The 64,779-nt window shown below is 44.4% G+C and overlaps 2 protein-coding genes across 6 annotated transcripts; both read right to left on the minus strand.

Moving 5' to 3' along the window:
* Positions 1–11,812: 11,812 nt before the first annotated feature.
* LOC137348707 (probable G-protein coupled receptor 139) lies at positions 11,813–14,280 on the minus strand. The gene is made up of 2 exons (XM_068013964.1): positions 14,211–14,280; positions 11,813–12,723 (listed from the first exon to the last, which is right to left on the minus strand). The coding sequence occupies exons 1-2, from the start codon at positions 14,278–14,280 to the stop codon at positions 11,813–11,815; spliced, it is 981 nt and encodes a 326-aa protein (XP_067870065.1).
* A 22,072-nt stretch (positions 14,281–36,352) lies between these two features.
* LOC137349181 (zinc finger protein 271-like) lies at positions 36,353–50,601 on the minus strand. Of its 5 annotated transcripts, none has more exons than XM_068014591.1 (3): positions 50,505–50,601; positions 45,258–45,322; positions 36,353–43,531 (listed from the first exon to the last, which is right to left on the minus strand). In XM_068014591.1, exon 3 carries the CDS (start codon positions 43,408–43,410, stop codon positions 42,373–42,375), a length of 1,038 nt encoding a protein of 345 aa, XP_067870692.1. In that variant the 5' UTR covers positions 43,411–43,531; positions 45,258–45,322; positions 50,505–50,601; the 3' UTR covers positions 36,353–42,372. The 5 variants fall into 5 exon arrangements, with proteins under 5 accessions (XP_067870692.1, XP_067870694.1, XP_067870691.1 ...); XM_068014593.1 differs by lacking the exon at positions 50,505–50,601 and adding an exon at positions 50,049–50,417; XM_068014590.1 differs by lacking the exon at positions 45,258–45,322.
* Between the last annotated feature and the right edge of the window lie 14,178 nt (positions 50,602–64,779).

Below are 64,779 nucleotides of genomic sequence, written 5' to 3' on the forward strand. Positions count from 1 at the left end.
TTTCCAAAAACAAAGCAACATGTATTTACATGGTGCCTTTAACGCAATGACGCGTCTCAAGGGGCTTCACAAGAGACTCAGAAGGCGAAATTTCACACCAGATCACAAAAGATAACATGTTGGCATATTAAATCAAGCTTGGTCAGAGAGGTACGTTCTGTGGAATGTCTTAAAGGAGTGAAGAGACATGGGGAGGTGGGCCAAGAGAACAATTGTTGATCAAGCCAAAATCACGACAGTAGCCATGACGCATGCCACTCACACTAGAATGTGTAGCAGGTGGGAAGCAGCAAAGGTGAAACCAACGAGAGCATCCACATTCGCACTTCACCCAGGAAAGCACGGGCTCTGAGACCCGATGGTTGGGTGGGTCATTCATGCGGCACAAGCTGCACATCTGACTTTATTCCCTTGCTGCTTCTTCATCCTGAATGCTCTCAATGTGTTTGAACCCTTCACCGTCTCGCAGACACCAGCTGGCAACCACTGAGCGTCAGGAGGCTCTGTACGGCTTTCTCGGGGGCGGGACTCCGCAAGGAGGCTGGTGTTTGTGTGTAACTGATATTATTTTCTTCCATTTTCGTGCCCTGTGAGGTGCATGTTCTCCCAGTGTAACAGCACACTGAGAAATGGACTCCTCCGGTGAGGGAAGTGGAACAGTGTTCAAGAAGGTGTAAATACGTCCCAAATGCTCATTAAGCCGAGTGCAAGATCCTTGTCAGTCAGGGATGGTGATATGAAGTTGATGTCTTCATGCTCTGCATAATATAGAATTGCAGAGGAGCACTGTGACAGCTGAGAGATGCTTCTTGTATACATGTGTCTCATTGATGTCCTTATCCATAATACCTGCCAACACTTGATCAATGCTGCATCCCATCATTTAAACTAACGTACCCAGCATCTTATCCGTCTCATCCCTCATTATAGAATAGAACACATTCCTGGTCCTGCCAAAATTGTCCTGCTCCATCTTCCGATACAAAGGATTACCGTACTTGTTGATCTTGCATGTTCCATCCATGAGCAGCAGCTCAGAAAAGGTCTCCCGACAGGACTTCATTGTTGGTGTCATGCGCACAATGAACTGGATGTGGTTTGCTTGCAGACCAGCAAGCACAATTGCCCGGCTTTTTAAATCATTTTCCGTTCCCTGTGGTATTCACCCTGTCTATCCCTTAATGGCCACATTCCCATCCCAACATTCCTTTTTTTCAAGGCGTGCCTGTAAAATATTATACTGTTTTGATTTATGTTCCTTGATAATTTAATTTCATAGTTCATCTTTGCCTTCCTAGTTGTTTTGACTTCTCTCTTAATCTTTTCATATCAGTTCTTATCATGAACTCCTCTATGTACTTAATGTATGCCTCTTTCCTGACCCTCAGTGAGGGTTTTGTTCTCTTGTGTACTTATTCACGCATGAAGTCTCATTAGTGCTTAGTTTGTTGTTGTTTTTTTGTACAATATATATTTTCCTGCACTCTGTTTAACACCGTTTTAAAAGCTTTCCATTGTTATTCTACATTGTTGTTTGCCAATATTGTTGCTAATTTTATTATCCCGAGCAGTATTCTCAGTCCCTCAAAATCAACTTTTTACCAGTCTATTAACCTGGTTTCCTTTAGACTTGTGTTCTTCTTTATCATTATCTTGAAGTATATTTATTATACTCACTATTACCTTGATGTCCCCTTACTTTTACTTTTTTTATTTGCTCTGGTTCAATCCGAGATCCACAGAGAATATTCCCTTGTTGGGTTCTTTATGTGTTGGCTTAGAAAGGATTCCTGAACACGTAGTTGGGGGTGTTGGGGATGTTGGGGGTTTACTACAGGCCTCCGAACAGCCAGCGGGAGGTAGAGGAGCAGATATGTAGACTGGTTTTGGAAAGATGTAAAGGTAACAGGGTTGTAGTGGTGAGTGATTTTAACTTCCCCTATATTGACTGGGACTCACTTAGTGCTCGGGGCTTGGATGGGGCAGAATTTGTAAGGAGCATCCAGGAGGGCTTCTTGAAACAATACATGGATAGTCCAGCTAGGGATGGGGCCGTACTGGACCCGGTATTGGGGAATGAGCCCGGCCAGGTGGTCGAAGTTTCAGAAGGGGAGCATTTCGGGAGCAGTGACCATAATTCCATAAGTTTTAAGGCACTTGTGAATAAGGATAAGAGTAGTCCTCGGGTGAAGGTGCTAAATTGGGGGAAGGCTAATTATAACAATATTAGGCAGGAACTGAAGAATTTAGATTGGAGGCGGCTGTTTGAGGGTAAATCAACATCTGACATGTGGGAGTCTTTCAAACGTCAGTTGATTAGAATCCAGGACCAGCATGTTCCTGTGAGGAAGAAGGATAAGTTTGGCAAGTTTCGGGAACCTTGGATAACGCAGGATTTTGTGAGCCTCATCAAAAAGAAAAAGGTAGCATTCGTAAGGGCTGGAAGGCTAGGAACAGACGAATCCCTTGAGGAATATAAAGACAGTAGGAAGGAACTTAAGCAAGGAGTCAGGAGGGCTAAAAGGGGTTATGAGAAGTCATTGGCAAACAGGATTAAGGAAATTCCCAAGGCTTTTTATCCGTATATAAAGAGAAAGAGGGTAACCAGGGAAAGGGTTGGCCCACTCAAGGACAGAGAAGGGAATCTATGTGTGGAGCCAGATGAAATGGGCGAGGTACTAAATGAGTACTTTACATCAGTATTCATCAAGGAGAAGGACTTGGTGGATGATGAGCCGAGGGAAGGGAGTGTAGATAGTCTCAGTCATCTCATTATCAAAAAGGAGGAGGTGTTGGGTGTCTTGCAAAGCATTAAGGTAGATAAGGGCTCTACCCCAGAATACTGAGGGAGGCAAGGGAAGAAATTGCTGGGGCCTTGACAGAAATCTTTGCATCCTCATTAGCTACAGGTGAGGTCCCAGAGGACTGGAGAATAGCCAATGTTGTTCCTTTGTTTAAGAAGGGTAGCAAGGATAATCCAGGAAATTATAGGCCGGTGAGCCTTACGTCAGTGGTAGGGAGATTATTAGAGAGGATTCTTAGGGACAAGATTTACTCCCATTTGGAAACAAATGGACTCATTAGCGAGAGGCAGCATGGTTTTGTGAAGGGGAGGTCGTGTCTCACTAATTTGATTGAGTTTTTTGAGGAAGTGACAAAGATGATTGATGAAGGAAGGGCAGTGGATGTTTTCTATATGGATTTCAGTAAAGCCTTTGACAAGGTCCCTCATGGCAGAATGATACAAAAGGTGAAGTCACATGGGCGGCACAGTGGCGCAGTGGTCAGCACCGCAGCCTCACAGCTCCAGGGACCCGGGTTCAATTCCGGGTACTGCCTGTGTGGAGTTTGCAAGTTCTCCCTGTGTCTGCGTGGGTTTTCTCCGGGTGCTCCGGTTTCCTCCCACAAGCCAAAAGACTTGCAGGTTGATAGGTAAATTGGCCATTATAAATTGTCACTCGTATAGGTAGGTGGTAGGGAAATATAGGGACAGGTGGGGATGTTTGGTAGTAATATGGGATTAGTGTAGGATTAGTATAAATGGGTGGTTGATGTTCGGCACAGACTCGGTGGGCCGAAGGGCCTGTTTCAGTGCTGTATCTGTAATGGGACCAGAGTTGAGCTGGCAAGATGGATACAGAACTGGCTCAGTCATAGAAGACAGAGGGTAGCAGTGGAAGGGTGCTTTTCTGAATGGAGGGATGTGACTAGTGGTGTTCCGCAGGGATCAGTGCTGGGACCTTTGCTGTTTGTAGTATATATAAATGATTTGGAGGAAAATGTAGCTGGTCTGATTAGTAAGTTTGCGGACGACACAAAGGTTGGTGGAGTTGCGGACAGTGATGAGGATTGTCAGAAGATACAGCAGGATATAGATCGGTTGGAGACTTGGGCAGAGAAATGGCAGATGGAGTTTAATTCGGACAAATGTGAGGTAATGCATTTTGGAAGGTCTAATGCAGGTGGGAGGTATACAGTAAATGGCAGAACCCTTAGGAGTGTTGACAGGCAGAGAAATCTGGGCGTACCAGTCCACAGGTCACTGAAAGTGGCAACGCAGGTGGATAAGGTAGTCAAGAAGGCATACGGCATGCTTGCCTTCATCGGTCGGGACATAGAGTATAAAAATTGGCAAGTCATGCTGCAGCTTTACAGAACTTTAGTTAGGCCACACTTAGAATATTGCGTGCAATTCTGGTCGCCACACTACCAGAAGGACGTGGAGGCTTTGGAGAGGGTACAGAAGAGGTTTACCTGGATGTTGCCTGGTCTGGATGGCATTAGCTATGAGGAGAGGTTGGATAAACTCGGATTGTTTTCACTGGAACGACGGAGGTGGAGGGGTGACATGATAGAGGTTTACAAAGTTATAAGTGGCATGGACAGAGTGGATAGTCAGAAGCTTTTTCCCAGGGTGGAAGAGTCAGTTACTAGGGTACATAGGTTTAAGGTGAGAGGGGCAAAGTTTAAAGGGGATGTGCGAGGCAAGTTCTTTACACAGAGGGTGGTGAGTGCCTGGTATTTGTTGCCAGGGGAGGTGGTGGAAGCAGGTACCATAGAGACGTTTAAGAGGCATCTTGACAAATCAATGAATAGGATGGGAATAGGGGGGTACGGTCCCCGGAACTGCAGAAGGTTATAGTTTAGGCAGGCATCAAGATCGGCGCAGGCTTGGAGGGCCGAATGGCCTGTTCCTGTGCTGTACTGTTCTTTGTTCTTTGTTCTTTGTTGCGGGAAATCCATTCCCTTATCCCTTTATCATTCCCTTCTCTCTAATTAATATCAGGATACTTGAAACCCCCCTTGAGATTTATTCTATGTTTTATACTCAACTCCCTAATTTGTTTATGTATTTCCTCCTCCATCTTCCTTCCACTCTTCATGCGATGTATCCTTTATTATGCTTTATCTCTATCTATATATGGATTCTATTTTTGACTTGCAGATAGCTGTATCCCTTTTTTCTACTGTCACTACGTTATCCCTACTAAGTACTACTGCACCTCCCCTTTTTCTCTCTCCCTGTCTTTTCTAAATATGCTATACCCTGAAATGTTTAATTCCAAGCCCTGATTTTTCTGTTGCCGTGTCTCAGTAATCCTTACTATGTCTGGTTCCTTCCAACACATGATAGCCACCAGCTTTCCTGTTTTATTACCAGCACTGTTGGTATTGCTGTCTGGACATTTAACTCATTTTTTTAAAGGATTTCCTCTGATATTATGTTTGACATCTTTTTAGACTCCAGTTCTGTGACTCTATTTATTCCCTTGTCATCAATGTCATCAATTACTTTATTCTTTCCTATGGTCTCAATTCCTGTTTTGTATATATTTAGGCTGCTTACATTTCGTGCAGATGGTCCCCACATCCTACTAGTTTAAAGCCTTTGTCCCCTCCCTACTTACAGTGTCTGCTAGGACACTGGTCCTATCACAGTCCAGGGCAGAGCCCATCCCATCAGAATAGCTCCTTCCTGTTCTGGAACTGGTGCCAGTTTCCTATGAAAAGGGCCATTTTTTTCTCACCCATCCCTTTAGCCGCCTGTTAATTTTCCTGATATGTCTGTTCCCGTGCTAATTTGCAGTTACCTCAGACAATAGCCCAGAGATTATTACCCTCGAGCTCCTGCTTTTTAATTTAGAGCCTAACTCCTGACACTTTTTCAACAGGAACTCCTCCCTGTTCCTACTTATGCCATTTGTTCCAGTAGGGACCATGACAACTGGATTTGCTCCCTCCCTTTCCAAATTCGTCGCCAGTCGCTGTGAAATATCCCTGGCACTGACACTGGGTAAGCAACACACCCTTTGGGATTCTCGTTCTTTACTGCAGAGGATGGTTTCTACCTTCCTAATTATAGAGTCCCCTATAACTACCACATTTCTATTCTTCTCTCCCCTGTTATCCACCCCGACAGCCTTCTGAGCCATGGTGCCTCGGTGTGCATTGTGGGTTCTCCCTGCAGCCTTTCTCCTTGTCCTCACAAATACCTGTTGGACAGTGAAGGCTCGGATGGAGTTTGGATCAGTACATGGTGGATTGGATTTAATGAACCCCCAGAGATGGGCTAGGTGGCAGACGGCCCATCAAATTTCAATGGGAAGCTGTGGGGCTGAAAGCCCATTGCCTTCCCATTGCAGCACTGCTAAGTCGGGGCAGAATAGGCCGATGATGGCCTTTCTGCTCAAATGTCAATTGAGGTCCTTAAGAGGCCTACTATTGGCCAACTAATGGCCTCTTCACCCCACTGTTGGCATTAAGCCAGCCCAGTGAAACGAGGCGACCGTTGTGCGGGTTGGGGGACTCTCCTCCCTGGACACTCTGTGCAGGCCCAAGGAGGGCCCCCCGGCAGAAAACAACCCACCTCCCTGAACCACCCTCCCCCTTCATTTAGTGCCCACCCTCCACCGCTCCACCCCCCCCCCCCCCCCACACCCATCAACCCCACAGGCCTGCTGAAATGGCTCCAGTGATCCTACCTCACTTACCTGAGATCTGGGGCTGCAGAGATGGGCCTGCTCCTAGGCCTACTGGACTATCAGCAGTTGCCACTGCTCTTGGTGGTACTGCTGTTACTACTGAGCTGATGGCCTTTTCACTGTATGGAAGCTCTTGTGGTGGGATCCCCATCTTTAGAGGTCTAGGGATCCCGGCGTCAGACACTTCAGTATCTGAGCACTGTTCAGTGGAACCAGTGGGGGATACAAATGGGCGAGGCGCTTTTCCCACCACCTCATCAGCGTGACGCTGGATGCCCCGCTGGCTGTACTAACGCCAGTCCGGTGAGTCAGGTCGCAGACAAGTTCTACTGCAGAGGACTCACATGAGGACATCTATGGGGAAACGCAGCAGATGTTTATTCGCATTTACACCGAGATATTGAGTGCATTAGCTGGCTTGCCAAACAGCCTTCAGTCATGATCAAGGAACTTGGAGATGTCAATTTCCAGGTTGGCAAAGGGCATGGCACAGAGCTTACCCGCTCCAAAGACTTCTCGCCAGAATCTTTCCAAACCACTTAGTGCAACATCTCGACCATTATTTGTTGTCTGAGAGTCAGTGCCATTTCAGAACAGTTCAAGGAACCACTGATATTGTGTTTGCAGTCAGACAGTTTCAGGAGGAATAAAAAGAACAGAACACAGACCTCTACACCATGTTTATTGACCTGGCCAAGGCCTTCAGCACAGTCATAAGGGCCTTTGGAAGATAATGGAGTAATTTACCTGCCCTGAGAAAGTCATCATGATAGCCCGACAGTTCCATGATGGTATGCTCACGCATCTTCTAAATGATGGTGAATCTTTTGACCCATTCCCAGTTATTAATGGATTTAAGTAGGGCTGCATGTGAGCACCAACCCTCTTTTACTTTTCTTTTTTTTTCTACCATGTTCTTCGATGACTTCCGATGATGATCTTGCATCAAAATCAGATACCGCATGGACGGTAAGTTGCTCAATTTGAGACAACTCTGGGCAAAATCCAAAGTCTCCAAGGGCATACTTCACGATTTCCTGTTCGTTGATGACCATGTTCTAGTAGCTAGTTCTGAACTGGACGTGCAATATAGTATGGACTTTTTCTTCAATGCATGCAACAGTTTCGGCCATACGATTAGCGCAAAGAAAGCTGAGGTTATATACCAGCCTGCTCCAGGAAAGCCCTATCTCGAGTCTAAGGTTTCAGCCCATGACCAGAACCATTCAGCAGTGGATAAGTTCACTTATCTGGGCAGCACACTCCCTCGAGCTGTCTATATCAGTGAAGAGACACATGCAGGAATTGCCAAAGCATACGGCAGACTTGGCACATCACTCTGGGGATGAAGACGGCTAAGTCTGCCTACCAAACTGAGAGTCTATAGAGCAATTGTCCTGCCCACTCTGCCCTATGCATGTGAGTCTCGATCCGCGTACCAGTGTCATGCCAATAAGCTCAACAGCTTTCGCTTGAGCCGCCTTCGGAAGCTTCTGAAGATCAGATGGCAGGGCAAAATACGAGACACTGAGGTGCTCAACCGAGCTGGCATGCCAGGTATCGACGCCATATTGAGACAGTCATAACTCAGTTGGACTGGTCATGTAGCCAGAATGTCAGACACTCAACTTCCCAAAGAGCATCTCCCATGGCGGGCTTGTGTCTGCAGTGTGCTCTCATGGCAGTCAAATAAAGCGCTACAAGGACACTCTGAAGGCTTCACTTAGGAGTTTTGATATTGAAATGAAGTCCTGAGAGAAGTTCGCTCAGGATCGCTGCACCAGGCCCTATCAAATAATAAAGATGTGGCCTCCTTCAAAACCAAGCACATATCAGAGGTATAGAGAAAATGCAAAGAGAGGAAATCCTGAGCTAACCAAAACTGAACTGTTTGTGTTATACTGCACTATTTATAGCAGCAACGACCGGGTGCAGCTCGGCCCTAGCAGTCACCTATGTACCCACCAGAACCTTATCAAATACTCCAGGTGATGGACATTGTCATCTTCGTCTTGAGGGACGCACAACAAACTGTATTCCATCTCAGATGTCGTGCTGTAGACCCAGGCACATTGCTACTGCTGAACCCATACCTGTTGCAGACTTTGTGTGGACGGGTCACCAAATCCACTGCCCTACCTCTGCGTATGCAACAGAACTCCCTGGCAAATTTAGGATCCCGCCACACCCTTCCAAAAACACCCCAGAGCACTTCCAGATGCTTTGCAATAGAAAGAGTGCCTACAAATTACCTTAATTGCACTTTATGTGCCCAGCCCTTTGAAGAACACGAGTGAAGGACCCACTTTGCATATTTGCACCTGTTGTTTATAGAGTGATGCATCAGTACATTGCCTGGACCTGTGTGGTCCAAATTTGGAATCCCAGCCACACCACAGCCAGTCGGGATGTGTGAAGTCAGGATAGCGTTCATTCACAGCCTTCTGACACACACAGGTGATACCCCAGCGTGCCGATGTTTCGTATTGGAAAGCTGGGCGAGTCGCTCTGCATTGCCCCAGCAAATCAGTGACAGACCCCTGCAATACTGCTGCAATTAATATTGCGGCCCTGGCTCCTAAAGCTCTCTGCACTGGGATTTTCCCCGCCTCAAGTCTGGGTCTGGTTGATAGAGATTGATTGCTGCAATTAGTCAACAACTCCATTACCGTTACATAATGTGGCGACCAGGGTGATAGAAAGTGAACTTGACTGGAGTGCATAGTCGAAAGTGAAGTAAATATTCTCATTTAATTTGATAAGTTTCTTTTTTTATGACTTTTTTATTATTCATTCAGGGGATTTGGGTGTCGCTGGCCAGGCCAGCATTTATTGCCCACCCCTAATTACCCTTGAGAAGGTGGTGGTGAGCTGCCTTCTTGAACCGCTGCAGTCCATTTGGGGTAGGTAACATAGTGCTGTTAGGAAGGGAGTTCCAGGATTTTGACCCAGTAACAGTGAAGGAACGGCGATATAGTTTCAAGTCGGGATGGTGTGTGACTTGGAGGGGAACTTGCAGGTGGTGGTGTTCCCATGTATTTGCTGCCCTTGTCCTTCTAGTTGGTAGAGGTCGCGGGTTTGGAAGGTGCTGTCTGAGGAGCCTTGGTGCATTGCTGCAGTGCATCTTGTAGATGGTACACACCGCTGCCACTGTGCGTCGGTGGTGGAGGGAGTGAATGTTTGTAGATGTGGTGCCAATCAAGCGTGCTGCTTTATCCTGGATGGTGTCGAGCTTCTTGAATGTTGTTGGAGCTGCACCCATCCAGGCAAGTTGAGAGTATTCCATCACACTCCTGACTTGTGCCTTGTAGATGGTGGACAGGCTTTGGGGAGTCAGGAGGTGTGTTACTCGCCTCAGGATTCCTAGCCTCTGACACTTGGGTGTCCCTTGTCTGTGCTCCTTAAAAAGGAACACTGTTGTTGGATTAATTTTATTTGCTTGACGTTACAGAGGGTTTTAACCCAATTGACCAAATGAAAAGCCTGGATGATGAAATAGATAGGCTTTTCTCCTGTTTCTCCAGCAATTTCTCTGGATAAAGCCATGCGGCAGTGGGGCAGAAACTCCTCTGTTTCTATGTTGATGGACACAGGAGTCATAGAGTTATTATGGCACACAAGGAAGCTATTCAGCCATTGAGTCCATGCCACATCTCTGTGGAACAATACAATCAGTTCCATTCCTCCCTTTATATCCCTATAGTGCTGCATGTCTATTTCTCTCAAGTGCCCATCCAATTTTCTTTTGAATTCATTGATCATCTCCACTTGCAACAGGCTCGTAGGCAGCGAGTTTCAGGTCATTACCTTTCACTACATAAAAAAGCCCTTCTTCACACAACTATGTATATCTTCCCTCGAACCTTAATTCTGTGTCCCCTTGTTCTTGCACCACCAGGTAATGGGAATAGTTTGTCTTTGTCTACCTTATCTAAATATGTAAAGGTTTGGCATAATTTTCCTGCTTTTGTACTCGATATCTCTATTTATGAAGCCCACGACCCCACATGCTTTGCTCACTGCTCCCTCAATATGTCCTGCTATCTTCAAACTCTTTAGAACTGCACTATTACGTATATATTGCCTCATCCTATCCCTTTTTCCAAAATGCATCACCTCTCAATTTCTGTATTAAATTCCATCTGCCACTTGTCTGCCCATGTTGCTAGCCCATCTATGTCCAGTTGCAGTTGATTGGTATTATCCTCACTGATTGCCACACCTCCATGTTTGATATCACTGGCAAATGTGAAATTTTACAAAAAGGCAGTGATCCGAGCACTTACCCTTGGCAAAAACTACGGTGTACCATCCTCCAGTCTGAAGGGCAATCATTTACCGCAACTTTCTGTCCTTAAGTCAACTTTTTATCCACGCTGACAATGACCCTTTTATTCTCTCAGCCTTAACTTTGTTAACTAGCCTTTTATGTGGCACTTTGTCAAACGTTTTCTTAAAATCCATAGAGACAACATCTACTGCATTCCCTTCATCAGCTTTCTCTGTTACTTCATCGACAAATTCAGTTGGATAAGACAAATCCAATCTGCCGATGATAAATATGCACTGGCTATCCTCAATTAACTGCAACCTCTGTTAGTGCCTGTTTTTCTTTTCTTTTGTGGCTGTGGGTGGAAATTCCTCGGTTTCTCTGTTGAGTGTGGCAGTGGAGCAGTAATTCCTCTGTTCCTTGGTTTATGACACAGGTATAAGGCTGTGGGGTGGTGCCCAGTGAGCAGAGAACAACGCGTGGTGAAAGTGAGCATTCCTATTTCAGAGCCTATCCTACGCTCAAGATCACCACCATACGGAGGAGGGATATTATGGCATCTTCATTAAACAGTTAAACTTGAAATATAACAACAAATGAGTGGTAGGATCAGTATCCCACATGAAAGGGAAGATACTGCAGGGTGCTTGGTTCGAACATACCAGGCCTGAGTGAACACCGACAAGTGAACGAGAAACTGAGAACATAAAAGCAAAATACTGCAGCTGCCGGAAATCTGAAACAAAACAAAAAGTGCTGGAAATACTCATCAGGTCTGGCAGCATCTGTGGAGAGAGAAGACAAGTTAATGTTTCAGCTCTGTAACCTCTCTCCAGACCTGCTGCCAGACCTGCTGAGTATCCCCAGCACCTTTTGCTTTGTTACTGAGAACATGTTGTGAAACTGAATTATGCGCTCCTCATACATTTTTAAAATCATACCATGGGTAAGGTTCTGAAAGTGAGTGGTGCTAATTCTGGGAGAGGGTGTCATGTGCGGCATAAGCAAGAAGAACGAAGAATGGAATACAATGAATAATTCATGTTGCATTTTACTGTTTTCATAATTTAAATAAAGTAACAATTAGACTCAGTGGATATTTCACCCCATTCTTTAACTCCTCTCTGAATTTAGTCTGGATTCCTGCATAAATAAAGGGGTTGATGCAAGAACTCAAAAGCTGAAGCATAAATCCACTTTCCTCTAGAATAAAATTTGATTCATTGAAGTTTGTACCAGAGAAATAAGTTACACTCATAATTCGAACATAGAGGAAAGATATAAGAAACAACAAATATAACAGGATGAAACTGCCCGAAATGGCAAAGAGTAAAATAATGGCCTTTCTCCGCTTCTCCATCTCTGGGTCACTCTGAGTCTCTCCATGACTGTGGGCCCGGAGTCTCCTGCGAGCTCTACTGGCCATTAGAATGTGTCGGACAGTCAAAGCATTGAGCAGTAAAATCAGAACGAATGGGAGACAAGGGGTCAAAATACGGAGAATCCAGTCATATGTGGCCCATACAGGTGACGTATAAAATATTAATTTTATGCTGCAGAACCAGGGTATATTGTTAACTATGTGCAAAGGTTCATATATAAAATACAAAGGGGTAGCTTTTAAACAGCTTAGTGTATACACAGTTCCTATCACCCACACCGCCGTTTTCTGGGTGCAATATTTTATTTTCAGCTTCTGGCAACAAATAGCCACAAATCGATCAAAGGTGAAAGTGACCATTAACCAGACAGAACTGGCTGATGTTGCATAGTTTAGGACAGAACGGAGACTGCATACTGGTGTCATGGACAGGAAACTGACTTGGAAATAAATACCAACAATCCGGTTTAATATCACAGCGGTGATGATGATCAGGAGATCCGTCACGGCCATGGACACCAGGTAACAAGTGATACATCTGGAGAGGCCGCATCTTCCTCGGGACAGAATCACAATGGTCGCCAAGTTCACTGGAAAAGAGAGAAAGAGACTGAGCGAAAAGGGCAGAATGCATGTGTGCGAACGAGCAAGAACAGGAAAGATACTGCTCCGACTGCGAGCAAAATCAACAATTTTGCAGCATTTTGCGTGAAATTTACAGTTTTGACAGGTGATCCTGAGTTGGAGACGATCGCTTCCACTACAGGCACAATTTCCGTGTTTAAAATAAACACACAGATTAAAAACAAGACAGGCCAATCACACCGGAATGTAAAATCAAATGAGAAATTTACGGAAGTCAATGAAAAACCAAAAGGCATCGGAAATACTTTGAAACCAACCGAAAAAGCTTGCACGTCAAATGAGTTATAACCTAAAAAGGACCTCATACGCCTTAATCGGATGCATTACTGTAAAATTATTCACTGTTGGAAAATTCGGCAGTCAACTTGTTGGCGAGAACGCAGTGATAACTCTGAACGCTTCTTCTGACATTCATCCGGAATATTCGGATGGCGAACTGTACTAGTGGAACTGTCAGATGATGAAGTCTCATTTGAGAAAAGGTCGCTCCTATAATGCAGAACCTGATAACGTCGCTTCAATAAAGTCATTCATTAAATTCAGTCGCAAGTTATTTAATAGTTAAAGAATTTGAGTTAGTGAACTGTTTGTGGAAATCAGACAACTACTGACAATGTGAATAATGCAATAAAACTACATTTACACCATTATAACAGTGCGATAATTCACCCACCGTAACAGTGTCGCTAACACAATAGAACTACATTTACACAGTGAATAACAGTGTGATAATTCACCCACAGTAAGAGTGTGAATAACGCAATAGAACTACATTGACACCGTGATAACAATGTGATAATTCACCCACAGTAACAGTGCCAATCACACAACAGAAACACATTTATACCGTGTTAACAATGTGATAACTCGCCCACAGTAACAGTGCCGATAGAACGACATTTACACCGCGTTAACAGTGTGATTAACACAATTTTTGCACCGCATAATGGTACATGTAAAGGGATGAACTATGTAATTAGAGGGACGAAATTATACCGTTAAAGAGGCGGAAATACACCGGATATGGAGAAAATTGAACCACAAAAGAGAGGAAATTATACTGGTAATGTCAAGAGACTAGCAGTAAACGGGAGAAATTGACACCGAAACGTGAGAAATTACAGTACTAATGGGGAGAAATCATATCAGTAAAGAGAGCACATATCCTTAAAATGGGCAATTAACACTGTTAAAGTGGAGAAAATTACTCTGTAAAAAGGGAGAAAATATACCAATTATAGAGGTATATTATCACCTTAAGGGGGCGAAATTATCTTGTTATAGGGAGAAAGCGTATTGTTAAGGGGGTGAAGTTATCCCGGTAACAGGAAGAAAGGATACCGGTAACGGGGAGAAGCGTTACTGACAAATGGAAGCAGCAGTACAGCTAACCAACGATTCCTATAACTAAGGGCTAACTACAATACTTTACCTGGAATCCCAACAACTGCAAGGACGGGATAGTAAATAGCAAACACCAGACCTTTTGGTGATCCGTGCATATTTATCTGAAACTCTGAATGCACTCTGCACTACACTATTTATACCTGATGTCAGGCTCCAGGGAGATAATTAGATGGTTTAATTTTTTTATTAATTGTAATAATTGAAACAAACAGATTAGTGAAGCTGCTGCTAGGCTCGTGCTTATGTTTTGATGGAATTGAATATTTCTGAAAAGGATCTGACACAGCTCTAAAGTCAAACACCCAGAGACTACAATATGATCCCAGTTACATTTATTCATAAATGTTAATGAAAAGCTTAGTAGGCTTCTGCAGTGGTGGAAATGAGCCTCACGCACGATACATTCCCATGTTTAAACCCCTTAATTCCGAGTTAACCATGCTCAGCACAATACTTAAGTGATCAGAGATATTCTGGTCCTAAAGAAAAATTCAGCCAAGTTCTGGTTCTTGATCATTATTCAGTTTGTTTGATCACGGATCAGGTGCAACTGGATCCAAATCCCTCTGAGCCTCTACACCCACTTTAACACTGTATTCAGTGTGGACACGTTTTGTATAGCACCATTGCATTCAGTGAAGACTGGTGCAGTTCAGCACGGTTACAGTCAGTGTGCACTGGCCCAGTTCTTCTAGATTACTTTCAGTGAGGACTGGTCCAGGTCAGTGCGGCAAGATTCAATATGGACAGGTCCAGTTCAGCACAGCTGGTTTCAGTATGGACAGGTCCACTTGAGTGTGTTTAAATTAAGCATTAACTTGTTCAGCTAAGCATATTAATATTCTGTGTGTACAAAATCAAATTCGGTGCGATTGTATTCACTATGAACAGGTTCATTTTTACAAGGTTTCATGCAGTCCAGGACAGGTCCACTTCAGCATGGTTAAATTTGGCGCATGCAGGTCCAATTCAGTACAGTTATATTCAGTACGGACAGTTCCCAATCCAGGACAGAGTGGTTACATTCAGTGCAGAAAGGTCCATTTAAGTTTGGTTAATTTCAGCATGGACAGATCTGCTTCAGCAAACTCAAGGTCAGTGTGGACTTCTCCAGGTCAGTGCGGTTATAGTGATGATTCCGCGATTGGACAACATTTGCTAACTAATCCTCAGTGTGTAAAGAATTACGGTGACAACCAATTTAAGATTGTCAGCAGGGCTCACAGTGTTGCGCATTTGGGCAGACTGGAAGGTACATATATTAATAGACTGCATTTGCTGACAACACAGGGACTGGAGCACATGCAGTGCCCCAGACAATGGAAATTTTTCAGAGCAACTTACAACAGCAGAGCAACTTATCTTGGAGAAATCTGCTCTTTCTAATAAAAATGAAGCAGACTGAAATCTCCAAAACAACTAAATAATTGCGATAAAATGCCCGACAGAACCTCTCCTCCTTCCACTTTCAGAAACTCGCGCCGAAGCTTTGACGCATGCATGAATATCAGAAGGTTGACGCATGCGTGAATACCCGTTGGCGTTGCATAAAGCGCATGCGCAGAGGCCGACCAGGCGCATTGCCTGAAGAAGCACACGTCACGCGATGACATCATCAGTGCATGCGCTAACCAGTCCTGGCAAGCCGGAACGCAGCGCATGCGCAGAGAGCAGGAGACCGTCTGCGCATGTGCGCACCGTGGCGCTGCCTGATGACATCAGTGGCAGGCTGCGTTGTCAGGAATCACTTTGATATTAATAGGCATCCCTGTTCTTTGCAGACAGAAAGAACATATGCACACATTGTGCCTGTTTCAGCTGAACATAATAAGTGGCAGCCATTCGCTGATTCATTCCTCAGGGCAATGCCTTGACCATTTAGAGTCAAGTTGCCTGGTTTAAAGTTGAAACAAAGCTTGACAGTTAACTGTCAGTCACCATAAACTGGCGTATTCTCCATTGCAATGCCTCTACCCATCAGAGTTCGCTTGCCCACCAATCAGAACTCTCTTCCCAAACAGGATAAAGTTGTTGCTTTCCCTTACATTGGCATTCTTTCAGATTGTCCTGATGAGTACAAGACAAAAAGCTTGGACAACATGTCTCAATTTTCAGCAATACTCTGGTTCTGTACTACCAAATAACAGTTTTCACCACAGTTGAGGGCATTCTCTGGAAAGAAGGCGATCTATTGACTGCATATATATTTATTAAACTCTATAACATAAAGACTATGTATGATAGATTGTTACGCAGATGTAGATATTGCTGTAATCTATTGAATTGGTTTGTTCTATTGCACCTCCCAAAAAACACGCAGCATTATAAATTGTAAATGCAATTTACTTTATTTAGAATAATAGAATCTTACAACAGAGAAGAAGGTGATTCAACCCCTCATGCATGTGCCAGCTCATTTACATCCTTCCTTAAAAAAGGAGACCAGTACTGTAGACAATACTCCAGATGTGGTCTCACCAATGCCCTGTATAGCTAAAGCATAACTTCCCTCCTTTTGTATTCAATTCCCCTCGTGATAAATGATAACATTTTATTAGCTTTCCTAATTATGTGCTGTACCTGCATGCTAAGTTTTTGCGATTCATGCATTAGGACACCCTGGCCCCTCTGCATCTCAGAGCTCTGCAATCTCTCACCTATTAGATAATGTGCTTCTTTTTCATTCTTCCTGCCAAAGTGCACAATTTGACACTTTCCCACATTATACTCCATTTGCCAGGTCTATGCCCACTCACTTAACCGATAAGTGACTTTTAATCAGAAACCTCATTTAGACATGGTTAGCGGAAGTAATCTGATGTTGTGTGGAGGAAAATTCCTTCTTCTGAAGACTTGAACGCATCTGAGAGCAGCAGGGAGAAGAAGATCCCAAACAGTGCAGGTGCAAGAACACAGTCCCGTTTCACACCACTCAGGACAGGAAAGGGGTCTGATGAGGCACCGCTATGCTGAATTGTGCCTTTCATATTGTCAAGGAATGAGGTGATGATACTTAGTAGCTTTAGTGGACATCTGATCTTTGCTAGTAGTCTGAAGAGACCACGTCTGCTGACGAGGTCAAAGGCTTTGGTGAGATCTCTGAAAGCAACGTAGAGGGGCATCTGTTGTTCACAGCATTTCTCCTGTAGCTGGTGAAGGGAGAACAGCATGTCAATGGTGGATCTCTCTGCTCGGAAGCCACACTGTGCCTCAGGGTAGACATGCTCAGTCAGCTTCTGGAGCCTGTATAAAGTGACTAGAGCGAAGACTTTTCCCACTATGCTGAGCAGGGAGATTCCACGGTAGTTGTTGCAGTCACCTTGGTACCCTTGTTCTTATAGAGGGTGATGATATTGGCATCATGCATGTCCTGTGGTACTGCTCCCTCATCCCAGCACAAGCAAAGCAGTTCATGTAGTGCTGAGAGTATAGCAGGCTTAGCACTCTTGATTATTTCAGGGGTAATGCTATCCTTCCCAGGGGCTTTTCCACTGGCTAGAGAATCAATGGCATCACTGAGTTCCGATTTTGTTGGCTGTTGGTCCAGCTCATCCATGACTGGCAGAGACTGGGCTGCATTGAGGGCGGTCTCAGTGGCAACATTTTCCCTGCAGTACAGTTCTAGGTAGTGCTCAACACAGCGGTCCATTTGCTTGTGTTGGTCAGTGATCGTTTCCCTGATTTAGACTTGAGGGGGGCGATCTTCTTGATGGTTGGCCTAAAAGCTCTTTTAATGCCGTCATACATTCCTCTGATGTTCCTGGTGTCAGAGGACAGCTGAATATGACTGCATAGGTGTTGCCAGTAGTCATTTGCACAGCACCTGGCTGTTCTTTGTGCAGCGCTTCTGGCTACTTTAAGTGCTACAGATGTTAACTCGGTGGGGGCTTTCTTGTAGTTCAACAGTGCAATGCGCTTAGTGGCTATGACAGGCTCCAGCTCTTCAAAATGAAATTGAAACCAGTCTACATTCTGTTCCTCACGTTTGCCATAGGTGGTCATTGCTGAGTCATAGATGGCATCTCTGATGTAGGCCCACTTGGTCTCTGCATCCCCTGTAGGAGTGTCTTGAAGGACTTTTTCTAGTGAATTTAGAAACTTATGTCACAACTGTGCATAAGAAATTATGTTCATGTTGATGCGTGGGCAGCCCTTCTGCTTGGAGTGATGTAGCTTCTTTGGTTTGAGTCTAACCTTGCTGCACACCAGGGAGTGGTCGGTGTCGCAGTCCGCACTGTGGAAGCTGTGTGTGATTTGGACACTGTTTATAGAGGCTCGCCTTGTGACAATGAGGTCCAGCTGGTGCCAATGATGTGATCTTGGGTGTCTCCATGAAACCTGGTGACAGGGTTTAGTATAAAAGAACGAGTTGGTGATGCAGAGGTTATGTTAGGTACACAACTCAAGCAGTCTCTGTCCATTCTCATTCATCTTTCCAATGCCATAGCGCCCAAGGCAGGAGGGCCATGAGTCATAGTTGGCCCCAACCCTGGCGTTAAAGTCCCCCAGCAGGAACAAATGTTCAGTATTGGGAATACTGCTAATGATATTATGGAGTTCCTCGTAGAACTGATCTTTAGCTTCAGGTGGGGAGCAGAGTGTTGGAGCATAGATGCTGAGTAGGTGTACTGGACCAGAGGTGGTGAGCAGTCGGATGGACAGTATGCGTTCCGAGACATTTGAAGGTGGCTCTATCATGCTGAGCAAAGAGTTTCTGATGGTGAAGCCCACTCCATGCTGTCTTGGTTCTTCAGGATCCATACCCTGCTCTCTTAGAGATCTGCTCGCAGGGAGGTGTGTCTCCTGAAGTGCTGCAATGTCCACATTGAGTCTACTGAGCTCATTGTTAATGATGGCGGTCTTCCAAGAATCTTTGATTTGTGGAAGGTCTTCCGACAGGCCAGGACACATAGTTCTGATGTTCCAGCTTGCAAAACGAAAGGCTGGTACTTTTTTTCCTTTTCTTGTCATGCTGTTTGGTGCGGTGTTACAGTCACTTGTCGGGCAATGACCCGGAGCTCCAAGCACCCATTGAATCAGGTGGACTGTGGCAGGACAGAACCTTACTGACTCGATATAAAAGAGTATTGTTTTAGTACCAAGTATTTCTGCAGAGGTTTTTAATCCATTTACATATAGATGTTTGAACTTCATTCTTGGGGTGTGGACATCACTAGCCAGACGAGTATATATTACCAATCCCCAGTTAACCATTGAGAAGGTGATGGTGGGCCGCCTTCTTGAACCGCTGTAGTCCGTGTGGTGAAGGTGCTCCCACAATGGTGTTAGGGAAGGAATTACAGGATTTTCACCCAGTGATGATGAAGGAACGGTGATATATGTCCAAGTTAACAACAACTTGTATTTATATAGCACCTTTAATGTAATAAAATGTACCAGAGCATTTCACAGGAGTCTTATAAAGCAACATTTGACACTGAGCCACATAAAGAGATATTAGGGCAGGTGACCAAAAGCTTGATCAAAATTGGCTTTTAAGAAGTGTCTGAGGAATTCCAAAGGTTATGTCCTTGGCAGCTGAAGGCACGGCCACCAGTGGTGGAGCAATGAAAATCAGGGATGTTCAAGATGCCTGAATTAGATGATCCCTGATCTCTCGGAGGGTTGTAGGACTGGAGGAGATTATAGAGATAGTGAGGGGTGAGGGAATGGAGGGATTTGAAAACAAGGATGAGGGTTTTAAAATTGAGGTGCTGCTTAACTGGGAGCCTGTGTAGGCCAGTGAGCACAGTGGTGATGGGTGAACAGGACTGGGTCCGAGTAAGGACACAGACAGCAGAGTTTTGGATGATCTCAGGTTTACAGAAGGTAGAATGTGTGAGGCCAGCCAGGAGTGTGTTAGAATAGTAAAGTTGAGAGGTAACAAATACATGGATGTAAGTTTCAGAGGCAGATGAGCTGAGGCAGTGGCGAAGTCGGGTGATTTACTGAGGTGGAAATAGGTGGTCTGAGTGATGGCACCGATATGCAGTCGGAAGCTCATCTTGGGGTCAAATATGACACCAAGGTTATGAACAGTCCGGTTTATCGTCCGACAGTTGCCAGGGAGACGGATAGAGTTGGTGGCTAGGGAGTGGAGTTTGTAGCAGGAACTGAAGACAATGGCTTCAGACTTCCCAATATTTGATTGGAGAAAATTTCTGTTCATCCAGTACTGGATGTCAGACAAGTCAGGATGGTGTGTGACTTGGAGAGGAACTTGGAGGTGATGGTGTTCACATACACCTGTTACCCTGATCCTTCTAGATGCTGGAAGTTGAGGGTTTGGGAGGATCTGTCAAAGTTCTGGTTGAGTTGTATATATATAAAATCCTTCTCCTCTCCCGGTCCCTCACACCTCACCCAGACTGGGTGACAGGTTCCTTTCCCTGAAGGACATTAATGAACCAGTTGGGGTTGTACATCAATCCAGCAGCTTTCATGGTCACTTTTTCCTAGTGCCGGCCCCATAAATTACCAGATTCATTCAGCTCCATTTCACAACCTGCCTTTGTGTTTTAGTGGGTTCTCTCACACTCTTTTTGTCTTGTTTTAAATCACAGGGTTTTAGAAGGGGACAAATTACAGCCATGAAATGCAAAGCAAACATCAGATCAGGATCTGAAGGAGTCGTCCAATTTATCAGAAACCGAATATCACCGGATTGTGAACATGAAATGAAAAAGCAGTGATCACAGTGGGGAGAAGCTGTACACGTGTTCTGTGTGTGGATGAGGTTTCAGCCGATCATCTGGCCTGTCGAAACACAAGCACAGTCACACTGGGAATAAACCATATAAATATGGGGACTGTGGAAAGGGATTGAATTATCCAGTAGAGCTGGAAACTCATCCATGCAGTCACACCCTGGAGAGGCCATTCACCTGCCCTGAGTGTGGGAAGGGATTCACTCGGTCATCCAACCTACTGACACGCCAGCGAGTTCACAGTGGGGAGAGATCTTTTAAATGTCCAGACTGTGGGAAGTGCTAGAAACATTCTGCTGAACTGATGTCCTATCAACGTGTTCACACTAACAAGAGACCATTCAAGTGTTTTCACTCTGGGACTGGGTTTACGCAATTATCTGATCTCACTGTACACCAGCGAGTTCATACTGGAGAGAGGCCTTTCACCTGCTCTGGGTGTGGAAAGGGATTCACTCAGTCTTCCAACCTGCTAACAAACCAGCGCATTCACACTGAGCAGAGGCCATTCAGTTGCTCAAAGTGTGGCAAGGAATTCAGTCAGTCATTCCCCCTGCTGACACACCAGCGAGTTCACACTGGGGAGAGGCCTTTCACCTGCTCCGTGTGTGGAAAGGGATTCACGACTTCATCAAACTGGCAGAAACACCAGTGAATTCACAAGTAACTCGGGGTTGTGAAATTTCCGCCAAACAGCAGATTTTCACCATGGTATTTCCCTTTCCGATCTTGACCAAAAGACCAGCTTTAAAAAAAAAAAATGGAACTGTCAATTCTGAATTTGTTTTTTATAACCAGACAATCACAAAGTGTCCCTGTGGTCGATTTACCTGCTTTTAAGTCGTCTTTATTTTTTATATTCTTCCACCTCAGTGGAAATGAACTTCAACCAGGAAAGCAAATGGGTGGAACTGCATACTCCTTCACAACTTCAGTGTGTCAGTCTTCTGTCAATGGCCAAAAAGGGAGGTGTGTGTAAACACAGACCAATTCCCAATGTTTGTTTTTGCCTTCATGGGATATCTTAGCAGAGACCATCTGAGAACTGACAGAGCTTAAAATTAATGGTAGAGGATCAGTAGCTGGCAAGTCGCTGCTGAAGCTGCAGCAAAAACATTGGTCTGTCAATAGGAATTCGAAACTTGCTTCCATTTGGCAAGATTAGGGAACCATGGATGACAGGTGAAATTGTGAGACTAGCTAAGAGGAAAAAGGAAGCATGCATAAGGTCTAGGCGGCTGAAGAAAGACGAAGCTTTGAAAGAATATCGGGATTGTAGGCGCAATCTGAAACGAGGAATTAAGAGGGCTAAAAGGGGTCATGAAATATCTTTAGCAAACAGGGTTAAGGAAAATCCCAAAGCCTTTTATTCATATATAAGGAGCAAGAGGGTAACTAGAGAAAGGATTGGCCCACTCAAGGACAAAGGAGGAAAGTTAATGCGTGGAGTCAGAGAAAATGGGTGAGATTCTAAATGAGTACTTTGCATCGGTATTCACCGAGGAGAGGGACATGACGGATGTTGAGGTTCGGGACAGATGTTTGATTACTCTAGGTCAAGTCGGCATAAGGAGGGAGGAAGTATTGGGTATTCTAAAAGGCATTAAGGTGGACAAGTCCCCAGGTCCGGATGGGATCTCTCCCAGGTTACTGTGGGAAGCGAGAGAGGAAATAGTTGGGGCCTTAACAGATATCTTTGCAACTTCTTTAAACACTGGTGAAGTCCCGGAGGACTGGAGAATTGCTAATGTTGTCCCCTTGTTTAAGAAGGGTAGCAGGGATAATCCAGGTAATTATAGACCGGTGAGCCTGACGTCAGTGGTAGGGAAGCTGCTGGAGAAGATACTGAGGGATAGGATCTATTCCCATCTGCAAGAAAATGGGCTTATCAGTGATAGGCAACATGGTTTTGTGCAGGGAAAGTCATGTCTTACCAACTTAATAGAATTCTTTGAGGAAGTGACAAAGTTGGTTGATGAGGGAAGGGCTGTAGATGTCGTATACATGGACTTCAGTAAGGCGTTTGATAAGGTTCCCCATGGTAGGCTGATGGAGAAAGTGAAGGCGCATGGGGTCCAAGGTGTACTAGCTAGATGGATAAAGAACTGGCTGGGCAACAGGAGACAGAGAGTAGCAGTGGAAGGGAGTTTCTCAAAATGGAGACGTGTGACCAGTGGTGTTCCACAGGGATCCGTGCTGGGACCACTGTTGTTTGTGATATACATAAATGATTTGGAGGAAAGTATAGGTGGTCTGATTAGCAAGTTTGCAGACGACACTAAGATTGGTGGAGTAGCAGATAGTGAAGGGACTGTCAGAGAATACAGCAGAATATAGATAGACTGGAGAGTTGGGCAGAGAAATGGCAGATGGAGTTCAATCAGGGCAAATGCGAGGTGATGCATTTTGGAAGATCCAATTCAAGAGTGAACTATACAGTAAATGGAAAAGTCCTGGGGAAAATTGATGTACAGAGAGATTTGGGTGTTCAGGTCCATTGTTCCCTGAAGGTGGCAACGCAGGTCAATAGAGTGGTCAAGAAGGCATACGGCATGCTTTCCTTCATCGGACGGGGTATTGAGTACAAGAGTTGGCAGGTCATGTTACAGTTGTATAGGACTTTGGTTCAGCCACATTTGGAATACTGCGTGCAGTTCTGGTCGCCACATTACCAAAAGGATGTGGATGCTTTGGAGAGGGTGCAGAGGAGGTTCACCAGGATGTTGCCTGGTATGGAGGGCGCTAGCTACGAAGAGAGGTTGAGTAGATTAGGATTATTTTCATTAGAAAGACGGAGGTTGAGGGGGGACCTGATTGAGGTGTACAAAATCATGAGAGGTATAGACGGGTTGGATAGCAAGAAGCTTTTTCCCAGAGTGGGGGATTCAATTACTAGGCGACACGAGTTCAAAGTGAAAGGGGAAAAGTTTAGGGGGGATATGCGTGGAAAGTTCTTTACGCAGAGGGTGGTGGGTGCCTGGAACGCGTTGCCAGTGGAGGTGGTAGATGCGGGCACGATAGCGTCTTTTAAGATGTATCTAGACAGATACATGAATGGGCAGGAAGTAAAGAGATACAGACCCTTAGAAAATAGTCGACAGGTTTAGATAGAGGATTTGGATCGGCGTAGGCTTGGAGGGCCGAAGGGCCTGTTCCTGTGCTGTAATTTTCTTTGTTCTTTGTTCTTTGTATTTACACAGCAGTGTGTGTCTGAAGTAATTTCTGAAAACCCTGCACAAACTGGTTACTGCATGTGAATATCCTGCAGTGAGCATGAACTGTATAAACTGAATATATCCTGTGCTTTGCAGCAACTGAAGCGATCTGGAATTTCCACTTATCTGTTTGCTCAGGTGTATGGCTGAATTCCATTCATTGTTCATCTCCACTTTCACTGTCTACTGCCCCAGTCACACTGTAAACCTTGAGTCAGTGTGAGCTGTCTTTTGCACCATAGTGATGCAAGACAAGGAGTATAACTCTGGCCATCTTTCTTCAATGTGTGGTTTGGCATTGCTTAAAATTATCTGGAAAAGGCTGTCCTGCACCACAAGTGCTGTGCATCAGCTACAGTGCAACTATCCTGTGAGCTCTCTGCAGTCACTATAAATGGTCACTGGGCTTCTGAGGCTGATGGCACAATACTCTGTACATGTATGAATATGTATATACAGAATGCTGCCTTTCTCCAAGCCAATACAATAGTTATGATTTTCAGCTCACCTTGCTGTTAAATGCAGCTGCCACTGCACCAATTGAAGTAAAACAGGAGCCAGAAGTGTTCATCACTGTTGGGATAGACAGCTGTCCATTGGACCTGCTGCATTGTCACAGGGCCATTACCAAACCTTTGAGCCTGATTTGGGGATGATGCAACAGAACCTCAAACTTGTTACTGTCGAGGCCATCGTTGGCTGTCCCTCGATTCGAGCAGGACGTCTACTGAAAGTTTCGAGTTTCTGCCTTGGGTCTTCAGGTCACTGAACAGGCCAGTTCTCGACCTGCAGATCTTTGGGCACATGGGGCAGGACGTCCCACCAGGTAGTAGGACCCGGAGTGTAGGATTTACTTCCTAGAGGTACAACACTAGTCTCATTACTTTTCCACTGTCACTGGCAAGATCTGGTACAATTTTTATGTTGCTTAATATTTCGACGTTTTGGAGAGGAAAACTACATTTTTAATTCATTTTCATTAAGGTTATCATAAGATCAGCACTGCAAAAGGGATTATTTTAGTTTAGAATCTTTATAATGTGACTATTTTAAATTATAAAATCTATCAAGAGTCCTGATATTTAAAAACAAGCATTCTATCTATAGAGGCAGGACATTTTCTCAAATTAATAAGATTATTTCCCTCTTTTGTGCTTGGAGGTAAATAATTGTCTAAAAGAAAATTGGGTCGGAAGTATCACATGCTCCTAACAGAATGTATGTGATATTCCTGTCCATTTAAGTTAATGGACAGCAAATTGGACAGGCTGTATAACTGGTATTCAATCCTCCCTACCTGGTTTTGCTTTCTGCTTCATTCAGGTGATTATGTCACAGCACAAAATAAGAAAAATGACCCCACTTATGTTCAAGTTTCTGGATTGTCAATGTCTCATAAATGTTTACTTTTTACTAATTTATATATCTACTGATTTGTGCACATCACTTACCAAGATACCAGAATGTGCCATCTGGTATGTTTATATATATATTGCTTTCCATTAAAGTTGACACATCTTCACAGAACACCTTTTACATGAACAAGCTATAAATAGGCAGAAGCAGGGCATTGAGAACATGAAGCTCTGTAAAACCAATTATCAGCTGTCAGGTAAGTCTCATGAAATTGTATTCTGAGTACAGAGCAATTTTATTCATTACATATGCAAAATTGTATGAAATTGCCATTTTTCAACTAGTTTGCTTCAATAACAGTGCTAGAATTACATGAATCCTTGTTAAAAAAAAAAAGACTGCTTTTGTCTTCGGCCACTAATTTTCAGACCTTTTGGTCTTTGGCCACTCTCACCACTGTATTTGTTACTTGTTTTGTGAAATACTCTTCCTATTATTGCACAACTGCTGGATAACTCTGATTACATTTCTATGTGTTTATACATGTCTATAAAGTGTCTGTGTGCCCAGATTTAACTAAGGTGGGGTTTGTAAACAATAAACGAAATTTCAGGCATGACTTGTAGTCTGGTATCTTGGTGATTTGTCAAGAAAGATTTAATTTACGCACTCAGCAGGTTGAGAGGAACCAGACTGAGGTTTAATGAACATAAAAATAGGAGCTGGAGGAGGCCATTTGGCCCTTTGAACCTGTTCTGCCATTCACCAAGATCATGGTTGATCTTCTACCTCAACTCCACCTTCCCGCACTATCCCCATATCCCTTAATTTCCTCAGTCCCCAAAAATCTATCAATCTCTGTCTTAAATATACTCAACGACTGAGCATCCACAGCTCCCTGGGGTAGACAATTCCAAAGATTCGCAACCCTTTCAGTGAAGAAACTTCTCCTCATTTCAGTCCTAAATGACCGACCCCTTATCCTGAGACTGTGACCCAGTGTTCTAGATTCCCCAGACAGGGGAAACATTTTCTCAGCATCTACCCTATCAAGTCCTTAAGAATTTATTATGTTTCAGCCAGAACACGTTGTATTCTTCTGAACTCCAGGGAATATAGGCCGAGTCCACTCCATCTCTAGTCATAGGAGGAGATGAGCATCGTGGTTATGTTACTGAACAAGCAATTCAGAGGCCTAGACTAATGATGCAGAGATACAAATTCAAATCCCACCACGGCAGTTTAAGGATTTAAACTCAATAAGTAAATCTAGGATTAAAAGGCTAGTATCAGTAATGGTGACCATGAAACGACCAGATTGTCCTAAAAACCCACCTGGTTCACTAATTTCCTTGAGGGAAGGAAATCTGCCGTCCTTACCTGATGTGGCCTATGTGACTCCAGACCCACAGAAATGTGGTTGGCACTTAAACTGCCAATGAATTGGCCTAGCAAGCCATTCAGTTTATTCAAGCAGGCAGCTCACCACCACCTTCTAAAGGACAATTAGGAATGGGCAATAAATGCTGGCCTTTCCAGCAACACCCACATTCTGTGACTAAATAGAAAAATTGCCACATCCCAGGAAGCAGACTAGTCAACTTTTGTTGCATTCCTTCAAGAGCAAGTTTGTCCCTCCTTAGGTAAGGAGACCAAAACTGTATACAGTTCTCCAGGTGGGGCCTCACCAATGTCCTGTATAATTGTTCTAAGACTGCTTTACTCTTATACCCCAATAGAGAGTGGGAATAAACAGGTCATTCTCACGCTCGCACACTGTGACTAGTGGGGTAACACAAGGTTCAGTACTTGGGCCCAGCTGTTCACAATATATATGAACGATTTGGATATGGGGACCAAATGTAATATTTCCAAGTTTGCAGATGACACAAAGCTAGGTGGGAATGTGTGTTGTGAGGAAGATGCAAAGCAGCTTAAAGAGGATTTGGACAGACTTAGTGAGTGGGCATGAACATGGCAGATGGAATGGAATGTGGAAAAATGTGAGGTTATCCACTTTGGTAGCAGGAACAGACGTGCAGAGTATTTCTTAAATGGTAAGGGATTAGAAAATGCAGATGTACAAAGGGACCTGGGTGTCCTCGTCAATATGTCACTGAAAGCTAACATGCAGGTGCAGCAAGCAATTAGGAAGGCTAATGGTATGTTAGTCTTTATCGCAAGAGGATTTAAGTACAGGGGTAGCAAAGACTTGCCTCAGTTGTGTTGAATCTTGGTTAGACTGCACCTGGAGTAGTGTGTGTAGTTTTGGTCCCTTACCTTAGGAAGGATATTATTGCCATAGAGGGAGTGCAATGAAGGTTCACCAGATTTGTTCCCAAGATGGCGGGACTGTCTTATGAAGAGATATCGAGGAAACAGGGCCTGCATTCTCTAGAATTTCAAAGATCGAGAGTTGATCTCATTGAAACCTACAAAATGCTTAAAGGGATAGATAGGTAGATGCAGCTAAGATGTTTCCCCTGGTTGGGGAGTCTAGAACCAGGGGACACAATTTCAAAATAAGGGGGAAGCGATTTAAGACTGAGATGAGGAGAAATTTATTTACGCAGATGGTTGTGAATCTTTGGAATTCTCTACCCCAGAGGGCCCTGGAAGCTCAGTCATTGAGTATGTTTAAAGCAGAGATTGACAGATTTCTAAATACCAGTGACAGAAAGCGATATGGGGACAGTGTGGGGGGAAAAGACATTGAAGTCGATGATCAGCCATGATAGTTTTGAATGGTGGAGCAGGCTCGATGGGCTGAATGGCCTACTCCTGATCTGTTATGGCAGAGACAGGAGGAGTGCACTGTTAATTCAGTCCCACTTCTCCACAGGTCACAGCATATCAATAAATTTTCCCACTTACTGAAACAACCAATTAAATACTCTATTTGTCGACAGAATAAAGCACAGCAACCAGGTTTCTTTAATAAACAACAAAAATTATGTTTATTATAAAAGCAAGTCTTAACCAATAATGAAGTAAATATATACGTGAATTGAGATATTAAAACTCCTTATTTTTTCCCTAGCCCACATGCACATACATCCAAAAACCGGTTAACTGGGGAAAAAAGGGGATTTTTGTTTCCAGCTATTACAAAGAAAAAGGAATAAAAGAAACTTGGACTGCAATGATCTGGAAGGATGTCCTTTGGTTTGGCGAGGTGTCCCAAAGTCAAATAGTTGAATGTCACTCGAAGTCTTTCCAGGCAAGGCTGATGATCAGTCTGTGTTGGGTAGGTGTTCTGTAGAAGCTGCTCAGGTTTACCATCAGGTGTGCAGCAACAGGTGTCAGTTCTCACCCACATTCAATGCAAAAATCCTTTTAAAGATGCAAGATTTCTGCAAATATTCAGGTTTCTTCAAAAATGCAGAAGGCAACAGTACCTCTTCATACAAGTTTTTGCTTTTCATTAGCAAGGATTCTTCAAAGAGAGGTAACAGTTATTTGTTTTTCTTATCACCTGGCAGGTCCATATGCAGATTCTGAGTGCCCGCTTTTAGTCCAAAAACTAGCATCTTTTAACAGTTCAAAGTGAAACTAAAAATTTTCCAAGCAAATCCCATGGCAATCATAAATTCTCTCCTGTCACAACAAAGGGTAGCCTTGAAATCACCTGGTTTCCAGTCTGTTTACTGGTCAAAACCAGGAACCTCTTGTTGACCTTGCTTTTTTTTTTAAGCATCCGTAACGTTCAGCTGTCTCCAGATGTTTCAATGTCCATGAAATCTTTTTGTTTTAGTTTTTAAAAATATCGATTCCCAAGGGTTAACACAAAAAAATGGAAATCCTGTGACAGTTCAATGTTCCTATGTAAACTCAAGAGTCCAGGGCATCCTGGGTAATGGAGACCACCATTTAACCCTCACAGCACAGGCAGGTGGTGAGAGCACCAACACCAGGGAATAACCTACTTCACCTTAACCTCAGACAGCTAGCTGTTGCATGTGTGTATCTGTTTATGAAAGCATTGGTCGGAGTGGCCACTGGACAGTCATTGTGGAGACTAAACACTGTTTACACACTCAGGACACCCACCACTAGGTAGCACTACCATCGTTTACAGTGAGATAGATTAAGAACAACTCAATACTGGGCATCCATGAGGTGCCGTGGGCCACTGGCAGCAGTTGAATTGTATTTCCACCAAAATCTGTAAACTCGTGGCCCTCATTCCTCCATCGGCATCAAGGCAACATCTACCCCTGGTCAGTGAGGCATGAAGAAGATCCACTAAAATAAAAGCAAAATACTGCAGATGCTGGAAATCAGAAATAAAAATAAAAAGTGATGGAAATACTCAGCAGGTCTGGCAGCATCTGTGAAGAGAGAAGCAAAGTTAATGTTTTCATAGAATTATAGAAAAATTACAGAAGGAGGCCATTCAGCCCATCGTGACTATGCTGGCTGAAAAAACTAGCCGCCCAATCTAATCCCATCTTCCAGCACCTGATCCATAGCCTTGCCAGTTTCAGCACCTCAGGTGCAGTCCAGGTACCTTTTAAAAGAATTGAGGGTTTCTGCTTCCACCACCGCTCCTGGCAGTGAATTCCAGACACCCACTGGGTGAAAAAGATTTTCCCAATGTCCCTTTAATCCTTCTACCAATCACCTTAAGTCTGTGCCCCCTAGTAATTGACCTCTCCACTAGGGAAAACAGATCCTTCCTGTCTACTCTATCTGGGCCCCTCAATTAAGTCACCCTTAGCCTCCTCTGTTCTAAGGAAAACCACCCTAGCCTATTTAATCTTTCTTCATAGCTGCAACTTTCAAGCCCTGGCAACATTCTTATAAATCTCCTCTGTACTCTCTCCAGAGCAATTCTGTCCTTTCTGTAAATGTGGTAACCAGAACTGTACACAATACTCTGTTGTAGGGTATTCCCAAGTGCAGAGGCACTTGTCATAAATATCATAATGTTTAAATATTATTTGAGTAACCAGTAACATATAATATTAGTGAACAGTGAGGAGGTGGCAAAGCACCATGGGGCTCAGTTAACTTGACCACATTTCACAGGAGCTGAGTAATCCAATCTCAAACAAAAGGCTAATTAAAATGAAAAGCAGTCACCCTTGTGGAATGCTGACAAAGGTGCTAGCCTGTAACGAGGTGAAAACATCATGAGTAATCCCCTATCTGTGTATGGGCCGGTTATGCAGCCCCTCTATGCCTAGTAACCGCTTCTATTGGCTCTAATAATCAATGTATATAATCGATAATCGTTGTGATTGGACCATGTCTGGCCGGGATGGGCTGAGTAACTGTTTGAAAATGTATAAGTATTGATGATTTTCCTTTGTTCAGTGGAGAGGCATCTGGACAGCCCCGCTGGCGTAACTAAATAAACTGTTTGACATTGGAGCAGACCTGAGTGTCAAGTGATTCTTCTAGATTCATTCCCGCTAACAACTCCAACTGTGACCAAAGGACCAATAATGTTGCAGCATTATATCCCTGCTTTTGAATTCTATACCTCGACCAATAAAGGAAAGCATTCCATATGCCTTCTTCACCACTCTATCCACCTGTCCTGCCACTTTCAGGGACCAGTACACATACATTCCAAGGTCTCTCACTTCTTCTACCCCTCTCAATATCCTCCCATTTATTGTGTATTCCCTTGCTTTATTTGCCCTCCCCAAATGCATTACGTCACACTTATCTGGATTGAATTCCATTTGCCACTTTTCTGCCCACTCAACCAAACCATTGCTATCTTAGTGGCGTCTACAGCTATCCTCATCACTATCAACTACACGGCCAATTTTTGTGTCATCAGCAAATTTCCCAATCATGCCTCCCACATTTAAGCCCAAATCATTAATATATACCACAATCAGCAAGGGACCCAGCACTGAGCCCTGTGGAACGCCACTGGAAACAGCTTTCCATTCACAAAAACATCGGTCGACCCTTAGCTTCCTGTCCCTGAGCCAATTCTGGATCCAACCTGCCACATTCCCCTGTATCCCATGGGCTTTCATTTTACTGACCAGTCTGCCATGTGGAACCTTGTCAAAATGCCTTACTAAAGACCATGTAGACCACATCCACTGCACTACCCTCATCAATCCTTCTTGTTACTTCCTCAAAAAACTCAATTAAGTTAGTAAGACATGACCTTCCCTCAACAAATTCATGTTGACTATCCTGATTAATCTGTACCTTTCTAAGTGGCAGTTTATCCTGTCCCTCAGAATAGATTCTAAATTTACCCACCACCGCGGTCAGACTAACCAGCCTATAATTATTTGGCCTAGCCCTTGCACCCTTTTTAAACAATGGTACAACATTCTCAGACCTCCAGTCATCTGATACCTCTCCTGTATCTAATGAGGATTTGAAGATGATCCTCAGCGCATCCGTTATTTCCTCGCTGGCTTCCTTTAACAACCTGGGATGCAATCCACCAAGGATGTCAGACCCTCCAATACTTCCTCTCTCATTATGCTTATCGTATCCAATATTTCACACTCTTCTTTAACCACAATGTCTACACCAACCCTTTCCTTTGTGAAAACAAACTCATTAAGAAGTCTGTGATTTTTCCTCAGAACAGGAAAAGGTTGGAAAACAATTAGGTTTTAAGAAAGTGAAGGGGGTGAGAACAAAGGGAGAGGTGTTTGATAGGGCAGGAGAGATTAAATAACAAAGTTCCATGGTCACCATTACTAATACTAGCATTTTTTAAATCCCAGATTAATTTAATAAATTGAGTTTCACTCCCTTAACAGTCATGGTGGGATTTGAATTCATGTCTCTGCATCATTAGTCCAGGCCTCTGGATTACTAGTTCAGTAACATAACCACTGCTACAGAACCCCCCACTGTGCTCCAGTTCCTCCTATGAGGACAGATTGAGTTGACTAGGCCTATATTCCCTGCAGTTTAGAAGAATGAGACATGTAACTGAAGCATAATAAATTCTTAAGGACCTTGACAGGGTAGATGCTGAGAAAATGTTTCCCCTGTCTGGGGAATCTAGAACACTGGGTCACAGTCTCAGGATAAGGGGTCGGTCATTTAGGACTAAAATGAGGAGAAATTTCTTCACTGAAAGGGTTGTGAATCTTTGGAATTGTCTACCCCAGGGAGCTGTGGATGCTCAGTCGTTGAGTATATTTAAGACAGAGATTGATAGATTTTTGGGTACTGAGGGAATTAAGGGATATGGGGATAGTGCGGGAAGGTGGAGTTGAGGTAGAAGATCAGCCATGATCTTGGTGAATGGCAGAACAGGCTCGAAGGGCCAAATGGCCTCCTCCAACTCCTATTTCTTATGCTCATTAAACCTCAGTCTGGTTCCTCTCAAGCTGCTGCGTGAGTGAATGAAATCTTTCTTGACAAATCACCAAGATACCAGACTACAAGTCATGCCCAAAACATCATTTATTGGTTACAAATCACAACTTAGTTAAATCTGGGCACACAGACACTTTATAGACATGTATAAACACATAGAAATGTAATGTAATCAGAGTTACCCAGCAGTTGAGCACCAATAGGGAGAGTATTTCACAAAAACAAGTAACAAATGCAGGGGTGAGAGTGGCCTAAGACCAAAAGGTCTGAAAATTAGTGGCAGAAGACAAAAAAGTCTGATTTTCTTTGACAAGGAATCATTATAAAAATTGAAGCAAACTAGTTGAGTAATGGCAATTTCATACAATTTTGCATATGTAATGAATAAAATTGCACTGTACTCAGAATACAACTTCATGAGACTTACCTGAAAGCTGATAATTGGTTTTACAGAGCTTCATGTTCTCAATGTCCTGCTTCTGCCTATTTATAGCTTGCTCATTGAAAAGGTTTTTCTGTGAAGATGTGTCAACTTTAATGGAAAGCAGCATATATAAACATACCAGATGGCACGTTCTGGTACCTTGGTAAGTGATGTGCACAAATCAGTAGGTATATAAATTAATAAAAAGTAAACATTTCAGAGACTTTGACAATCCAGAAACTTGAACATAAGTGGGGTCATTTTTCTTATTTTGTGCTATGACATAATCACCTGAACGAAGCAGAAAGCAAAACCAGGTAGGGAGGATTGTATACCAGTTATACAGCCTGTCCAATTTGCTGTCCATTAACTTAAATGGACAGAAATATCACATACATTCTGTTAGGAGCATGTGATACTCCCGACCCAATTTTCCTTCAATTATTTACCTCCAAGTGCAGAGGAAAATAACCTTTTAACTTTTGCAAATGTGGTGCCTCTATAGATAGAATGCTTGTTTCTAAATATTGTGAATGAGAACGGACAGAGACTGCTTGAGTTGTGTACCTATCATAACCTCTGCATCACCAACTCGTTCTTTCACACTAAACCCTGTCACCAGGTTTCATGGAGGCACCCAAGATCACGTCGTTGGCACCAGCTAGACCTCATTGTCACAAGGCGAGCCGCCTTAAACAGTGTTCAAATCACACGCAGCTTCCACAGTGCGGACTGCGACACCGACCACTCCCTGGTGTGCAGCAAGGTTAGACTCAGACCAAAGAAGTTGCATCATTCCAAGCAGAAGGGCCACCCGCGCATCAACACGAGCAGAATTTCTCACCCACAGCTGTTACAAAAATTTCTAAATTCACTTGTAACAGCCCTTCAAAACACTCCCACAGGGGATGCTGAGACCAAGTGGGCCCACATCAGAGACGCCATCTATGAGTCAGCTTTGACCACCTACGGCAAAAGTGCGAAGAGAAATGCAGACTGGTTTCAATCTCATAATGAAGAGCTGGAACCTGTCATAGCCGCTAAGCGCATTGCACTTTTGAACTACAAGAAAGCCCCCAGCGATTTAACATCCGCAGCACTTAAAGCAGCCAGAAGTACTGCACAAAGAACAGCTAGGCGTTGCGCAAACGACTACTGGCAACACCTATGCAGTCATATTCAGCTGGCCTCAGACACCGGAAACATCAGAGGAATGTATGATGGCATGAAGAGAGCTCTTGGGCCAACCATCAAGAAGATCACCCCCCTCAAATCTAAATCGGGGGACATAATCACTGACCAACGCAAACAGATAGACCGCTGGGTTGAGCACTACCTAGAACTGTACTCCAGGGAGAATGCTGTCACTGAGACTGCCCTCAATGCAGCCCAGCCTCTACCAGTCATGGATGAGCTGGACATACAGCCAACCAAATCGGAACTCAGTGATGCCATTGATTCCCTAGCCAGCGAAAAAGCCCCTGGGAAGGACAGCATTACCCCTGAAATAATCAAGAGTGCCAAGCCTGCTATACTCTCAGCACTACATGAACTGCTATGCCTGTGCTGGGACGAGGGAGCAGTACCCCAGGACATGCGCGATGCCAATATCATCACCCTCTATAAAAACAAAGGTGACCGCGGTGACTGCAACAACTACCGTGGAATCTCACTGCTCAGCATAGTGGGGAAAGTCTTTGCTCGAGTCGCTCTGAACAGGCTCCAGAAGCTGGCCGAGCGCGTCTACCCTGAGGCACAGTGTGGCTTTCGTGCAGAGAGATCGACTATTGACATGCTGTTCTCCCTTCGTCAGATACAGGAGAAATGCCGTGAACAACAGATGCCCCTCTACATTGCTTTCATTGATCTCACCAAAGCCTTTGACCTCGTCAGCAGACGTGGTCTCTTCAGACTACTAGAAAAGATCGGATGTCCACCAAAGCTACTAAGTATCATCACCTCATTCCATGACAATATGAAAGGCACAATTCAACATGGTGGCTCCTCATCAGAGCCCTTTCCTATCCTGAGTGGTGTGAAACAGGGCTGTGTTCTCGCACCCACACTTTTTGGGATTTTCTTCTCCCTGCTGCTTTCACATGCGTTCAAATCCTCTGAAGAAGGAATTTTCCTCCACACAAGATCAGGGGGCAGGTTGTTCAACCTTGCCCGTCTAAGAGCGAAGTCCAAAGTACGGAAAGTCCTCATCAGAGAACTCCTCTTTGCTGACGATGCTGCTTTAACATCTCACACTGAAGAATGCCTGCAGAGTCTCATCGACAGGTTTGCGTCTGCCTGCAATGAATTTGGCCTAACCATCAGCCTCAAGAAAACGAACATCATGGGGCAGGATGTCAGAAATGCTCCATCCATCAATATTGGCGACCACGCTCTGGAAGTGGTTCAAGAGTTCACCTACCTAGGCTCAACTATCACCAGTAACCTGTCTCTAGATGCAGAAATCAACAAGCGCATGGGTAAGGCTTCCACTGCTATGTCCAGACTGGCCAAGAGAGTGTGGGAAAATGGCGCACTGACACGGAACACAAAAGTCCGAGTGTATCAGGCCTGTGTCCTCAGTACCTTGCTCTACGGCAGCGAGGCCTGGACAACGTATGCCAGCCAAGAGCGACGTCTCAATTCATTCCATCTTCGCTGCCTTCGGAGAATACTTGGCATCAGGTGGCAGGACTATATCTCCAACACAGAAGTCCTTGAAGCGGCCAACACCCCCAGCTTATACACACTACTGAGTCAGCGGCGCTTGAGATGGCTTGGCCATGTGAGCCGCATGGAAGATGGCAGGATCCCCAAAGACACATTGTACAGCGAGCTCGCCACTGGTATCAGACCCACCGGCCGTCCATGTCTCCGTTATAAAGACGTCTGCAAACGCGACATGAAATCGTGTGACATTGATCACAAGTCGTGGGAGTCAGTTGCCAACATTCGCCAGAGCTGGCGGGCAGCCATAAAGACAGGGCTAAATTGTGGCGAGTCGAAGAGACTTAGTAGTTGGCAGGAAAAAAGACAGAGGCGCAAGGGGAGAGCCAACTGTGCAACAGCCCCAACAAACAAATTTCTCTGCAGCACCTGTGGAAGAGCCTGTCACTCCAGAATTGGCCTTTATAGCCACTCCAGGCGCTGCTTCACAAACCACTGACCACCTCCAGGCGCGTATCCATTGTCTCTCGAGATAAGGAGGCCCAAAAGAATGGTAGATTTTATGATTTAAAATTAGACACATTATAAAGATTCTAAACTAAGATAATCCCTTTTGCAGTGCAGATCTCATTATAATCTTAATGAAAATGAATCAAAAATGTGGTTTTCCTCTTCAAAGTATGAAATGTACAAATTGTACCAGATCTTGCCAGTGACCGTGGAAAAGTAATGAGACTAGTGTTGTACCTCTAGGAAGTAAATCCTGCACTCCGGGTCCCACTACCTGGTGGGACGTCCTGCCCCATGTGCCCAAAGATCTGCGGGTCGAGAATCGGCCTGTTCAGTGACCTGAAGATCCATGGCAGAAACTTGGGACCTTGAGTAGACGTCATCCTCGAATCGAGGGACAGCCGATGACGACCTCTACAGTAACAAGTTTGAGGTGCTGTTGCATCATCCCCAAATCAGGCTCAAAAGTTTGGTAATGGCCCTGTGACAATGCAGCAGGTCCAATGGACAGCTGTATATCCCAATAGTGATGAACACTTCTGGCTCCTGTTCTACTGCATCAATTGGTACAGTGGCAGCTGCATTTAACAGCAAGGTGAGCTGAAAATCATAACTATTGTGTTGGCTTGGAGAAAGGCAGCATTCTGTATATACATATTCATACATGTACAGAGTATTGTGCCATCAGCCTCAGAAGCCCAGTGATCATTTATAGTGACTACAGTGAGCTGACAGGATAGTTGTACTGTAGCCGATGCACAGCACTTGTGGTGCAGGACAGCCTTTTCCAGATAATCTTAAGCAATGTCAAACCACACATTGAAGATGGCCAGAGTTATACGCCTTGCCTTGCATCACTATGGTGCAAAAGACAGCTCAAGGTTTACAGTGTGACTGGAGCAGTAAACAATGAGTGGAGATGAACAATGAATTGAAAAGAGCGCAAAGTGCAGAGAGAGACTTCATTGAAAAGAGAGCGGTGTGGGGGGAGAGGCTTCATTGAAAACAGTGCGGAGAGTGGGGATAGGCTACATTGAAGAGCACAGAGAGGCTTCAATGAAAAGAGCGCAGAGAGCAGGGAGAGGCTATCCTCTATCCTCCAGGCTGTCTTCTAGCCTCCAGCCTGTCTTGTATCCTCTTTCCTTTCCTCTATTGGGTCTGCTGTCGAGTGGAACGAGCTCATTCAAGAAAATCAAGTGTGACATCACAGGCAAGCAGGTAGGTGATTGGTTTGGGAAGAAGCTACCTGTTTGGTGAGTATCTGGTAAGTGATTAAGGTCTATTCTAATCCTAACATTTAAAATAGTAAAAGGAAGCTTAATAAAATATATTTTTTAAAATATTGAATAAAATAATTAGTCAATTGAAACACATTAAGGATGGCAGGACAGGTGATGTGTCATGGCTGCAGCATGTGGGAGCTCCTGGATGCCAATGTGATCCAGGGCAAACACATCTGCAGTAAGCGTTTACGGCTCAAAGAGCTTCGGCTTAGAGTCATTGAACTGGATGCCGAGCTGTAGACACATCACAGAAAGGGAAATTTACCTGGACATTTTGTACCAGGAGGCGGTCACACCCCTTTGGATAGGGTCGTCTGATTTGGTCAGTGGTCAGGGACAGGAGAGTGTGGCTGCAGCTGAGGCAGGTAAGGGGACCCAGAGGGCAGGAGCCTTAGCCTTTGCGATTGCCCAACATGTTTGAGGCTCTTTCAGCTTATTTGGATGAGAGTGGGGGCTGCAGGGTGGATGAGCAAGCTGACCATGGCACATGAAGCCATTCAAGTGGAGGGAGAAAAAGGGAATGTAGTAATAGTTGGGGACAGTCTAGTTAGGGGGTTTGACACGGTTCTCTGCAGCAAACAACGAGAGTCCAGATGGCTGTGTTGCCTGCCCTCTGCCAGGGTTCGGGACATCTGCTCAGGACTAGAGAGGAACTTAGTGGGAGGGGGAGGATCCAGTCGTCGTGGTCCATGTACGTACCAACAACATAAGCAGGGCAAGGAAAGAGGTTCTGCACAGTCAATATGAGGAACTAGGCACCAAATTAAGAAGCATAACCTCTAAGGTAATAATCTCCAGATTATTACCTGAGCCACGTGCAAATTGGCATAGGGCAAATAAAGTTAGAGAAATTAATGCAGGGTTCAAAGACTGGTGTGATAGAAGTGGGTTCTGGTTCATGAGGCACTGGCACTAGTACTGGGGAAAGTGGTGGCTATACCGTTGGGACGTTCTACACCGGAACTATGCTGGGGCGAGTGTTCTAGCATGCCGCATAATTAGGGGAGTAGAGAGGGTTTTACACTGAATAGTTGGGGCAAGGGATCAAATTCGGGAAGATATGGTAAATCAAGGAGTAGATACAAGGCAAAAAAGAAAGATATTAATTTGGGAAATGATAGACTGTGACAGGAAGGGACAGTGCGTAGAAATCTAAGAGTAAATCAACAGATAAGGCTAGAGGTTACAAAAATAATAAAAAAGGACAAAAGTAAAGGCTCAGTATCTGAATGCACGTAACATTCAAAACAAAACAGATGGACTGAGAGCACAAATAGAAATATGATCTGATAACCATAACAGAGACATAGCTGCAGGACGACATAGATTGGGACCTGAATATTGAAGGGTATATGGCATTTAGGAAGGACAGGAAGCTAGGAAACACTGGAGGGGTAGCTCTGTTAATTAATGATGGTATTAGCGCAATAGAGAGGGATGACCTCAGTTCAGGAGACCAGGATGCAGAAGCAGTTTGGGTATGGATGAGAAACCATAGAGGCAAGAAGTCACTTGTGGGAGTGGTGTACAGGCCACCTAACATTAACCACACTGTAGGACTGGGTATAACAAAAGAAACAATGGCAGCTTGTCAGAAAGGTACGGCAATAATTATGGGGGATTTTAACCTACATGTCGACGGAAAAATCAGATGGGCAGAGGTAGCCTAGATGAGAAATATATAGAATGTTTTCGGGATAATTTCTTGGAACAATACGTTCTGGAGCCAACCAGAGAGCAAGCTATTCTAGGCCTGGTATTGTGCAACAAGATAGGATTAATTAATGACTTCATAGTTAAGGTGCTCCTAGGTAGCAGCGATCATAATATGATTGAATTTTACATTCAGTTTGAAGGAGAGAAGAGTGGGTTCAAGACTAGTATTTTAAACTTAAATAAGGACAATTATGAAGGAAAGAAAGCAGAGCTAGCTAAAGTGAACTGGCAAATCAGGTTAAGGAATAGGTCAATAGAGATGCAGTGGCAGACATTTAAGGGAATATTTCAGAATACACAAAAGAGATACATTTCAACAAGAAAGAAAAATTCCAAATCCCGCCATCCGTGGTAAACAAACAGTTAAAGATAGTATCAAACTTAAAGAAAAAGCATATAATTGCGCAAAAATGGGAGGCAGGTCAGAAGATTAGACAGAATATTAAAAACAGCAAAGAATGACTAAAAGATTGATAAGGAAGGTAAAATTAGAGAGTGCAGAGAAAGCTAGCTAGAAATATAAAGACAAATAGTAAGAGTTTCTATAGATATTTAAAAAAGAGTTAACAAAGTGAGCCTTGGTCGTATAGAAAGTGAGTCTGGGAAATTAATAATTATGAGGATACATGCAACTTCCCAAAATTAGCTGCAAGTCAGGAAATTGAAGGGAGGGAGATACTCAAAAAAATTTGCATCACCAGGGAAGTGGTACTGAACAAATTGTTGGAGCTGTGGGCTGACAAGTCCCCAGGTCCTGACGGACTTCATCCTGGGGTCTCAAAGGAATTGGTTAGTGAGATAGTTGATGCATTAGTTTTAATTCTCCAACATTCCCTAGATTCGGGACGATTCTATTAGATTGGAAAATAGCGAATGTAACTCCTTTATTCAAAAATGGAGGGAGACAGAAAGCAGGAATCTACAGGCCAGTTATCTTAATGCCTGTCTTAGGGAAAACGTTAGAAGCTATTATTAAAGACGGTATTGCAGGGCATTTAGAAAAAGTCAAGATAATCAGGCAGAGTCAACATGGTTTTGCGAAAGGGAAATCATGTTTAACCAATTTTTTGGAGTTCTTTGAGGGAGTTACATGTGCTGTGGCTGTAGGGGAACTGGTGGATGTATTGTACTTAGATTTCCAGAAGACATTTGATAAGGTCCCACATCAAATGTTATTGCAGAAAATAAAAGCTCATGATGTAGGGGATAACATATTGGCATGGATAGAAGGTTGGTTAGCTAACAGGAAACAGAGAGTCGGCATAAATGGGTCATTTTCTGGTTGGCAAGATGCAACAAGTGGTGTGTCACAGGGATCTGTGCTGGGGCCTCAACGTTTTACAATTTATATAAACAACTTAGATGAAGGCACTGAAGGTATGGTTGCTAAATTTGCCGATGACAAAGATAGGTAGGAAAGAAAGGTCGTAAAGAGGACATTAGGCTACAAAGGGCTATAGATCTGTTAAGTGAGTGGGCAAGGACCTGGCAAGTGGAGTACAATGTGGGAAAATGCGAAATTGTCCATTTTGGCAGGAAGAATAAAAAAGCACAGTCTCTAAATGGCGAGAGATTGCAGAGCTCTGAGATGCAGAGGGATCTGGATGTACTTGTGCATGAATCGCAAAAGGTTAGTATGCAGGTTCAGCAAGTAATTAGGAAAGCTAATAGAATGTTATTGTTTATAGTGAAGGGAATTGAATACAAAAGTAGGGAGTTTATGCTTCAGATATACAGGACATTGGTGAGACATCTGGAATACAGTGGACAGTACTGGTCTCCTTATTTAAGGAAGGATGTAAATGCGTTGGAAGTATTTCAAAGAAGGTTTACTAGACGGATACCTGGAATGGGCGGGCTATATTATGAAGAAAGATTGGACAGGCTAGGTTTGTATCCGCAGGAATTTAGAAGAGTAAGAGGTGACTTGATTAAAACATATAAGATCTTGAGGGGTCCTGACACGGTGGATATGGAAAGGATGTTTCCCCTTGAGGGAGAATCCAGAACCAGGGATCGCTGTTTAAAAATAAGGGGTCGCCCATTTAAGACAGGGATGAGGAGAAATGTTTTCTCTGAGGGTCGTGAGTCTTTGGAATTCTCTTCCTCAAAAGGCAGTGGAAGCAGAGTCTTTGAATATTTTTAAGGCAGAGGTAGATAGATTCTTGATCAGCAAGTGGGTAAAATGTTATCGGGGGTAGGTGGAAATGTGGAGTAATCAGTTCAGACATGAACTTATTGAATGGTGGAGCAGGCTCGAGGGGCGAGTTGGCCTACTCCTGCTCCTAATTCGTATGTCCGTATGAATGGAATTCAGCCATACACCTGAGCAAACCAATAAGTGGAAATTCCAGATCACTTCAGTTGCTGCAAAGTACAGGATATATTCAGTTTATACAGTTCATGCTCACTGCAGGATATTCACATACAGTAATCAGTTTGTGCAGGGTTTTCAGAAATTACTTCAGACACACACTGCTGTGTAAATGGAAGCAAGTTTCAAATTCCTATTGACAGACCAATGTTTTTGCTGCAGACCAGTGACTTGCCAGCTACTGATCCTGCACCATTAATTTTAAACCATGTCAAATGAGCTGTGTCAGTTCTCAGGTGGTCTTTGCTAAGATATCCCATGAAGGCAAAAACAAACATTGGGAATTGGTCTGTGTTTACACACACCTCCTTTTTGGCCATTTACAGAAGACTGACACACTGATGTTGTGAAGGAGTATGCAGTTCCACCCACTCGCTTTCCTGGTTGAAGTTCTTTTCCACCAAGGTGGAAGACTATAAAAAACAAAGACGACTTAAAAACAGGTAAAAAGACCTCTGGGCAGCTTTGTGCTCGTCAGGCATTAAAAACAAGGGAACTGTTAGTTTCTTTTTTTTTGAAGCAGGTCTTTTGGTTAACGTCAGAAGGGGAGAAGCCAATGGCGGATTTCTGAAACCCCAATGTCAGAAATCTGCTATTTGGCGCAAATATCTCATCCCTGAGTTACTGGTGAACTTGCTGGTGTTTCAGCAGGTTGGATGACCGAGTGTATCCCTTCCCACACACAGAGCAGGTGAATGGCCTCTCCCCAGTGTGAACTCGCTGGTGTTTCAGCAGGTCAGATGAAGTAGTGAATCCCTTCCTACACAAAGAGCAGGTGAATGGCCTCTCTCCAGTGTGAACGCGCTGGTGTTTCAGCAGGTCAGATGAAGTAATGAATCCCTTCCCACACTCTGAGCAGATGAACGGCCTCTCCCCAGTGTGAAGTCGCTGGTGTTTCAGCAGGTCAGATGAAGTAGTGCAACCCTTACCACACTCTGAGCAGATGAACGGCCTCTCGCCAGTGTGAACTTGCTGGTGTGTCAGCAGGTGGGATGACTGAGTGAATCCCATCCCACATTCTGAGCAGGTGAAGGGCCTCTCCCCAGTGTGAAGTCGCTGGTGTTTCAGCAGGTCAGATGAAGTAATGCATCCCTTCCCACACTCTGAGCAGATGAACGGCCTCTCGCCAGTGTGAATTCGCCGGTGTGTCAACAGGTGGGATAACTGAGTGAATCTCTTCCCGCACTCTGAGCAGGTGAACGGCTTCTCCCCAGTGTGAATTCGCTTGTGTCTCAGCAGGTGGGATAACTGAGTGAATCTCTTCCCACACTCTGAGCAGGTGAACGGCTTCTCCCCCGTGTGAATTCGTTGGTGTACAGTGAGTTCAGATGATCGCTTGAACGCAGTCTCGCAGTGAGAACACCTGAAAGGTCTTTCGTCAGTGTGAACACGTCGATGGGACATCAGTTCAGTCCAAGATTTATAGCAATTCCCACAGTCGGAGCAGGTGAACGGCCTCTCCCCAGACTGACTGCATGGATGAGGTTCCAGCTCAAATGGATAATTCAATCCCTTTCCACAGTCCCCAGATTTACATAGTTTCTTCCCAGCATGACTGCGCTTATGTTTCGACAGGCCAGATGATCGGCTGAAACCGCGTCCACACACCGAACACGTGTACAGTTTCTCCCCACTGTGATCGCTGCTTTTTTCTTCCATGTTCAAAATCCGGTGATATTCCGGTTACTATAAATTGGGCGACTCCTTCAGATCCTGATCTGACATTTGCTTTGCATTTCACGGCTGCAATTCCTCCCCTTTGAAAACCCTGTGAAATTGGCTTAAAATAGAAAACAAAAGTGTGAGAATCCACAAAAACACAAAGGCAGGTTGTGAAATGGACCTGAATGAATCTGGTAATTTATGGGGCCGGCACTAGGAAAAAGTGACCATGAAAGCTGCAGGATTGACGTACAACCCCAACTGGCTCATTAATGTCCTTCAGGGAAGGGAACCCGACACCCAGTCTGGACCTACACAAGATTCTGCCCTCGATGCAGACAGAGAGAGGGCAATGTGGGAGGGGCAGGGAGAGGAGAGGTATTTTATATATGAACAACTCGACCAGAACTTTGACAGAACCTCCCAAACCATCAACTTCCATCATCTAGAAGGACCAGGTTAGCAGGTGTATGCAAACACCGTCACCTCCAAGTTGCCCTCCAAGTCACACCCCATCCTGACTTGTCTGACATCCAGTACTGGATGAACAGAAATGTCCTCCAATTAAATATTGGGAAGTCTGAAGCCATTGTCTTCAGTTCCTGCTACAAACTCCACTCCCTAGCCACCAACTCAATCCCTCTCTCTGGAAGCTGTCTGAGGCTAAATCAGACCATTCATAACCTTGGTGTCAGATTTGACCCCAAGATGAGCTTCCGACTGCATATTGGTGCCATCACTCAGACCGCCTATTTCCACCTCAGTAACATTGCCAGACTTTGCCACTGCCTGAACTCATCTGCCTCTGAAACTTACATCCAGGTATTTGTTACCTCTCAACGTGACTATTCTAACACACTCCTGGCCGGCCTCCCACATTCTACCCTCTGTAAACTTGAGATCATCCAAAACTCTGCTGCCTGTGTCCTTAAACCAAGTCCTGTTCACCCATCACCACTGTGCTCACTGGCCTACACAGACTCCCAGTTAAACAGCATCTCAATTTTAAAATCCTCATCCTTGTTTTCAAATCCCTCCATTCCCTCACCCCTCACTATCTCTATAATCTCCTCCAGTCCTACAACCCTCCGAGAGATCAGGGATCATCTAATTCTGACATCTTGAGCATCCCTGATTTTCATTGCTCCACCACTGGTGGCCGTGCCTTCAGCTGCCAAGGCCATAACCTTTGGAAATCCCTCCCTAATCCTCTCCGCCTCTCTACCTCACCTTCCCTGATTCAGACACTGATTAAAACCCACCTCTCTGATGAAGCTTCTGATTATCTGCCCGAATATCTCCTTATGTCAGTGTCAAATGTTACTTTATAAACACTCCTGTGAAACACTTTGGAACATTTTACGACATTAAAGGCGCTACATAAATACAAGTTGTTGTTAACCTGGACATATATTACCGTTCCTTCATCATCACTGGGTGAAAATCTTGTAACTCCTTCCTGAATACCACTGGGCCCACCATCACCTTCTCAACGGGCAACTGGGGAACAATATATGCTGGTCTGACTAGTGATACCCATATCCCAGAAATGAAGGGGGAAAAAATCGATATGTGAAAGAGATTAAAAGCCTCTGCAGAAATACTTGTTACTAAAATAATACTCTTTTACATTGATTGGTTGGTGTCTGTTTAGCAATCTCACCTCCCCTGGAATCTACCTCCCTTGACAGCCTCAGATTGGAAATTGTTGGGCCTGGCTGGGCTCAAACGTACTTGGGGTTAAACCCAGCAGCTTCTCCTCCATCTCCACTCCAGCTCAAACTGATGCAACAAAAAAGACCTAAACAGGAGGTCAGGGACTGACTTCCACATCCAACACCCACCCTGATATCAACCAGCTCTGAATTGGTCCGTCGGTTGTTTCTTGACTCAGTTCTGTGAGCAACGCCTGCAATGAAACAAAAGCAAAATACTGCGGATGCTGGAAATCTCAAATAAAAGGAGAAAATGCTGGAAATACTCAGCAGGTCAGGCAGCATCTGTGGAGAGAATAAGAGAGTAAACATTTCAGGTGCATCGAGCCTCTAGAGCCTGTGCCTGGAATTTGGACTGGGAGAAATAGGAAGAATGAGGAGACACAATATAGTCCAACACTCACAGCAACCGACAATCCACCGACATTACCGGGATAGGGAGACAGAGTTTAGAAACACTCAGCAACACGACTCCAGTAAAACATCCCAGGAGGAAAAGGGGGAGCAGTGTGTGTACCTGCCCTGATATCCCCCTCCCCAGGCCTGTCAGTCAAACCCCCCACTCCTCCCAGTCCACAGCTCAGCCTTGCAGCTTCCTGCACCTTGAGCCAGCCCTGCCCAGGTGTGGCCCAGTCCAAGGGGAGTCTTTGTGGAACCAGGGAGTGGGGACCTCAGTCATACAGTACAGAAAAAGGCCCTTCGGCCCATCGTATCTGTGCCAGCCATCAAGCACCTATCTATTCTAATCCCATTTACTAGCACTTGCCCCATAGCCTTGCCTGCTACGGCATTTCAAGTGCTCATCTAAAACACTTCTTAAATGTTGTGAGGGTTCCTGTCTCTACCACCCCTTCAGGCAGTGTGTTCCAGATTTCACCCTCAGGGTGAAAATTTTTTTCCTCAAATCCCCTCTAAACGTCCTGCCCCTTACCTGAAATCTATGCCCCCTGGTTATTGACCCCTCCACTAAGGCAAAAAGCTTCTTCCTATCTGTCCTATCAATGCCCCTCATAATTTTGTATACCTCAATCACGTCCCCCCTCAGCCTTCTCTGCTGTAAGGAAAGCAACCCTACCCTATCCAGTCTCCCTACATAGCTGAAATTCTCCAGACCAGGCAACATCCTGGTGAATCTCCTCTGCGCTTTCTCCAGTGCAGTCACATCATTCCTATAGTGTGGCGACCAAAACTGTACACAGTACTCCAGCTGTGGCCTAACTAGCATTCTACACAACTCCATCATAACCTCCCTGCTCTTATATTCTACGCCTCGGCTAATAAAGGCAAGTATCCCATCTGCCTTCCTCAAAACCTTATCTACCTGCGCTGCTGCCTTCAGTGATCTATGGACAAGTACACCAAGGTCCCTCTGACCCTCTGTACTTCCAAGGGTCCTCCCATCCATTGTATATTCCCTTGTCTTGTTAGTCCTACCAAAATGCATCACCTCACACTTCTCAGGAATAAAGTCCATTTGCCACTGCTCCGCCCATCTTACCAGCCCATCTGTACAATCCTATAATCTAAGGCTTTCCTCCTCACTATTTACGACACCATCAATTTTCGTGTCATCTGCGAACTTACTGATCATACCTCCTATATTCATGTCTAAATCACTAATGTACACAACAAACAAGGGTCCAAGCACAAATTCCTGCAGTACACCACTGGTCACAGGCTTCCAACAGCAAAAACAACCCTCAACCATCACCCTCTGCCTCCTGCCACTAAGCCAATTTTGGATCCAAATTGCCCTGGATCCCAATGGGCTCTTACCTTCTTAATCAATCTCCCATGCAGGCCCTTATCAAAAGCCTTACTGAAGTCCATTTAGACTACATCAATTGCTTTACCCTCATCGACACATCTCGTCACCTCCTCGAAAAATTCAATCAAGTTTGTTAGACACGATCTCCACCTGACAAAACCATGCCTCTCCAAGTGGAGATTAATCCTGTCCCTCAGAATTTTTTCCAATAGTATCCCTACCACTGATGTTAGACTCACAGGCCTGGTATTACCTGGTTTATCCCCACTACCCTTCTTGAATAATGGTACCACATTCACTGTCCTCCAGTCCACTGGTACCTTTCTTGTGGCCAGAGGATTTGAAAATTTGTGTCAGAGCCCATGCGATATCCTCCCTTGCCTCACATAACAGCCTGGGATGCATCTCATCTGGGCCTGGGGATTTATCCACTTTTAAGCCCGCTAAAACAGCTAATACTTCCTTTCAATGCTAATTTGTTCAAGTACATCACAATCCCCCTCCCTGATCTCTACACCTACATCGTCCTTCTCCATAGTGAATACAGATGAAAAGTAATCATTTATAACCTCACCTATGTCCTCTGGCTCCACACACACATTGCCACTTTGGTCCCTAATGGGCCCTACTCTTTCCCTGGTTATCCTCTTGCCCTTAACATACTTATAAAACTCCTTGGGATTTTGCTTTATCTTGCCCACCAGCGTTTTTTCATATCCCCTCTTCACTCTCCTAATTACTTTTTTTTTTTTTAAGTACCCCTCCCCCCCCTACACTTTCTATACTCCTCTCGGGCCTCCACTGTTTTCAACGCTCTGAATCTAAAACAAGCCTCCTATTTTTCCCTTATCCAATCCTCTATATCCCTTGACATCCAGGGTTCCCTGGACGTATTGGTCCTACCCTTCACCTTTACAGGAACATGTTGGCCCTGAACTCTCACTATTTCCTTTCTGACTGACTCCAACTGGTCTGATGTAGACTTTCCGACAAGTAGCTGCTCCCAGTCCACTTTGGCCAGATCCCGTTTTATCATATTGAAATCGGCCTTCCCCCAATTTAGTACCTTTTCTCCGGTCCCTTTGTCCTTTTCCATCAGGACCTTAAATCTGAGAGTTATGGCCACTATTCCCGAAATGGTCCCCCACTGACACCTCTACCACTTGTCAGGCTTCATTCCCTAAGATTAGGTCCAGTACCGCTCTTTCTCTTGTAGGACTTTCTACGTGCTGGCTCAAAAAGCTCTCCTGAATGCATTTTAAGAATTCCGCCATCTTTTAGCCTTTTGCACTAAAGACAACTACTGTGCAACAGCCCCAACAAACAAATTTCTCTGCAGCACCTGTGGAAGAGCCTGTCACTCCAGAATTGGCCTTTATAGCCACTCCAGGCGCTGCTTCACAAACCACTGACCACCTCCAGGCGCGTATCCATTGTCTCTCGAGATAAGGAGGCCCAAAAGAAAAGAACTATCCCAGTTGATATTGGGGAAAGTTGAAATCCCCTACCATTATTACCCTATTATTTTTACACCTCTCTGAGATTTGCCTACATATCTGCTCCTGTATCTCTCCCTGACTGCCTGTAATAGTCTCCCAACCAAGTGATTGCCCCCTTCTTATTTTTAAGTTCTACCCATACCATATGGCCTCATTTGAGGAACCTTCCAAGACATTATGCCTCCTTACTGCAGTAATTGACTCCTTGATCAACAGTGCAATACCACCTCCTCTTTTACACCCTCCCCTGTCATGCCTGAGGATTCTATGCCCTGGAATATTGAGCTATCAGTCCTGCCCTTCCCTCAACCATGGCTCTGTGATAGCAATATCATAATCCCATTTGTTAATAAACACCCTCAATTCATCTGCCTTACTAGGAATGCTCCTTGCATTAAAATAGATGCAATCCAGCCTTGCATTATTCGCTTGTGCCTTAACAGGTCTATACTTGCTCTGTCTTCCAGACTGACTTCGTTTCTCTTCTATATTTGACTGTGCATCATCTCTACTGTACCTCCACTCTGTATCCCATCCTCCTGCCAAGTTAGTTTAAACCCCCCCCTCCCCCTTCCCCGCAACAGCACTAGCAAACCTCCCAGCAAGGACGTAAGTCCCGTTCCGGTTCAGGTGCAACCCGTCCAACTTGTACAGGTTCCACCTTCGCCAGAAATAGACCCAGTGATCCAGGAAACTAAAGCCCTTCCTCCTGCACCATCTCTTCAGCCATGCATTCATCTGCTCTATCCTCCTACTCCAATACATCGCACAGGGAGTAATCCAGAGATTACAACCTTTAAAGGTACTGCTTATAAACTATATATCTGCCTAAATTCCTGTTGCCCGACCTCATCCCTCTTTCCACCTATGTCATTGGCACAAATGTGTACCACGACTTTTGACTGTTCACCCTCCCCCTTCAGAATGTCCTTCAGCCGCTCCATGACATCCTTGACCCTAGTACCAAGGAGGCAACATAACATCCTGGAGTCACAGAAATGCCTATCTGTACCCCTTACAGTAGAATCCCCTATCACTATAGATCTCCTACTCTTTTTCCTCCCCTCCTGTGCAGCTGAGCCACCCATGGTGCCACAGACTTGGCTCTTGCTGCATTCCCCTGAGAAGCTATGTTCCCCAACAGTGTCCAAAGTGGAAAGTCTGTTCAGTCGGGACACAGACCCAGAGACTCCTGTACTACCTGCATATTTATTTATTTATTTATTTAGAGATACAGCACTGAAACAGGCCCTTTGGCCCACCGAGTCTGTGCCGACCATCAACCACCCATTTATACTAATCCGACATTAATCCCATATTCCTACCACATCCCCACCTTCCCCTACCACCTACTTATCCACCTACCTATACTAGGGGCAATTTATAATGGCCAATTTACCTATCAAAATGCAAGTCTTCGGCTGTGGGAGGAAACCAGAGCACCCGGCGAAAACCCACGCAGTCACAGGGAGAACTTGCAAACTCTGCACAGGCAGTACCCAGAATTGAACCCGGGTCGCTGGAGCTGTGAGGCTGCGGTGCTAACCTCTGCGCCACTGTGCTCAATTAATAGTTCTTCTGTTCTTCCTGGCAGTCACCCATTCCCTTTCTGCCTGAGCAGTCTTTACCTGCGGTGTGACCACCGCCCTGTACCTGCTCTCCACGATGATCTCAGCCTCACAGATTGCTCCACACCGTCTCCAGCTGCCGCTCCCAATCCAAAGGCGGATTTCCAGTGGATGCAGCTGGAGACACATCCGGCACACCTCTTCGCCCTGGGGGCAGGGAGAGAGCAACCGTTTGGGACAGAGTCATCTCCTGCCCTGTGCTGTGTCCCAAATGGTTCCTCCCTCCCTCCCCCCCAGGCCCCTTTATAACTGAGCTCAGTTTCCTTTAAAGTTTTCTCCTTTGATGTTACACTTTATTAATCTTTAATTCCTCCAAAAGAGCTGGAAATCTGGCGGCCGTTAACCCCGGGGCCTGTCACCGGGAGAAGCCCCGCAGCTGCCGCCCCGCTCGGTGCAAACACGCGAGACCGGGAGGTCCCTATTGGCGGTGATGCGGCCTACACCGGGTGTTTCTGAAGCCTCCCCGCCCACCGCCACTTACCAACAGCAGATGCAAATCACAAGCATCTCTCCACCGTCAACGCTCACTCCAAACATTGTTCTGCAATCCGCCTCCACACTCGGCACCGAACCAGGTCCTGGTGATTGACGGCGGCTCCAGACCAATCGCAAGAGGGGCAGGGACGGAGGACCGAGGCTTCCCCCGCCCCCTCCTTGCCGCAAGCCCCGCCCATCACCCGCTCCGATTCGTTGGAGGATCCACATCCCGCCCCCGCCCCTCTCCTCCTATTGGCCCGTGGCTGATGTCAATCAACCGGGCGGGCGATATGCGGTGAGCATGCGCAGCCTGTGGGCTCTGAGGCAGAGAGCGCAATTCCAGCAGGGGAGAGGGGAGTTGGTTAACAGAATCTGGGTGGTGCCGTGGTTCGTGCTGCAGCTGCAACGATGTGGGTTCAGTTCTGGGTACTGCCTGTGCAGAGTTTGCAAGTTTTCTCTGTGACCTGCGTGGGTTTTCTCCCACATACCAAAGACTTGCAGGTTGATAGGTACATTGGTGATTGTACATTGCTGCTAGTGTAGGTAGGTGGTAGGAGAATTGAGGGACGGTGGGGATGTGAGAGGGAAATGGGACTAATGTAGGATTAGTATAAATGGGCGGTTGATGGTCCGCACAGACTCAGCGGGCTGAAGGACCTGTTTCAGTGCTGTATGTCTCTATGACTCTAATCACTGAATTGTTACAGTGGAGAAGGAGGCCATTTGGCCCATCATGTCTGCAGCAGCTCTCCAAAAAAGCAATTTACTCCGTTCCATTCCCTCGCTGTATCCCTGCAAATTCTTCCTTTTCAGATAACTGTCGAATTCCATTTTGAATGCTTCAATTGAACCTGCCTCCCCACACTCTCAGGCAGTGTATTCCAGATCTTAACCACTGGCTTCATAAAAAAGTTTTTCCTTATGTCACTTTTGCTTCTGTTCCCAAATCCTTTAAATCTGTGCCCTCTCATTCTTGATTCTTTCACAAGTGGAAATAGTTTCTCCCTATCTACTTTGTCTAGAACCCTCTTGATTTTGAATACCTCTATCAAATCACCTCTCAGCCTTCGCATCAAGGAAAACAGTCCTAACTTCAATGTATCTTCATAAATGAAATTCCTCATCCTTGGAACAATTTTTGTGATTTCTTTCTGTACTCTCTCCTATGCCCTCATTTCTTTCTGAAAGTGTGACTCCCAGAATTGGATGTAATACTCCAGCTGAGGCTGAACTAGTGTCATATACAAGTTTGACATAACGTCCTTGCTCTTGTATTCTATGCCTTGATTAATAAAGCCCTGGATATTGTATGCTTTATTAACTGCTCTCAACCTATCCTGCCGCATTCAATGACTTATGCACATATACACCGAGGTCCCTCTGCTCCTGCACCCCCTTTTGAATTGTACCCTTTATTCGACATTGTCTCTCCATGTTCTTACCAAAATGAATCAATTCGCACCCCTCTGCGTTGAGCTTCATCTGTGACCTGTCTGCCCTTTCCACCAACTTGTCTATGTCCTTTTGGAGTTCTACACTATCCTCACAGTTCAATGTTTTCAAGTGTCGTATCTGCAAACTTTGAGATTGTGCCCTGTACACCAAGGTCTAGGTCATTTTCTATATCAGGAAAAGCAAGGGTCCCAACACTGACTCTTGGGGAACTCCACTACAAACCTTCCTCCAGCCTGGAAAAACATCTATTAACCATTTCTCTTTGTTTTCTGTCACTCAGCCAATTCTGTATCCATGTTGCCACTGTCCCTTTTATTCCATGAGCTGTAAGTTTGTTCACAACTCTATTGTGTGGCACTGTATCAAACCCCTTTTGAAAGTCCATGTACACCACATCAACAGCATTGCCCTCATCAACCCTCTCTGTTACATTCTCAAACTCCAGCAAATTAGTTGAAAATGATTTCCCTTAAGAAATTCATGCTGGCTTTCCTTAATTAACCAGTATTTGTCTGTGACTATTAATTTTGTCCCAAATTATTCTTTCTAGAAGTTTCCCCACCACTGAAGTTAAACTGACTGGCCTGTTGTTGCTGGGCTTATCTTTACACCCTTTTTTTTGAAACATTCTCCAGTCCTCTAGTACCACCCCCGAGTCTAAGGGAAACTGAAAAAGTGCCTCTGTAATTTCCATCCTCACTTCCCTGAGTATCTTTGGATGCATCTCATCTGGTCCTGGTGCTTTATCCACTTTAAGTACAGACAGCCTATCTAAAACTTCCTCTATCAATTTTAAACCCTTCTCGTGTCTGAATTACCTCCTCATTCACCATTGCCTGGGTTGCATCTTCTTGTAAAGACAGATGCAAAGTTTTCATTTAATACCTCAGCTATGCCCTCTGCCTCTATGTGTAAATCCACTTCCTTTTGCCACCCTTTTACTGTTTACATATCTATCAAAAACATTGCAATTTCCTTTAATGCTAGCTGCCGGTCTCTTGTCATGCTCTCTCTTTGCTTCTCTTATTTGCTTTTTTACTTCCCCTCTGGGCATTATATTCAGCTTGGTTCCCAATTGCATTTTCTACCTGGCATCTGTCATTAGCACACTTTTTCTTCTTCATCTTGATCTCTTTTGTCACCCAGGGAGCTCTGGATTTATTTGCCCTGCCTTTCCCCTTCAAGGTAACATGTTGACTGTGCCCAAGCTATCTCTGCTTTGGTAGCCCATTTGTTCAGCTACCAGTTTTCCTACCAACTTTTGAATCCAATTTATTCGCCCAGTTCCATTCTTGCACCATTGAGAAGTTGGCTTTCCCCCAGTTAATTATTCTTTTTCTGGATTGTTCTTTGTCCTTTTCCAGTCAGCCTCAATCCTTTGATACAATGATCACTCTCCCCTTCATGCTGTCTTACTGATACTTGATCCACTTGGCCCACCTCATTCCCAAGAACCAGGTCTAACAGTGCCTCCTTTATCATTGGACTAGCAACATACTGCTGTAGAAAATTTTCCTCAACACATACTAGGAATTCTTGTCCCTCAATGCCGTTTACACTACTACTATCCCAATCCATGTTTGGATAATTAAAGTCCCCCATTATAACTACCCTATACTTTTTGCACCTCTCTGTAATTTCCTTGCAAATTTGTTCCTCCATGTCCTTCCCTCTAGCTGGTGGCCTATAGAAAACACCGAGCAATGTAGCTGCAACTTTTTATTCCTTAGCTCCAGCAAATTGATTGTGTCCTCGACCCCTCTGGGACATCCTTTCTCTCCAACACTGCAATGCTCTCCTCAATCAATACTGCCACCCTTCTGCCTCTTATTCCTTTCCTTATCTTTTCTGAACACCTTGTATCCAGAAATATTTAACACTCAGTCCTGCCCTTCTTTGAGCCAGGTCCCTGTTATAGCCACAACATCATAATTCCAGATGGCAATCTGTGCCTGTACCTTACATATCTTATTAACCACACTCTGTGCATCCACATACATGCACATTAACCCTGATTGAGACTTTATTACTTTCTCCCTGACTCTGACCCCACGCAATAACTTGCTATTCCCTATTCTAGTGCTATCTCCCCCAGTTTTCTGTGAACTTTTCTATTCCTCCCTGATATTTCCTCCTGGTTCCCACACCTCTGACAAATTACCAGTTTTGCTTCCCTCCGAACTGAGCTCCCTCTCAGGTTCCCATCCCCCTGCCAATCCATTTTAAACCCTCCCCAACAGCACTACCAAATCTCCCTGCAAGGACATTAGTCCCAATCCTGTTAAGATGCAACCTGTCCATCTTGTACATGTTCCACCTGCCCCAGAACTGGTCCCAATGCCTCAGAAATCTGATGCCCTCCCTCCTACACCAGTTCTCCAGCCACATGTTCAATCACTCAATTCTCCTACTCCTATGCTCACTTGCACATGGGACTGGGAGTAATCCTGAGATTACTGCTTTTGAGGTCCTGCTTTTTAATCTCCTTCCTAGCTCCCTAAAATTTGCATTCAGGATCTCATGCCCCCTTCCTACATGTATTATTGGTGCCAACATGGACCATGAGCTCTGTCTGTTCACCTTCCCCCAGAAGAATGTCCTGTAGCCATTCTGTGACATCCTTGATGCTGGCACCAGGGAGGCAACATGCCATCCTGGAGTCCCATCTGCAGCCACAGAAATGCCTGTCTGTTTCCTTAACTAACGAATCCCCTATCACTAATGCTCTTCCACTCTTCTTCCTCCCCTCCTATGCAGCTGAGCCACCTGTGGTGCAACAATCATGGCTGTGTCTGCACTCTGAGGAACCATCACCCTCACCAGTATCCAAAATGAAAAGCCGATTAGCAAGTGAGATCATGTCAGGGGACTCCTGCATGACCTTCCTGGTTCTCTTAGACTGCCTGGTGGTCACCCATTCCCTATCTGCCTGCCTGTTCCTAGACTGTGGTGTGCCCACCTCCCTAAACCTGCTATCCATGTAGTTCTTTACCTCGCGGATGAACCACAGTGACTCCAGCCACCGCTGAAGTTCTGAAACCCGGAGCTCAAGCTTGTGCATCTGGTGACACTTCCTGCAGATGTTTGTCTAGGGCATCCATGACTTCCCACATGCACAGGCTGTACCTTCTATGGGCCGAGCTGCCCTACTATTCCTTAACTTTACAGTGTTATGACCAGGTAAGAAAGGTGTCTAAGGGTCCCTTTCAGCCTTCACCTGGTCTTATTGTAACAGGGTTTAATTTTAAACAGTGTTTTGAGCTCCCCGTTGGTGAATCCTTGTTCACTGCTTTCCAATTATAAGGCAAATAAATGAGCACAAACAGGCTTTCTTAGGCTTAAAGAAGAAAAGTGAAATTTATTAAAACTTAAATTGAAACTCTAATTCAGTTAACACCTACGGATACACACCATACCCCACGCTAGCATGCATACGTGATACACACATGCAAATAGAGACAGAAAGAGCAGAAGAAAAGATAAAGTGGAACAGTTTTAGGCAATCTCTGAGGAGGGTTTTTTGTTACTGTGCTTTGAGCTCACTGTAGAGTCCTTTTTTGGAGGTTGATCTTGCTTTTCGTTGGGGCCCAGTATTCTTCTTAAACCTTGTTCACTTCAGGAGACTTTTCCCTCTTGGGTTTTGTGTATCTTCATTGAGTGTCAGTTCCGTGAGAAAGAGATGGAAGCAGACAGGAGAGAGATATTCTCAATCCAGGAGTCGGGAGCTTTCTGCCAGTTCAAAACTCTGGCAAGTTCAAATTCAAAAAAACTCAGTAGCCTAGCAGGTTAGTTATGTGACTAGCTGGTGTGACCATGTCTATTTGTGTATTCGGCCATCTTAGCAGTCAACCTGGAATGCTAGCTCCTCCACCTTCAATGCTTGGTAATCAAACGTCCATTGTGGATTGAATGTGTCAGGGAAGGGTCTTTTGTCCCTTTTTAAGTACTGTGTGTAAATATGCAAATGTATTTCCAGTCGAAGGTCTGATTTTTTTTTAAGCAAGTTCTTTCTTTACTCCAGTAACAGTTTAAAATCAATGTTCATGTGATGAAATGAATATGCCTCATTTTTAGCAGGTGGGGCCCTGCATGACAACAGACTGTTTATTATAATTAGAATAGCTTACCTGTTACTCACCAGCCAGCTTTTTCCACTGCACTGAAGCAAGAACCAAATACTTGAGGGTTCAAAAAGTAGAAAAAGGAGCACCTCCTCACCCCAACTCACCACTCACCAAACTCATCTCTCCACACTCTGCTTGCAACCTGCACTCCATTTGCAGGCTACACCGAGACCTCCGTATTTATACCTTTGAAACTGCAGCAACCAGATCAGACTGGTCAGCTACTTAACTAATCAGCTACTCTGCAGTAGAGCCTGTTAAACCCTGCCTAAGACTGTAAGAAATTTGCTTTACTTTCTTAACCCTACTTTACTTTCTTCACACTACTTTATCTAGAGGGTAAATCCCAGTTAAATGCTAACTGCAGACCATATTTTCTATAAAGGTAACACTTAAAATCCCCACTCAGCAAACTTGAATCTCCACACTCTGCTTGCAATCTGAACACCGTTTTTGCAAACCATAAAACTCTTAGATCACTTGGGACTTTAACTGCATCTTACTTTTTCCTTTCAATCTGTCTATCCTTGTGTGTTTGTGTGTGAATGTGAGAGTGGGTGAAGGTTGTGAACAATTCAGTTATTGTAGAAAAAATAGTTTTTTTTCTTTAAACCTATGAGAAAACCTGTCATTGGTCTGTTCATTTGACCCTTAAAATACTCAGGGACTGAAACACTAGTTTTACAGAAACACTATCTGTGATCAGTTGGAGGTGAAAAGTGGAAGCCAGTCACCCCATTTCCTACCTGTCTGTAACAGGGGACAGAGTGTCATGTATCCAGGTTTACTGATGATACAGAGTTAGGTGGGAAAGTAAGCAGTGAGGAGGATACAAACAGGCTGCAGAGGGATATAGACAGGTTGGGTGATGGGTAAGAACATGGCAGATGGAATATAATGAGGCAAGTAGGAAGTCATCCACTTTGATAACAAAAACTGATTTTTCATTTTTCCTATGAATGGTGAGAGACTGTGAAATGTTTGCATTCAGAGGGTCCTGGTGTCCTTGTACATGAATCACAGAAAGTTAACATGCAGGTACGGAAAGCAATTAGGAAGGCAAATGGTATGTTAGCTTTTGCTACAAAGGGATTGGAGTATCAGAGTAAAGAAGTCTTACTATAATTATACAGGACATTGGTGAGGCCCCACCTGGAGGACTGTGTGCAGTTCTGGTCTCCTTAGCTCAGGAAGGACAAACTTGCCCTTGAGGGAATGCAATGAAGGTTCACTAGTCTGGGTCTTGAGATGAGGCGATTGTTCTATTTATTCACAGAATGTGGGCATTGCTGGAAAGGCCAGTATTTATTGCCCATTCCGAATTGCCCTTGGTGAGCCACCTCCTTGAATATAACTGGCTTGCTAGGCCATTTCATAGGACTGTTAGGAATCACAAGGCAACCACATTTCTGTGGGTCTGGAGTCACATATAGGCCAGATCGGGTAAGGACGGCAGATTTCCTTCCCTAAAGGAAATTAGTGAACCAGGTGGGGGTTTTTTTTTAGGACAATCCGGTAGTTTCATGGTCACCATTACTGCTAGCTTTTTAATCCCTATTGGATATCCTTTCTCTCCAACACTGCAATGTTCTCAATCAATACTGCCACCCCTTCCCCTCTTTCCTTTCGTTTCTTTCCTGAACACCTTGTATGCAGCAATATTTAACACCCAGTCCTGCCCTCCTTCGAGCCAGGTCTCTGTTATAGCCACATCATAATTCCACATGGCAATCTGTGCCTCACCAATCTTACTAACCACACTGTGCATTCACATACATACATATTAACCCTGATTTACTTAATTGATTGTTTAATTCCCGAAAATGCAGTGGTGGGATTTGTCTCTGCATCATTAGTTCAGGCCTCTGAATTACTAGTTCAGTAACATAACCCCAAACGCTATAACACCCCTACAATGCTACATCTCCTATGAGGCGAGATTGAGTAGACTCGGCCTATATTCCCTGGAGCTGAGAAGAATGAGAGGTGATCTGACTGAAACATAATAAATTCTTAAGGGACTTGGCAGGGCAGATGCTGAGAAAATGTTTTCCCTGTCTGGGGAAGCTAGAACACTGGGTCACAGACTCAGGATAAGGGGTTGGCCATTTAGGACTGTATCACAAGAGTTTTCTTTAATGAAAGCTGAGTTCTGTGTGCTTTTTGAAACTTAAGTATTTTCTGTGAACATTGAGTGATGAAACTTGGTGTTTGAAGTGTGCAGACTGCAAGGCACCTGTTTCCAAGCAACTAGGAAGATTTCTGATTGTCATGTGGGGACTTGACTGTTGAAAAGTTAGTTTCACTTTTGAATGGAAGTCAGTTGTTGCTAGACCTGCCAGAAAGACAGCCAAAAATCTCTTTCTCTTTTGAAAATAATTCCTGCATCAAGTGTAATTCCAATATCCTCATGAATTTAAAAGAACTTTGACGAAGTTGTAAATAAAATGTATGGGAGTTAAACCCTTGTTGCTGTGTCTGCCTGGAGAGAGAAAGCCTTGTATTTCGGGTGTGGCAGATGGCTGTTGCTTCAGGTCTCTGAAGAATCTTTGCGTTAAGCTGTGAATCTCTGCATCAAGCTGCCTCCTGTCTTTGAAGAAGTCTTGAACTGGCAGAAATCTTGCATTTTTTAAAAAAGGGCTTTTGCATCGAGCGAGAGAACCAATACCTGTTGCTGCCCACCCCCCGCCCACCCCATGATGGACATTGTGTGATGCCTGCTGAAGACAAAATTGCCTTGAACACCGACCTACCCATCACAGACTGTTCATCATTCTTGCCTGGAGAGACTTCAAGAGACAACCGACTATTCGACTCTGGGGCACCTCACCGATCTGGAAATACCAGACCGTGACAACCAATTCTTTTACTACTCCTAAGAAACCATTGTAAATCAAACATCCTTGGTTAGCTGGTTTTTGAATGTATGTCTGTGTATGTGAGGGTTAGGAACAAAAAGTTAAGAGCTTTTCATATAGAGATTTATCTCTTTATTGATAAAGACTGAGTTTATTAATAAATTAATTTTATTGCTGTTTAAAGAAATGTGGTTTGGTGTGATTTATTCTGGAGGACAAATAGTGATAATTTGGCTATTTTCTGATTGGTGAGAAACTTTACTAATATGCAGTAACCTGTGGAGTAGTGGGACTGAATTAAGTGCTTTACTCCTACTTTGGTCATAACAACTGAGATCAGCAGAACTTTCTTCACTGAAAGGGTTGTGAATCTTTGGAATTGTCTACCCCAGGGAGCTGTGGATGCTCAGTCGTTGAGTATATTTAAGACAGAGATTGATAGATTTTTGTGTACTGAGGGAATTAAGGGATATGGGGATAGTGCAGGAAGGTCGAGTTGAGGTAGAAGATCAGCCATGATCGTGGTGAATGGCAGAGCAGACTCGAAGGGCCAAATGGCCTCCTCCAGCTCCTATTTCTTATGTTCATTATACCTCAGTCTGGTTCCTCTCAACCTGCTGAGTGAGTGAATTAAATCTTTCTTGACAAATCACCAAGATACCAGACTACAAGTCATGCCTGAAATATCGTTTATTGTTTACAAACCACAACTTAGTTAAATCTGGGCACACAGACACTTTATAGACATGTATAAACACATAGAAATGTAATCAGAGTTATCCAGCAGTTGAGCACTAATAGGGACAGTATTTCACAAAACAAGTAACAAATGCAGGGGTGAGAGTGGCCAAAGACCAAAAGGTCTAAAAATTAGTGGCTGAAGACAAAAAAAGGTCTTATTTTTTGACAAGGAATCATGTAATTATAGCACTGTAATTGAAGCAAACTAGTTGAGTAATGGCAATTTCATACAATTTTGCATATGTAATGAATAAAATTGCACTGTACTCAGAATACAATTTCATGAGACTTACCTGACAGCTGATAATTGGTTTTACAGAGCTTCATGTTCTCAATGTCCTGCTTCTGCCTATTTATAGCTTGTTCATGTAAAAGGTGTTCTGTGAAGATGTGTCAACTTTAAGGGAAAACAATCTATATAAGCATACCAGATGGCACATTCTGGTACCTTGGTAAGTGATGTGCAGAAATCAGTAGGTATATAAATTAATAAAAAGTAAACATTTGAGACATTGACAATCCAGAAACTTGAACATAAGTGGGGTCATTTTTCTTATTTTGTGCTGCGACATAATTACCTGAACGAAGCAGAAAACAAAACCAGGTAGGGAGGATCGTATACCAGTTATGCAGCCTGTCCAATTTACTGTCCAATTAACTTAAATGACAGGAATATCACATACATTCTGTTAGGAGCATGTGATACTCCCGACCCAATTTTCTTTTGAACAATTATTTACCTGCAAGCACAAAGGAGGAAAATATGCTCATTAACTTTAGCAAATGTGATGCCCCATAGATAGAATGCTTGTTTTTAAATATCATGTCTCATGGTAGATTTTAAAATTTAAAATAGTCACATTATAAAGATTCTAAACTAAAATAACCTTGCTTGCAGTGCAGATCTCATTATAATCTTAATAAAAATGAATTAAAAATGTGGTTTTCCTCTTCAAAGGGTCCAAATATTATGCAATGTAAAAATTGTACCAGATCTTGCTAGCGACAGTGGAAAAGTAATGAGACTAGTGTTGTACCTCTAGGAAGCAATTCCTGCACTCCGGGTCCCACTACCTGATGGGACGTCCTGCCCCATATGCCCTAAGATTTGCGGATCGAGAATCGGCCTGTTCAGTGACCTGAAGACCCAGGGCAGAAACCCACGAACTTCAGTAGATGTCATCCTCGAATCGAGGGACAGCCGACGATGACGACCTCTACAGTAACAAGTTTGAGGTTCTGTTTCATCATCCCCAAATCAGGCTCAAAAGTTTGGTAATGGCCCTGTGACAATGCAGCAGGTCCAATGGACAGCTGTATATCCCAACAGTGATGAACACTTCTGGCTCCTGTTCTACTGCATCAATTGGTGCAGTGGCAGCTGCATTTAACAGCAAGGTGAGCTGAAAATCATAACTATTGTGTTGGCTTGGAGAAAGGCAGCACTCTGTATATACATATTCATACATGTACAGAGTATTGTGCCATCAGCCTCAGAAACCCAGTGACCATTTATAGTGACTGCAGAGAGCTCACAGGATAGTTGTACTGTAGCCAATGTACAGCACTTGTGGTGCAGGACAGCCTTTTCCAGATAATCTTAAGCAATGTCAAACTACACCTTGAAGAAAGATGGCCAGAGTTATACTCCTTGTCTTGCATCACTGGTGTAAAAGACTGCTTCAGACTGACTCAGGTTTACAGTGTGACTGGCACAGTAGACAGTAAAAGTGGAGATGAACAATGAATGGAATTCAGCCATACACCTGAGCAAACTGATAAGTGGAAATTCCAAATAAAAACAAGAAATGCTGGAACCACTCAGCAGGTCTGGCAGCATCTGTGAAAAGAGAAGCAGAGTTAACGTTTCGGGTCAGTGACCCTTCTTCGGAACTGACAAATATTAGAAAAGTCACAGGTTATAAGCAAGTGAGGTGGGGGTGGGGCAAGAGATAACAAAGGAGAAGGTGTAGATTGGACAAGGCCACATAGCTGACCAAAAGGTCACGGAGCAAAGGCAAACAATATGTTAATGGTGTGTTGAAAAACAAAGCATTAGTACAGATTAGGTGTTAGTACACTGAATATTGAACAGCAGCAAGTGCAAACCTGAAAAAAACAGTGGGTAAGCAAACTGAACAAACTGAGTTGAAATGAAATAAATGCAAAAAAAAAGATTGTAAAAAAGAATGTAAAAAAAAAAGGAAGAAAAAATCACTAAAAATGAAAATAAAATGGGGGGCTGTCATGCTCTGAAATTATTGAACTCAATTTTCAGTCCGACAGGCCTAATCGGTAGATGAGATGCTGTTCCTCGAGCTTGCGTTGATGTTCACTGGAACACTGCAGCAATCCCAGGACAGAGATGTAAGTAGATCACTTCAGTTGCTGCAAAGTACAGGACATATTCAGTTTATACAGCTCATGCTCACTGCAGGATATTCAAATGCAGTAACCAGTTTTACCGGGTTTTCAGAAATTATTTCAGACACACACTGCAGTGAATGGAAGCAAGTTTCAAATTCCTATTGACAGACCAATGTTTTTGCTGCAGACCAGTGACTTGCCAGCTACTGATCCTGCACCATTAATTTTAAACCATGTCAGATGAGCTGTGTCAGTTCTCAGGTGCTCTCTGCTAAGATATCCCATGAAGGCAAAAACAAACATTGGGAATTGTTCTGTGTTTACACACACCTCCTTTTTGGCCATTTACAGAAGACTGACACACTGAAGTTGTGAAGGAGTATGCAGTTCCACCCACTTCCTTTCCTGGTTGAACTTCATTTCCACTGAGGTGGAAGGCTATAAAAAATAAAGACGACTTAAAAACAGGTAAAAAGACCTCCGGGCAGCTTCGTGGTTGTCAAGCATAAAAAAAAATTAAACTTTCAGTTCCCATTTTTTTTATTTTGAAGCCGTTTTTTTGGTTACGGATGGAAGAGGAGAAGCCAATGGTGGATTTCCGAAATCAGAAATCCGCTATTTGGTGGAAATTTCTCATCCCTGAGTTACTTGTGAACTCGCTGGTGTGTCAGCAGGTGGGATGACTGAATGAATCCCTTCCCACACACTGAACAGGTAAACGGCCTCTCCCCAGTGTGAATGCGCTGTGAGGCTCCCTGATTGTCTGAACCTAGTCCCACAGTGAGAACACCTGAACGGGTCTCTCGTCAGTGTGAATACATTGATGGATCACCAGTTCAGTGGAACTTTTACAGCAATTCCTACAGTCTGGACATTTAAAAGGTCTCTCCCCAGTGTGAACTCACTGATGTCTCAGCATATCGGATGATTGTGTGAATTCTCTCCCCACACTCAGAGCAGGTGAATGGCCTCTCCAGGGTGTGACTGCGTGGATGAGTTTCCAGCTCAACAGATAATTCAATCATAGAAACATAGAAAATAGGAGTAGGAGTGGGCCATTTGGCCCTTCGAGCCTGCTCCGCCATTCATTATGATCATGGCTGATCATCCAACTCAGTAACCTGTTCCCGCTTTTGCCCCATACCCTTTGATCCCTTTAGACCCAAGAGCTATATCTAACTCCTTCTTGAAAACAAAAGAACAAAGAACAGTACAGCACAGGAACAGGCCGTTCGGCCCTCCAAGCCTGCGTCGATCATGATGCCTGCCTAAACTAAAACCTTCTGCACTTCCGGGGTCCTATTCCCTCTATTCCCATCCTATTCAAGTATTTGTCAAGCTGCATCTTAAATGTCGCTATCGTACCTGCTTCCACCACCTCCCCCGGCAGCAAGTTCCAGGCACTCACCACCCTCTGTGTAAAGAACTTGCCTCGCACATCCCTCTAAACTTTGCCCCTCGCACCTTAAACCTATGTGCCCTAGTAACTGACTCTTCCACCCTGGGAGAAAGCTTCTGACTATCCACTCTGTCCATGCCGCTCATAACTTTGTCAACCTCTATCATGTCACCCCTCCACCTCCGTCGTTCCAGTGAAAACAATCCGGGTTTATCCAACCTCTCCTCATAGCTAATGCCCTCCAGACCAGGCAACATCCAGGTAAACCTCTTCTGTACCCTCTCCAAAGTCTCCACGTCCTTCTGGTAGTCTGGCAACCAGAATTGCACGCAATATTCTAAGTGTGGTCTAACTAAAGTTCTGTACAGCTGCAACATGACTTGCCAATTTTTATACTCTATGCCCCGACCGATGAAGGCAAGCATGCCGTATGCCTTCTTGACTACCTTATCCACCTGTGTTGCCACTTTCAGTGACCTGTGGACCTATACGCCCAGATCTCTCTGCCTGTCAATACTCCTAAGGGTTCTGCCATTTACTGTATACTTCACACCTGCATTAGACCTTCCAAAATGCATTACCTCACATTTGTCCAGATTAAACTCCATCTGCCATTTCTCCGCCCAAGTCTCCAACCGATCTATATCCTGCTGTATCCTCTGACAATCCTCATCACTATCCGCAACTCCACCAACCTTTGTGTCGTCCGCAAACCTACTAATCAGACCAGCTAGATTTTCCTCCAAATCATTTATATATATTACAAAGAGCAAAGGTCCCAGCGCTGATCCCTGCGGAACACCACTAGTCACATCCCTCCATTCAGAAAAACACCCATCCACTGATACCCTCTGTCTTCTATGACCGAGCCAGTTCTGTATCCATCTTGCCAGCTCAACTCTGATCCCGTGTGACTTCACCTTTTGTATCAGTCTGCCATGAGGGACCTTGTCAAAGGCTTTACTGAAGTCCATATAGACAACATCCACTGCCCTTCCTTCATCAATCATCTTTGTCACTTCCTCAAAAAACTCAATCAAATTAGTGAGACACGACCTCCCCTTCATAAAACCATGCTGCCTCTGGCTAATAAGTTTGTTTGTTTCCAAATGGGACTAAATCCTGTCCCGAAGAATCCTCTCTAATAATTTCCCTACCACTGATGTAAGGCTCACCGGCCTATAATTTCCTGGATTATCCTTGCTACCCTTCTTAAACAAAGGAACAACATTGGCTATTCTCCAGTCCTCTGGGACCTCACCTGTAGCCAATGAGGGTGCAAAGATTTCTGTCAAGGCCCCAGCAATTTCTTCCCTTGCCTCCCTCAGTATTCTG

This window comes from Heterodontus francisci, chromosome 34 (assembly GCF_036365525.1).
Source record: "Heterodontus francisci isolate sHetFra1 chromosome 34, sHetFra1.hap1, whole genome shotgun sequence".
NCBI lineage: Eukaryota > Metazoa > Chordata > Chondrichthyes > Heterodontiformes > Heterodontidae > Heterodontus > Heterodontus francisci.

Coding starts and splice junctions, on each gene's coding strand:
- LOC137348707 (XM_068013964.1), bottom strand. CDS start 14,280: ATGCACGGATCACCAAAAGGTCTGGTGTTTGCTATTTACTATCCCGTC. Junction 12,724..14,210: donor TGCAGTTGTTGGGATTCCAG/GTAAAGTATTGT, acceptor TCTCTTTTCCAG/TGAACTTGGCGACCATTGTG.
- LOC137349181 (XM_068014590.1), bottom strand. CDS start 43,410: ATGGAAGAAAAAAGCAGCGATCACAGTGGGGAGAAACTGTACACGTGT.